Source organism: Prinia subflava, chromosome Z, assembly GCF_021018805.1.
Source record: "Prinia subflava isolate CZ2003 ecotype Zambia chromosome Z, Cam_Psub_1.2, whole genome shotgun sequence".
Lineage (NCBI taxonomy): Eukaryota > Metazoa > Chordata > Aves > Passeriformes > Cisticolidae > Prinia > Prinia subflava.
Genome location: NC_086283.1, coordinates 48,982,399 through 49,054,487, shown reverse-complemented (window position 1 = coordinate 49,054,487; position 72,089 = coordinate 48,982,399). Strand labels below are relative to the sequence as shown.

General features: G+C 37.0%; 1 long non-coding RNA gene across 1 annotated transcript; it reads left to right on the top strand.

Moving 5' to 3' along the window:
* Positions 1–13,846: 13,846 nt before the first annotated feature.
* On the top strand, positions 13,847–17,857 carry LOC134563623 (uncharacterized). Its single transcript, XR_010083399.1, has 3 exons — positions 13,847–13,959; positions 14,756–14,818; positions 17,110–17,857. It is a non-coding gene; the product is annotated as an uncharacterized LOC134563623 (long non-coding RNA).
* Positions 17,858–72,089: the final 54,232 nt, after the last annotated feature.

Sequence of the window (72,089 nt, the reverse complement as noted above, 5' to 3'; positions counted from 1 at the left end):
GTATACAGGCTTCTACACTGCTGAGCTTGAGGAATGAGGGAAGGGAAACAAACTATGCCCTTTATCAACTTCATTTTTTTCCCCAGGTCCAGCCAGCAATAAGCACTGCAAGAACAGCCAAAAAGATAATCTGTCTGAAACTACTCAAACATCTGGCAAAAAAGTTACAGGACAGGGAATCTCAAATGAAGTTTAATTCATTTAGCAGTATTTTAATGAGGACATGGGCATAAACATTTGCTTTTGGGAAAGCTGCTTGGAGTACTTAATATATACTTCATGAGGTAATTTCCTTTTCAAAGGAAAATAAGCACAATAGAAACTTGGTGAAAATAGGCCCTTTTTGCTCAAAAGCATCGACTTGCTTTGGAATTTGAGCTTTTTGTTTCTATGGAGCCCAGATTTCCATTATGATACTTGTTAATTTAATCAATATTAAGTGCAGTTAAATAAAAGCTGCATAACCTGGTAGGTCTGAAAATTTTTGTCTAACTACTTTGAAAATGAATGTTGAACATAGCTGTAGATAGTGTAGCTATTTCCCCAAATAAATACAGTTTTGATACTGATCTTATCGGGCCTAGGAGTTCTCCTAAGGTAGTTTGTACTACCTTACAGACTAAGTTTGGCTTTCTCTCTTCAGCCAACACTATAGCTAAGCACCTTAATACGACATGAAAGTGGCATTTCTATGGCAGGTACTGATTTACAATCAGAAATTACATCTTGCTGACTTGACCTATGACTACTGAGGTAGCTTGTAGGGTCACAAACACTAAGAAAGAGCATAATGTTGCTTTTGTCACGAGGAGCGTGTCATTCGATGCATATGCACAAAACCCATCTCCTACAAGGAGGAACCCCAATACTCTACCAGGTCACATCATGGTGGGATGGTTCCTTTGCATATCATGTTTCACTTTTTCTGTAGTGGTGCAGTTTTGGTTTTTTTACGTTTGCAAGGTTTATGTGAGTTTCTCTGTACAATGGTTTATTCTATGTACCCCCGTTTTACCCTACCAATGGTTTACTCCCGGAATTCCCCTTGCTACAGTTAAATGTCAATCCTTTCTCCCTCCCCCTCTTGATCCTGTCTGTCAAATCCGAGCCCTGCCTCAGAGCTAGAAAGTTCTATGAAGGGTGTCAAATGATAGGCCAGATCCAAAGGGAGTCCCTTCCTCTCCTTTGTGTTTGGTCCTTGTGTATGCCTCTCACCTCCCAGTCCATGCCCAGGCTGATTCCCATTGGTTCTTTCTTCCTCACCACCCCCTGGCAACCTCCCTTCAATAAAAGAGGCCGGCACAGAGCTGAGAGTGGCTCAGCCTGAGCAGTCCCTAGGTGATGAGGAGGTTCTTTTGGGTCTCCAATAAACTCATTGGATTTACTCAGCTGACTCCTCCTTTTATTCCTCCGCCGCTGTCTGCCAGTGATCAACCATGCCCTCGACACTCTGTTGGCACCAAGACCCAGAGGATCAGCTTGGCCTGTGCTGCTTGCCAGCCGTACCCATTGCATGCCGTGGTGCCTGAGCTAGCCCGGCAGGTTTGGGACTGTGTTCCTACAGGCACTGTATGCCACTGATAATGGCGTAAGTGGAAAACATCTTTGTGTCATCAATGCCTGAGATTCCTAAAAAAGGAAGTGAAGTAGGTGGGAGGGCAGCACTGGGAGACTGACCATCCTCCCAGCTGTGAAGGAAGACTGACATCCAAATTTCTTGTAACATAGGAAACACTTCCCTTTGACTCCAAAGCTGCGTATGTGGTATAAGCAGTATTGATATTCCAGTAACTCAGGAAAGGATCTTGTCTACAAGAAAAAGTCTTTCTCTTCTTTTACAGATGCTGCTCACTCCCTTGATCAAAACATGAATGATGCAAATGAAAAGGAAAAAAAGCATAGATCAAAATAATGTAACCCTGTGGTGCTACAGGTGACCTCCTGAAGTTTGATAATTATTTTTTAATGTTGATCAGTGAATGTTTTGGCAGTGGCTCTCACTGTAGTTTATTTCTAAAAACTCTGAATAGGGTGGTGAGGAAAATTTTTCTAGATCATATATGGTGTTTAGCAACCTACCAATGCAATTTGTTCTTTCACTGGGAAACTATTAACAATCCAGGGCCTTACACAATTGAAAATGACCTCATGATATCATAAGGACAGAAATTTTTTTCCCCACAAATGTGAATCATATATAGTTAAAATTCCAGGTTCCTGGTTAGAAAACCAAGTGAACAGCCATAAAATTCAACAATTATATGTATCTGATTTATGCTTTCTAAATGTAAGTGTTCTAGAACTAAATTAAGGAAATTTTTATGATTTATCTAAAAACATTCCACATCACATTGACTTTTCATAGTCACATGTTTCTCTGTTCAATTACTCTCAAAGTTAGGAAATTATGCCTTATTTCAAAGTTGTATTTATCTAACTTCACTGCTGAGCTGTTGATTCTTATTACACCCAAGACAGAAAGGTTAAAAAGCTTCCCAGTGCCAATTATCTTTTCCTTCAAGACACTTCTCAGTCTATATTCTGAGAGATGAGTAAGTTGAGATTTTTCCAAATCTCGTATCAAAAAACATCTTTCTTCAGTCATTCTTCAAATTTACTAACATTTTTCCTGTCTTTTTGGTGGTATGAATAGTAGAACAGGACAATGAAGTGGACCAACTCTAGAGCATGGCCACAAAAAGCACAACTGAACTACTCATCTAGACAGTCATGGTATCTGCTAAGAAAAAGGTAGGGAGTGGTGCAACTAAATTTGTTGGTGAACTGGCAGCAGGATGGTCTCTCTGATTTATTCATAAGGTGTTGGCAACTTTATTTGTGCACCAAGAATCAAACACCTAAACTTTGGATAGAGACTTCGGTTTTTTAAAAAAATTGCAACAGGGTAAACCATTCCTGGGAGAAACAAATTGTTTTTTTCTCATATATACAGAACGTGTGAAAAACTCACACATTGTGTTATCTAAGCTGTATCCAATAGCACTTACTTTATAATTTTTTGCCTTCTAAAAGCATAGTGTCCTTACAAGTTGGATATTAGAGAAGATAAAACTCTTAGGGATGTGTTATAATGAGTGGAGAGAATTTGTCGCATGTGAACTATGTTTCTACATCCTCACAGATGTAACGGGAATGACTCTTTAGTTTGTGCTGAGAATAAATCTGTGCTGACACCTCTTTCCAGTAGTGGCCTTGGCCCAGAGCAGAACTGTTGCTGTTAGGAGCAGGGAGAGTTGTTGTGGTGCCACTAGGAACCTCGTTCCTACTTCTGAGCTAGCTCAGGCACCACAGCATGCAGTAGGTACGGCTGGCAAGCAACACAGGCCGAGCCGATCCCATGGGTCTTTGGATCTAATGAGAACCCAGGCACAGGTGGAAAGATGCTGATAATGGCAGAGGATAGAAGGAAGGAGCCAGCGGAGCAGAACCAAAGGAGTTTATTGGAAGCAGAGAGGGGGCCTCCTCACCACCTAAAGACTGCGCAGGCTGAGCCAACTCTGGCTCTGTGACAGCCTGTTTTATTGGGGGGTGGTACAGTGGGTGGTGAGAAGGGGATAACCAATTGGGATCAGCCTGGGAGTGGGAAGGAAGGTGAGGGGCAGGAAAAGTGACCATTCATGAGGGAGAGGGAAGGACTTTCCCTGGGCCTAGCCTATCACTCAACACCCTCCACAGAACTTTCTAGTCCCTAGGCAGGGCCCCGAAATGACAAGCAGGCTCCAAGGAGGGAGGGGAGTAGGATTGACACATAACAGGGGCGGGGGAATTCCAGGGACAAAGCACTGGGAAAAGACAACCAGGGGTACATGGAACAGACCATTATACAGAAAACTAACCAAACTTCACAAATATGAACAAATAACAAAACCTGCACCACTACATAGAGTGGTTACTTAAATTGTGGCATGACCTTCGGTGGCTCATGTAATGCCAGGAGCCCATTTGATTGAAGAAGGATGGCAGGTTATACTGAAGAAGGATAGCAGGGTACATCACTGGATCGTCCACTGAGATATGTTGGAAACTAATAGGCTGTTAATGTTCAGTGCTGGGTTGGAGAGGTTGCTGCTATAAGGATGGAGAGTGCAAGGAAATCTGTTCACAGCTCCTCAAGCTCTGGTGTTAGTGGACCTATTTCCAGATATTTACAAGTAGGACTAGTATTTCATATGACTGAAGCTTTAAAGTTTTCCCTTGCCATCTAGCCCAGAAATGCTATTGTGAAGAAGTGAAATGTGGAACACTGTGGCTATTAAAGGTTAATCAAGTTGGTATGTAAATAGTACCCTAGCATATCTTTGTATACTTAGCATATTACAGAATATGTTAAGTACACAAAACAAGTGATGTATATAGAAAGAACACCTGCTCATGTGCTTGACTGGTTGCTTAATATTGATAAGTGTGTTGCAACATGGTCACCATGTCAATATAACATCACTTAAATGGATACGTTTATGATGGGGTAGGAGAACCTAATAAAGCAGCAATTGCTTATACCCTGAATATTAGATATGTTTGACCAGATTTTATAGCTGTAAATTCATAAGCATTTAAAAATTACAATTTTAGATGTAAATTATCTTCAACACAATTTTCTGTGTGCTGGAAACAGACATAGTAAAAAACTCAAACCTCTCACCAGTGGCTTATTGTATAGCAGTTTTTTTCCCCCTTGACTCTTAAAAAAATGGACATACATACAAGCCTATTTTATGTTACTTTATATGTAAACTCCTTAACATGTTGGAGGAAAATCAAAAAGATTAAGGAGTATTAGAGGTCAGTATTATTTAACACACTCAAAATTAGTTTGATCCTGTGGAGAAATATTGATGACAAGCATCAAATTAACATAGGTATTCTTTTGATGTTGAAGCCTCCTTATGGGGTTTTAGGATAAAGGCAAATTCACTGGTTTCTTATTTTAGTGTAATCCTGAGCTAGTCATACTTGAATGTGTGTTACAAGAAAATTTAATCATGAATTTAAAGCAAGAGTCTTACGCTGAAATTAGCAGGTATTGAAGTACAGTATGCTGAATGTGTATTTCATTGTTGTGATGCAAGTCACATTTCACTTAGACAAGAAATCAGTTTCTGAGAATTGGGTACATGGGGTGAACCGTAAGGAAATTAGGATTCACTGAAACACATCGAGCAGTCTGACTGTACAGTCTTTATGGGAAATAAGGTTCAAAATTATTCTAGGCCACAGGAAGTGTTTACCCTTAAGGAATTGTAGCTGATAGGATAGGGAGAATTACAGAATCACAGAATCACTGGGTTGGAAGAGACCTCAAAGATCATCGAGTCCAACCCATGCCCTAACACCTCAACTAAACCATGGCACTGAGTTCCATATCCAGACTTTTTTTAAACACATCCAGGTATGGATACTCCAGGACCTCCCAGGGCCATTCCAGTACTTTATCACTGTTTCAGTAAAAAGCTTTTTCCTAATATCCAACCTATATATCATTTTGTAGAGCTTGAGACTGTGTCTTCTCAATCTGTCAGTGGCTGTGTGGTGAAAGAGACCAACCCCCACCTGGCTACAGCCACCCTTCAGGGAGTTGTAGAGAGTGATAAGGTCACCTCTGAGTCTCCTTTTCTCCAGGCTAAACACCCCCAGCTCCCTCAGTTGTTCCTCACAATGTTTGTATTCCCAGCCCCTCACCAGCCTTGTTGCCTCCTCTGGATGCACTCAAGCATTTCAGCATCCAGCCTAAACTGAGGGGCCAGAGCTGGACACAGCACTCGAGGTGTGGCCTCACCAGTGCCCAGTACAGGGGAAGAATGACCTCCCTGCTCCTGCTGGACACACCATTCCTGATCCAGGCCAGGATGCCCTTGGCCTTCTTGGCCACCAGGGCACTCTGCTGGCTCATGTCCAGCTGCTGTCACCAGAACCCCCAGGTCCCTTTCTGCCTGGGCACTGTCCAGCCACACTGTCCCCAGCCTATAACATTTCAGGGGGTTATTGTGGCCAAAATGCAGGACTCAGCACTTGGACTTATAAAACTTCTTCTTATTTGACTCTACCCATCCATCCAACCATTCCAGATCTCTCTTCAGAGCCCTCCCACCTTCCAACAGATCGACACCAGCTCCCACACAATTTAGTGTGTCTGCAAATTTACTAATGAAAGACTCAATACCCTCCTCCATGTCATCAATAAAAATATTGAACAGAGCTGGCCCCAGCACAGACCCCTGAGGAACACCACTGGTGCCTGGCCCCCAGCTGGATGCAGCACTGAGCACCTCCTCTCTCTGGTCCTGCCATGCAGCCAGTTCCTGACCCAGCACAGAGTGCTCCTGTCCAAGCCCAGGCTGCCAGCTTTTCCAGGAGTGTGCTGTGGGAGACAGTGTCAAAGGCCCTGCTGAAGTCCAATAGACAACATCCACAGCCTTTCCTGATCCACCAGGCATCACCTAGTCATAAAAGGAGACCAGGTTGGTCAAACACCCCCTACCCCTCCTAAACCTGTGCTGGCTGGGTCTGATACCCTGGCCATCCTTCATATGCTGCATGATGACACTCAATATAAACTGTTCCATACCTTACCGAGTACTGAGGTCAGGCTAACTGGCCTATAATTACCAGGATCCTCTTTCCCATCCTTTTAAGACGACATGACTTTTTTTCTCAATATTTTGCTATCAATTAGAAGTTTTTGGGACTTACTGTTGTAAGTTTACTCTTTCCTAGTTCCCACAACTGATATAGGCTTCTAATGCTTGTCCACGTTATGGTGAATTTAGTAACAAAATACAACAGGGTTTGTCTCTTGTGTAAAGCAAGCCTTTATAATCTTCTCTTGGTGCATTTAGGACTGCTCCTTGGTAGCCTCTGCCTCTTCCTTTTCCCCTTCCCCTTCCCCTTCCTTTTCCTCCTGTCTCTTTAAACAGTTTCAGTAAGATGATAAGAATGAGGTGTATCACAAGGAAGGAATGATCATAGAAATGTGATTTGAACTTGTATTTAAACTCAGCCTAGATGTTCTGCTGCATGCCTGTGTTAGTTTTAACACAAAAGGTTAAAAGATTAATGAGACATATATTGCAATCACAGCTGTTTCAGCCAGCTCTAGAACAGAAGCTACATGTAGCCAGATATAGCAGACTTTTGAGAGAAGGAATGTAAATATGAAAAGCATTTGGCTGACAGAATATATTTGTAGTGCAGTGGCATCATCCTCTTTCATCCACGTGCTCCTACCCTTCAGAAATGAAGCTTTTATGTTCCTTCAGTGTCTAATCCTGTCTTTCTCTTTGCATTCCTAACTTTTGAGCACTGTATTTGGGAGGTCTCTGTGTCACATTACTGTATAGTAATTAAGATCACTTTCCAATACATTTGATGTCAAAAGATAATATAGATATAAGTATCTTTATCAGTGTGATGTCATTTTGATAAATATATTTAGTAATTTTACCTAAGTATTCTGTTCCACAATGAATGTTCTTAGTCTTTTGAAATTAAATGAATTGCTTGCAATTCTTTTCAGATTTTCTTTATTTCCCTATAAAGAAGTTTAAAAGTCAGAACCCAAATCTCCCTGCATCTGGAGCTGCCAGTATGAATTTATATACTGTGTACAGTGCTGTATCTTTTAAGTGGAAAGTACATAAATTTGTTCTTTTTCAGACTTCAGTCCATGTGGTGACTTGCAAGAATGATGGGGAAAGTGTCTTAAAAAAATCAACACTAAATAAACCATCTTTATTACTCCAAGTTGTAGATGTAGTGCAAAGTGTATTCTTATATTACCATTAGTATTTCTGTCTCTTTATCACTAAGCAGTTTTTCAAGAATTTTCAGTTTTGTAATTTACTATAACCATGAAGAGAGGAAATGAAAATTAGGAAATACTCATCAGGCAAAATGAATAATTCTCCCACTCTACCTCCCTTCAAATTTAAGGACACTGTAATTTATTCTTACCCAACACTTAGCAAAAAGCAGCTCCTATTTAATCTTTGTAATCCTAGCTTTGAAGTTGCTGCTGCTTTGTAATTTTCTTTACGAGTAGCAATCACAGCAGTGGTTCTGATTAAATGATTACCCATAGGCCTGCTCTTGAATGAAATGACAGATGTACTCTGCTAAGATATAAGTAAATGCTGTGAACTTAATAACTTTCTACAGAGTACACCAATTCAAAATATTATTATATATTATTATTGGGAATTACTTGCAACACAAAGCATAATATATTACTTTTTTTGACTAGCTTTCTTTGTACAGGGGAGCAGGGGAAAACTGTAGCCTGACAGAGCTCAACCTTCCACAGCACTTGAGGCAAGTGTGTGTGCATAGATGTAGAGTGGCTGTGTCAGCAAGTGCTACCTCAGTAGGGGATTGAAGAGCCTGAACATCTTTCTGTCTTTCTCTGGTGTGCTTTAAAGTCTTAATTTTTTCCTTGACAGGTTTTCCAGAACTATGTGAATCATGTCAAATCTTCTACTATGAGGCTGACAGTTCACTGAAAGGAAATTCTACAAAATATCAGCATGGGAATATTTAACACCATGTTTGTTCTTAGGTTTTCTCCATTTATTTGCAAGCACTTTTGTGTGCTGAAGTATTATTTTCAGTGGTACGCACAATAATAAGAAAAAACACTTGCAGCTTCAGGAAGATTAGTGGAAACTTGAGTCTTACTGAGTTTGTCCTATGTAATTGGTTTGCAACTTTGAAATTACTCTCTATTTTTCTTGACTTCCCAAAGCAATTTTTTCTTCTTTCATGTTAAAGAACAAGCCTGTATTTGAGTATGATTGTTGTTGTTTACAGGTTACCCTCGGCAGAAAGGAACAAGGTAAATGGTTTCCTACAGCAGTATCCAATACCCGGCAGTACTGACATAACTAAGTTTTCCTGGTATTGTGCTGGATAGGATTTCTTCAGCTTCATTAGAGTGTGCAATGAGCCTACAGCCCAGAGCTTGCATCTGAAATTATGCAGGTATTATTTTTCTAGGAAGAAAAACAAAAACCAATGCCTCAAATATTAATTTTTTATCAGTTGCATGGAAAACATATTTCCTTGTCTGGCAGTGCCACATAAGAGCAGAAATATGCAAAATACATTCTTCCTTGTGGCCTTTGCTACTCTGTCTTTACTGCTTTGCTCCTGTAGTGTAGAAATCGATCAGCCCTTAGTAAGAGTGTAACTTCTGGAAGTGGGGCAAAGCAAAAGAAGGGGAAGGAACTGACAGAAAGGAGTTGGTAAAAGGAAAGGTCAAAGGAGGGAAAGGTAACAAGAAGCTAAGAGGTAATTTCCTTTGCTGAAAAAACCCCAGACCAAACAAAATCAGAAGCAAACTGGAAAGGAAAAAATATTAGAGGAAAACAGAGGACACTAAAATGCACCTGATATTTCATCATGGTCAATATTAATATCAATAATGTCATGTTTACATTATGGTATCACTCAGGTTTCAGTTACCCTGTGCACTTTCTGTAGAGATGCTACAGAAATGCAACATCCAGTTGTTTCTGCAGACTCATCTTCCACTTGCTCTTGTTGACCAGACCTCCCAATTGTCCTTTATTCTTTCCATCCTTTAGTCATGAAACAGAGAAAATTTCTAATTTCACCCTTGATTTGCTTCATCAAAGCCTTACTGTCTTTGAAATTGTATCGGTTTTGGGAACAGAAGTAACAATGATGAAAGGAAGAAAATAAAGGTATGAGGTCAAAGAGAAAAGAAGACAAGGAGACAAAGAAAAAAGGAGATGTAGTCTGAAAGGTCAGGAGGTTATTTCCCATGAGCTTCACCACTGGACTTTCAAGCATAACTGTGAAGTCACTCCTTCTCCTTACTGTATCAGTAGGGTCTAGATTAGTTTAAATACTTAATGTAATTGCATTTTTAAAATCTGGATCATTCTGACAGAGATGGTCTAAAGAGAAATTTTTATATGTGATTATTCAACAGGTCTCAGGAAAGAGCACCCTTCACATGTGGTTTTAAGCAGTGATCTTTATCCAAGTTTAACTGCAATGAAAACAACATTTTTAATGTAAGTTAGCTTTTAACACATTAGTATTTTTCTGGAAATTTGCACATATTTTTGAAAATACTGGCTTTTGAAAGCAAGTACTTTAGGTCAATGTGGTATACATAGCATAGTATAAAAACAGTGGCATCTTTTAGTAACACTGGGACATACTTCTGCTTGCATGGTTGTTAGAGTCTGATTGATAGCTAGGTCTTTTCACAAAATCACAAAATTGCTTCTGGTTGTTTTTTTTGTTTGTTTGGTTTTTTTTTTTGCTTGTTTGTTTTTTGGTTTTGTTTTTGTTGTTTTTGGTTTTGTTTTCTAACAGAAATACCAATCAGTTAAATCCCTCTTGCAATCTCCTTACAACAGAAACAAATTAGGGGGAGCTCCTCCTCAAGAATTTTCTTATGTACAAGTTAACATACTGGATAGATAGATGAGCATACTATTTTACATGAGAGAGAAAGTGCCACAGTGTCTCTTAAAGCCACTGGCTCTCGCCCCGAGCTAGCCCAGACACTGGGACAAGGTGCAGTCCAGGGTCAGTCTGCAGGCAGCGCGAGCAGGACTGACTCCTGTGGGCTCTGTGTCCCTGAAAGGGCTTAAGAGAGATGTCGGTGCAGCAAGGCAGAGGAAAGAAAGAAGGATCCAGCAATGGTGCAGCAGAGAAGGTTTATTAGCCTAACTCTGAGCCCAGTTCTGGACCCAGATTCTGGTCTGACACAGGGTTTTAAGGGGAGCTGAAGGGGAGGAGAAAGGGGTGGGGTTGGCCGCCTCCAGCCAATGGTTCACAGTCTCTGGGGAGAACAGGGGAGGGGAAAGGCCCTTCGGACCAATTAAAGAGAACTGGGAGGGGAAAACTAAAGGCGGGAAAGATGATTGACAATTAACTGTACAGTCTAAAAATACCCCTTGTGAGGGAGAAGGAGAGGAACAAAGGAATATTAATTAGGGGGGGTGGGGTTACACAGAACTGGATTTTTACAGATAACTAAACTTTACATAAAACAGCAAATTTAAAAACATACACCACCACAAGAAAGAAACAAGCAACAGAAGAATCTCTCTCATTATTTCATGCACATGACAGATGAATCGTGTGATTCAGGCCGCATGTATAACTTTGTCTATAGGCTTGTGTGTTAACTTGCAGAACAGTCTGTTTGCCTCAGTAGGTTTGTCTCAGTGGGGAAAAAAAGATCCAAAATGTGATAGAATGTACAATATGTCTGGCTTAGTTAAAAAATAGGCTGTCAAGGGAGTGTGTCCATAGTAGAACTTTTGAAACATCATTTTAATTAGAGACTGTTGCAAATTTGCAACCTCTATAACCTGTTTAAAACATTAGTATTTTGAATAGACTGACAACACGATTGGTTTGCATGTGTGCAATAGACTCAAATACATTTGCTTATACATGACCAGTAACATTTCATCGATGTTTTATGAAATGTCATTGTTCTGCAAATATTTGCACAATGTATATATTCCATATTCTACTGTGTCTCAAATTCTTGGAATTTATTTGAAAAGCTGATGAATTTGCTTTATGAAAATGAAGGTAAGCATGTTGAGCTATGTCAAGTCAATGTGGTGAGAGAAAACAGGTAACATGATGAAGTTTACCTTCCTTTTAAATATACAAACAGTGATTTAAACCACTAGAAAGGTGCCTAACTATCTGTTTCTGAACTAATCTCTCTATCCCACTAAGGAGTTGCCACTCCTTATCCAAAAAGCCAAGTCATAAGACTGACAAATGCTTCTGAGGCAATTATTTAAGCGTACACACATAATCACAGCCTCTTGTAAATGATACCTGACAAACATCATTATTTGAGCATGGAAATTCAAATAATTCAAGAATGACACTGAAATGCCAAAAATAGCAAAGCAGATTCTTCTTGGTCTCCCATGTGGTTTTCAGCATCCTTCTTATATTGTGTTCAGATTCAGCAGACACAGTTTCAGCTCCAGCCTGTTTAAGGCTATTACCTTGGCACCAGTGCTCATTCATTCTAGTGATTTGTGGGGAAGTCAAGGCTGTTGTTCCTACTGTTTGGGGATTTTGTGTGGGGGGGGTTTGTTGTTGTTGTTGGGGGAATGTGTTTGTTTGTGGTTTGTTTTTGCTGTTTGGGATTTGGTGGGGTTTTTTTTTTTTGTTTTTGTTTTTGTTTGGTTTTTTTTTTTTTTGGGTTTTTTTTGTTTTTTTGGTTTGTTTTTTTATGGTTGTGACTGAGAATACTCAGAAAATAAACATAAGTTACTTCTTCATCTTGTTATTTTCCCAGTAAATACTAGACCAAGGAAAAGTTGGATATTAAAAAAAAATTAAATATCTCTTTTGATTATGTTCAAAAATAATATACTCTTGTAGGGATTATGAAAGTTTTTCCTGTAAATACATTGTAAAATACAGAAGTATCGCATTTGAAAGAGGTCTGTGTTTCTGGAATTGCAGATTATGCAAACTGCATATTATTCCTAATGAAAACTACATTTCAGAGATGTAAAAATACATCTGTATTTTTACTTACATTACCTGATCAAGGTATAGAACTACAGAAAAATCTATTGAATGGTCAGTTCCTGTTTGAATAACTTATGCCAAATTTTGATTTTTCAGGCACATTGGCAGGAAAAAAGGATACAGTCCCCAGTGACAGTAAGCAGGGAATCTAGGAAGACTTGTTAGGGGAAAAAAACACTTTGGTTGTTATGTTTGTCTGGACCTGGGGTACTGGGGGTACTGAGTGACCCTACCTACGCATCTAGTAGTTCACCTATAGTGAACTCTAGTAGTAAAATCATAAAAATAAGCAATAACTCATGACATGCCTATCCACATACCACTGCCGAAAATCTTTGTCTTGCATCTTATTGCAGTGAAAAGATGTTTTGCATTAGGTGAGCCTACCCAATATCAAATTGTGATCTGCAAATGACGGAAATTGCCATGTAAGAAAGAGATGCAGTTTTTGACAAAAAAACCCTCTCCCATTTATTCATGGTTTTCTTTGGGAGGCTGATTCCAAACATGAGGCAAGAAACAGCCTACCTTTGGGCTGTTCAGTTTTGTCTGACTGATTTAAAGGCAGTCACAGAATTACTTCGTTATAACTTCCCCTGTAGACAAGCAGGTTCTTTATGCCACTGTTTCAGTCCAAGGAACCAAATAATACCTTTTTTATTGCAGTATTTTTAGACATTGGATACATCTGGAAAAATATTCAAGCAGATAATTAGATTGCATTAGCAATGTGTCTGTTGTGGTTTCCCTGATCCCAAAGAAGGCAGCCCTTTATGAAGCACTTGGCCACAGTCTCTGCAAAATCTGCTGTGTAAATTGGCCCACACTAAAGCATGTGGAAAACATTTTTTGGCTGAAACTTGAAACCATTCATGTGGCTTTGAGACAGGGAAGCTCAGCCTGCCAACATCAATAGAACTTTGTACTACAAACCAAAATGGTCATTTAGACATGTGTACTTTCATGCTCGCAAATGCACTGAGGTCAAATATTTTTAATCTTGGGAATTTTTCCTCTTTATACAGCCTCATATTTCACGCAGGAAATGAGGCTGAGTACAACAAACACAAATCATTGAGACTGACAGGGCATATTGGGTTCAAAACCCAAGCTTTGACTCTAATTGCTCTCCAAAGGCCTTTGGCTCAAGGTAACTGTTGATTTAGTTCAGCTGTTTCAAATCAGCACTATAAGGTCTTGCTAAGACAAACTGGTTAGGCCACATTACATTTGTACCATTGGATCCCTCGGGTGCAAGTATAACACAGTTAGCATTTTAAAAGATTGCATTTGTCTGTACACTGCAGGCGGCAATTATGAGCAGGAAAATCTTTTGTGAAAGATGGTGTGACCTTCCTTTTGGAGAAGGAGTGATAATGGCTTCTTGTGGAGGTAAAAATAATGTTTATTTTCAAGGTTCAGAGGGGGACCCCACCTTATTTCTCATGCAAGTCAATCTTGTCAGAAATTTATTGCCATTATTTTTGTTTTGCTTTGATAGTGCTTGTTCAGCTAAATAACACGTATTTCCTAAAATGTTTTAATTGCTGTTACTCTCCTACTGCAAAAATATTGCATCATCTTCTGAGGGAAGTGAGGTTACTAAAGAAAAGCTACCTTTTCCCTTTATGAATTAAGAAATTGGCACTCATTGAATACCCTGTTTTGGTTTTCTGTATTATTGACTGCTTCTGACATAAACTGGGTCTGACTTTTCAGCAAGAGAAATCCTGGAGGATTACCCAACAGGATATAAATCTGCTTGGTGTATTATATTCTCTTACTGTTCTTAGCAATGTAACTGCTGAAGTTTGATTTATTCCAGTATATCCATTTGCCTGTCTATAGTCAGAATTTGCATAGTAAAGATCTAATCCCTGCGAAGGAAAGCATGATGAACTTATGCCAGGTTTAATTCACAAAGCTCTATTTTACAACTTAACTCTTCCTGGTCCAGAGGTCATTCCTGAGTGTCACACAGTGGCTTAATAGTCACAGCTGGAATGAGCTGGCCAGATCAAAGTACCTTAAATTCAGCTCAGTAGGCTGTAGAAGCACAGGGGCTCTGAGCCACCCAACATCCTACTGAATAGTCAGCCCCCACTGACTGAAATGTGCTGAAACCCACTGACCAGTGGTTGTGGTGCACAAGGCATGTTGTCTACAGCACATTCCCTGTGTTTTCCAGGTGAATTGGGAAGAGGTGACCCTCAGTTGGCTGTACTGCCTTTCTGCTAGCTGGGCAACACAGGTGAGCAGGTGATCTGGGGACAGGTCTGAGTAATTTTGAGGATACTAAGTATTGCAAGCATGTGTGTAGGTGGCAACATGACACAGTGTCTCTGGGTATGACACCCCAGCGCCAGCCAACTCAACTGGGTCCCTGCAAGGGAGGCACATGGGCAGTCCCACCTGCCCAAAATGTATATTCGTCCACTGGATTTTATAGTTCTTGGTGTGGTGGTGTCACGCAGGGGAGGCACAGTGACAGGGGACCCTCACCACCAAGACCAGACCAGTAGGAGAGGAGCAACGAGACATCATTGGGACCCCCAGAAGGGTGATACTTGTCTACCTAACCCTGGCACTCTCTCCCTGTCCTCCCATGTCTGTGCACACTTCTTCTTCTATTTTCTTTTATTCTTTTGCTCTTTGTCTGTTTCTTTCTCTTTGCCTCTTTTACTATTAAATAAAATATATCAAAATTTTGGCACCAAGATCTAACCTTGTCTGGTTTTAATCATGTCTTTTGGCTATATTTCAAACAGTTCTGGGCTTGATCCACTTTATTCACAGAGAATTAGTTTCCTCTGCTTTTCTAGGTTTAAACCAGATCAAAACACCCCAAACCAGAGAGCATAGAGGGTCACTGCAGGTCTTTTTAGAAATTAGAGAGTAAAGATAATAACACCAGCATCATGCACAGTTCTGGTAATGAAGACCAGATTCTGGACTGAGGGAAGACGTTACAGTAAATATATGCAGTGTTGTATGCAAAATCATTTTGACACCCTGCTAAAAAATATTTTCATGCCTCTCTCCTCCACTTCGTGGGAGAATATATTTGCATTCAATTTATGGAATGATATTACACTGATTCTGATTTGAAGAAAAAAAAATTAACTGAGTATGTTACAATGTCTTTAAATACTGAGCATTTTCCAGTCTCACTGGGGAATAGATTACTGGGTAGTATTCTGCAAATGTTGACCTATCTTCTTTTGCTTGGTGCTTGCCCTTGAAAATAATCTATTCGTCCTTATTTAATAGTATAAGATCTCCATTACTTACCATGTTCCTCATATGGTCCAAATTCACTAATATAAAAATAATGAATCTGAGGCACACTTAGCCTTTCTATAGGAAAATCAGCACATATAAGAGTATAGCAGACTAGTAAAAATAAGCACTTTGAATAGTCAATTTTTTTTTTCCTAAACAGAACTAAATAGCAGTAGCTTACTTTCAGATAGACATACTGAATATTGTGCTGAAATAAGTGTAGAATAATGGGGAAAATATATTTGTCACCAGCAATTTCCTGCATTAATGAAAGTAACATGTCTTGTATTTAGTGGTCAATTGACTAAATACGGCGTGACTAGCATGGAATCAAAAGCATAAAGAAATACCTTAACCAGACGATCTTCCAAATGCAGTCACATAGCTGGTGCCCAGCCAAAATGGCCTTTTCAGACATTCAGAGGTGACAGTTCAGGCTTGAGCTTTTCAGCCAAGGCCACTTTGTGGTATATGTTGGATTTGCAGTTTGTTTTCATCACTGCCTTTGAGAGAGGTTGAGACCTTGCAACTAATGCTAAAAGTGATTCACTGTAGTGCCCCTGCTAACAGCAATTTATAAAGCTAGAGGGTTTGCTGTTGAACACTATAACTTTTGATTAAAGTGATTTTCTTTCTTGTTTTTATGCTGGTTAGATAATTTTCTGTCTTTGCTAGTATGTGTCAGCACCGTCTCTCCAGGTGTAAAACACTGTAGACAACATGTGCACTCCTGCACTTCCCTCTTCTGAAACTTTTAAGTTAAAGTTTAAAACTCCTGCACTTCTGTCTTTTGAAAGGTTATTTATTATTTTCCTTTTTTTTTTACCAGTTTCCTCTTTATATATCAGCATTTACTTCTTTCCCGTGTTTGTTAAGCTTCAACTGCTTAGAGACCCTCCTTGAGTCCCTTTACATAGAAAAGCTTGTGTGAAGCACAGCATTTAGATATACCTGCTGATTCTGAAATGATGAGAGACTCCAAAAGGGAGGGAAAACTCAGGGAGCTGGAAGAGAGGAAAGAAAGAAATATTTCTCCAAAGGAAAATTCAAACCATATATCTGACAAGCCCAGACTGTGCTAGACGACAAGCCCAGAAAAATCCTATCTTTTCCCTAGTCAAAACATTTTTTGCATAACAAAATCTAATTGTCACCTTATAACAAGTTTTACTTTTCTGAAAACTTCTTTAATTCTGAGATTCCTGCTCAACCTAATTTTCATGCATTGCAATGGGGAATAATGCGTTTTTCTTTTGTCAGAAAGAAAATGAATGAATGAATGAAATAATGGAAGAACGACTGAGGTACTAGGCTGCTTCTCAGAGACCTCACACATCCACATCTTTGCTACACTTTGAGCCTCTTCTCTGTGAGAATACACATCTATTGTATTAATAGAAAAGGCTAAGACCTACAGCTAACAATAAATCACACTAAACTTTGTGCTTCAAATGGATAACTCTGCAGAATGTAATGTTAAAAACACTGAAATACAGGTTTTATGAATTCATGACTGTGCTTGGTTAGGTATATTCTCAGTAATGTGGGTTGTGGTTAGTGCTCTCTGGAAGAAGAGTTCTGAATTGTAAAGGCTTCTTTTTATCACAGGGGAACTATTTTACTTGAATCTGGCTTATGATGATGGTAAAAATCAGATCTCCAAGGAACATCTCTAAAAGAGAAAATAATCTGATGCTTAAAAGAATTTAAATCTCTACTGACAATCAAAAGAACTCTTGTCTCCTCCCCCTTATTTTTCCATTGTGTATTTTTGGGTTGTCTGAGAACTACAGTTGTGATTGTTATGATCTTTTCAGTCATCATGTTGCTCTGTGTAGGTTTTATCTTACAGTTGATAAGACGATGAACATTTTCTGAGAGATCAAAGTGCTTACCATAATGAGAAAAACATATATAACAACAGTTATATGGCAAGGGTAAGGATTGCCTGAAGCAGAACAAATTTCTACAGATTGCCTGACAATGTAAGAATAATACAGCACTACAATCATGGGAATAATATTGCTTAATAAATCACTGGTATTATATGTCTTACAGTGAAACTTATCATTTTATAAATTACTAAACACATTTGCTTTTCGATTAGCTATTTCGTGTTCAGAAAACTTCTTCCTTGAAACTCATTTGAAAGAAAGAACTCAATTTTATTTTATCACTGAAGATTATTAGAGTGGCAGTGGCAGACCAATACCAGACTTCTACTTTGTTCAGCAATAAAGTGTAGTCTCAAGCTCATACTTCTGCCCAACAGGCACAGGAAAGCTTGGCTGTGCTTTGGAAAGTGCACACTGATGGTTTTGTATCTTACTGTGGTGTTGAACAAGGACCTATGAGACTCCATTTTCATCACTGCAGTGGGTAAGGAATGAATTGCATAAGAAACCTCCTGACCACTTGAATATCCTGAATTCTCCCAGGAATTTGACCCTCATCCTTACCACTGATTCCCTGGATATGTGGATTTTGTGTAGTGCGGTCCTGGGAAGGAAGAATAAGAATAATTATTTCCTTAAACTCAATTAATTTTCTTCTCATTTATTTCCTGGTACCTTCCCATAGCATGCATAAAATCAAATAAAACCTGTTTACCTTGTTTTTTCAAGGGGAAAAGAAAGTAAAGCTAAAGTCGCCAAATACTGTAGCCTTTGCTTAGGTGTTGTTCACTTCAGATTTTGTTGTGTTTTGTCTGGGTGAGGACTACAAAATTAGCTAGTACGAATTTATTGATATAACATGTGTTAACATTTGCAGAATCTGAAATCCAAGTTCATGGTCCAGACAATATTGCACAATAGATGGCAGGTTAAGCTTATGCCATGATCAGAAATCATTTCCCTTTGAAAGGACTAATGTAGAGATTTCATGGCTAGAAAAACGGAACAGCCCTTCTTGATGGCTATATGACTTCAAAACTTTAACAAGCCTTAGAAGGAAAGATTTCGTGTGCCTGAAGCATATTTGCTCACTGCAATCTGTCTCTCTTCCTCACTGTTGATTATTTGAGTGTATTTTTCTGTAATGTTTGTTAGACTCCGAATTAGAAAAGGTTCTATCAATTCAGTAACTTTACAAGAGACCCTGGATACCTGTCTTTACACAGCTGTTATTTGCAGATATTCCTTGTCCCTTGCTGTCAAAATGTTTAGGCAGTACTTCAGCTGCACGCTATCAGCTTGAAAGAAATGTTGTGTAGTTTATGGTGTTTTAGTGTTCTCTGGTACATTATTTTTAACTTCTTTTCTCCCTTAAAACAAAACAAACGAAAAAACCCCAAAGACAACAAAACAACCAACCCAAACACCCACCTTTGTATATTTTTTTCAATTTTTGAAGTAACTTGTAGAAGTCTGAATATAAGACCTCACAACCCATGAACTCTGAGGTGGGATTTTTAAAAATTAGATTTTTCCATTTCCTTCAGCAGCAGCCACAGAGTTAAGCTCATGCCAAGTGGTTACATTCTTATACAAGGCCTGGCAGCAGACTTTTCTGCTGCTGTTTTCACCACATTCTTAGTTTCTTATTTTTCTGTTTGTAATACTATTTATAACTTAGAGATTAATGGTATTTCTGTAGCTCTTTAGGATAAGATGGTTTTGTGGAATACTTTATGGACTAAAATACAGATTATAATTACAGTGTACATTACTATTGCAGATTGAAATTTAACAACAGCATGTCACAGATGACGCATTCTTAGAAATGTCACAAACCTTGTTATAATGAATCAGTTGCGTATAATCATTGTCCCCATTTGTTGTAATGGATTCATTTGATTATCCCAGGATTGCAAAAGCTCTTTACCAAATTGTCTTAGCTGTTGTCTATAACTTTATTGCTTCTCTGCCTTATCACATCAGGATATAAGAGAGGTTCTTGGCTGAAATTCTGCAATTTGAAAGATTGTTCAGCACCTGATAAGGTCCATGTCCTTCCAAAGGTGTAGTCTGAATACATTTGACACAAAGAAAATGCTTGTATTTGTGTCCATGGAGTAGAAAAGTAATTTCCTGAAGTTTTGCAGTTCAGAGGCAGAGCACCTGACACTGGGAAGTAATGCATTTTAAGTAATCTGAGGACATTAAGGTACTGTTTTCTTGCTTCTGGCGTACCACGCTGTTAAAAATATTGCATTCCTATGTTCAGTTATTTCCTAGTCATATCCTATCTGCAAGCCTGGCTAGTGAAAAATTTTGCTTAAATTGTATGGATTTGTAATGTCTGTTGTCCTTCCTTCTGTGAACTGGAGTTCACTAAGCTGAGCTATGATAAAATGAGCCCTGCTATGCGGACTTTTAGTAAGAGGGTTTTGAAATGCCCTCGTGGCCCATTTATGTAATAACAAGGGAGACATGTCCTGACCTATCAATCTCACTTAAAAAGAGCTGTTCAAAACATTGTGTATTGTGCACACAGAAAACAAAGGCAAGAATGTTTATTATTGCAACAATTCTGAGCCTGATAAAAAATTCCTGAAGGGTTCAAATGGGAGCTTAAATCAATCTCTTTGTTTAAAATACCTCACAACACCCTTATACCTGACAGTTCACATAACATCTATTCTTAAATTGCTGAACTTTTTTTTTCTTTTTTCTGTTTCTTTTCTTTTTTTTTTCCCCCTCATTTCTTCCTTGGTAATCTATTTTGTTAATAGCCAGTTGGCCTCTGGCCATGTATTCATAACTCAGCGTATTGCATTCTGTTTCTCTCTGAAATACATATTAAAGCAACCTAGGTTTTTAAGAATTTTTTTGCTTATTTTCTTTTTTTTTTCTTTTCTTTTTTTTTTTTTTTTTTTTTACCACACAAGAGTCTGTTCATCAACACTGAGTCAAGATAAACATGTGTAAAGAAAACTAAAAATATTGCAGTACTTGCAAACACGTTGTAAAAGTACAGATGTAGAGTTCAGGTTCTCCAATTACACTGGGATTATACCAGCCATATTTTGATAGCAGATTGGTTAATCATCTTATGGTTTTCTCTTGGTTTATTTTTGATGTCTTGACAGAAACTGGCTAATGAGCTTCAAATTATTTTGGAGTCAGGTTCACAGTTGCAACAGAGCAAAGAAATTCTAGTTCAGACCAGAAACTAAAGACTATGTCTATATCATAAACACTGTCAATATAGTTGTGATGATCAGGGATGCAGTAAGGTGCAATTTTTAACTAGAACTGCTGTCAACAAAAACCCAGAAGAAACAGCTGCATCAGCAATATCAGTTAAAATTTTTAGCCATTGAAGTAGAGGATCCAAAACTGGAAAATTTTACACCCATTAGGTATGTTGTGTTGCTCATGCTAGTGTCATCCATCTGAGAACTCGCTGGTGTCACTGTAGTTAAGCAGCTGAACAAAGATTATTCCTATTAGTGCTTAAACTTTCAGGGTCTTCTTTAGTTTATGGTTGTGAGTGAGGAATATGGGGTGACTGATAGAGACTGTCAGTTGTACCATTTTATATCTGCATTGCTACTGAATACTCAGATTTACAGAAAAGCAGACCAAAAAACCTTCTGGTTTCAGGGGAAAGCTAAGACATGAAGAAAATCAACAACAGGCAGTGTTTACCTTAAAAGGCCTCTCTTGTTCACCTAGTGGAACTGATGGAGTTCATGCATTATATTGCAGTTGATCGTGTCTCCATCATTTCAAAGAATACACTCAAAGACTATCATGCTCTGGTTTTGCCTCTGCACTATAGGGAAGTATTATTATTGCATTATTGTAACACTGTACCTGAGCTGGTGCTGCTGGCATAATTAAAATAGTCAAAAGTAGTCTGTCAAGCCTTTAATTAAAAAGTCACAATTATTGTTTTAAGATTTATACCAAAAATGTGCCAACTTTATTCTACTCAGCAGGGGCTCAATTCCAAAAACAATATAGATTTCAGGATAACCTCCCAAAAAAATGACTGAACAGAATTGGTTGACTCTATAATATATGTTTATGTTGTAAAATAAGAATACAGCACAACTACAGTACAAAACATGGCAGAACAGACATGAAACAATGGTCCTAACTGTTGTGATCCCTGGGCCAGCCACAGAGGAGCTCACCCTTCCTTGGAGAACTAACAGCCTGTAAGTTGTTTCTAAGCTTCAACCTGTCCCTCAGGGGGTTTCTCTGAGGGACTTCCCAGTGCTCATGGAGAGCAAGAAACTGTACAATCCCATGAACCTTTGCAGGTATGCTAATCCTTTGTTTGTGATTGGTCATTACCCCTTTTTTTTTTGCTCTCTCCTGATTGGATGATTTTGGATCCCTCCCGTGATTGGTTGTTTCCCCAGTCCTTTCCCTCACTGGTCCAAATTGCTGACCCCGCCCACTCCATACCCTATAAAATCCCGTGTTTCTGAGCTCTCCGGGTTTTTCAGTTGCGGGTTCGTGTTTGAGTAAAGCAGCCACTGATACTGGAAGATTGCCTGCTGCTCCTTCTGTCCTGTGTTTCCTGAGAAAAGCTTCGCTGCTCAGCTGCTCCTGTGGCCCTCACAGCTGAGCTGTATCACTGTGGTGTGCCTGTGTGCCGGACACCGTGAGAGTCTTTTTAAAGATGTTTCACCTGGAAGGTCGCGGCACGCAGAAGAGCCTGCAGTATACAACACCTTACCAGTTAATATTTTACCTCTTAGTTAAAATACAGTTTTGGCATGAGATTATTCAGTAAAACTGCCTTTGAGAAACAGCCAGTTTTGGAATGCACTTGAGTAGGTCTATACAGCAGGTGCTGCCTTGCTCCTGTGGGCTCCAGGAAAAACCCATTCTCCAACGTGTGTCTGAGATTTGAGGGCCTGTTCAGAGCTTTTTATTCCTGGATGCTGTAAGGTCCTTAAAGAGCATGGATGTCATTTTAAGCTGTCATTGGTGAGCTCTTCACATTGATGAATGGATGACTTTGTACACTCACTGTGAAGGGAACACTGAATTTCAGGTGACTCAGACCTTGAGTGTGATGAGCTGTTCAGAGCTTCTGGTGTTGGAGGAGATCAGACCCACAAGGGTATGTGGAAGTCACACAGTCACTCAGCCGTAAGACTGGCATCAAATCAGTACTCCCTGGCCTTATACAAGCATGTGCTCTCTTATTTATAAAATACATGAGCTGAAATCAATTTATGTTGTTACATTATCAGCTATTGTTGAGCTTTAAAAATTGTTTGCCATATTTGTGAAATCCCTACATTTTCAGCTTATCATTGTCCACCAGAAGTCTCAAACAACAACATACAAAATCATTTTATATTTGTCAGCAGGAAGCCAGAGACTTGGTTAGGTTTATGTGTTTGAGATGTGGAAAAGGAGGAGAAAGAGAATTCAGGAGGATAATGTCTGGAGTAGCAGATACTTTTTGGCTCTCACACCTGAAAACTTTAATGTCATTTATAAACATGTGGCAAGCTGCCTACAAACTGGAGAAGACAGTGCCTGCAGTTAGTTTGATATAGAATTTCCAGAGTTTTTCTTCACCATGCTGTGTTAGACAACATTGATACCACTGAAGTCAATGTGACTTAGCCGTAAAGGACTGCACAGACAGATACTTAATGCTTATTTTAAAGCTAAAAGCAAACGAAGCTCGTGCAGATAGTCTGCCATATAATGAGCTCTTGAAATGATTTATTAAGTTTCATGGACATTTTTCTCTTAGTTTTCTGACGATTCTGATTTTGTAAAGATTTGCCCTTATTAAAGGGAAAGATTGGCAGTACTGAAAACATTTTCACTTTATGGTTATGATTTGTGATTTTTTTTTTATAAACCCACCAAAATCCTTGCCACTGACATCAATGGAAATGATAATCAAACTTTCCCAAACACATGTTTTATTTTTAACTTAACACAATTTTTGTCAAGGAAGTGTTTAATCTGTTCCAGAGGAATACATTATAATAATCTTGGCAGGACAGAAGATTTTAAGACAGAAGAAACTGAAACAAGAGGAAAAAAATACATTAATTTTGCCAGGTGAGCATAAATTATTTACTTAAACAGATGCTTTTGTATGCAGAGTCTTACAAAATGAAACAAATTGAAAGAAATTTAACTAATTTTATAATTAAGAAGTGGAACCTAGCTTTAGCAGCAAACAGATAAAGTTTTATTTTAAAATACTGCAGTTATTGATGTAGGCATTCTAAGTAAAATTTCAGAAAAGAATCCTGAATATTTGCAGCAGCAAAATAGCAGACACTGAAATTAGTGCAGTTCATATCCAATTAGAAAAGAAAAATATTTAATCTAACATAACTTACAAGATTTTTTTTCTGGAATATTTGCATGTTAATTTAATTCTTCCTCTGAATCTATGGTTAACCCTTTTTTTACTCCCCGCTTTCTCCATATTCACCAGTTTTGTACTTGCAGTGCTCAGAAAAAACTGTCTACAGCTAGAGCATATCGATTTTGTCATTTGCTACCTTACATGCAAGTACTTATGTCATTTTGATTTTCATATTAAAACAATAGTGATCATATCCTAGTATGAAATCCTAGTATGATTGTTTTCAAAGAAGCTAACCCTCAGTACTTGATTATTTAATAAAATAACTTCATAAATTTCTATTTTATAGAATAACGATGTATAATAGTAGTAGCAGTAGTAGTAGTTGTAGTTGTAGTTGTAGTAGTAACACTTTGAAAATACAGCCAGGCAATTTTGCTCTTTTTATCCTTAATTCGGTATGGATGCAAAATGAATTAGTTGACAGCAAAACAATTGAGGTCTAAATGTTATGCTAATTTGAAACCTTAAAAATATACTTTGTCTTATAATTAGATCTGTTTTCCTAACATATATCTATACTTTAGAATCAGGAAAAAAATTTAAGTGGAATAAAATCTCTGTCATACTTTCAGTTGCAGTCCACTCCTTTTTATTGAGGAGGGCAGCTAGTAAATTGTCATAAGGAAGAGCTGTAATAAAAAAAATTTGGAACATAGATGTCATAGATATAAATTTATGAACTGTCTTAACACTAGGCAATAAGAGGCTGACAACAAATCCCTGTATATTGCAATTTCCTCCAGGGAGCCTCTCCTACAACCATCAAAAAGCCCTTTCAGGTTGGGTGGACAGGAATACCGTGCTAATACTTTAATTCTACTGTGCAGTAAATCACTGTTAGACCAGACACAGAGTCTAGCGGGTTGTCACCATGTGGCAGCAGAACCAGCAAAGATGGGAATGGTCAGAGGTTTAGGCACCTGAAAGGTCATGAAGTGTACTGGGGTAGGAACTTTACACCCTATTCATGTGGACTTGGAGTGAAAAACTAAGTCAGTAGTCTTAATGCTGACATCAAGTGAAACCATGTTTGTACTGAAAAGTATCCCAGCACGCCCCCTACAATTAAACCTCCTAGAAATGTCATGGTTTATTGCCCCACCTGTTGGATTCAACTACTGCCTTCGTGATGATGGCATTTGCAATTGAAGGCTGGCAGGCTGCAGAGGGATTAGGAAGCAGACACACACACACAAACAGACACCCCCATCCCCTATGCCCCCCCCTTTTGCATTTAGTACTTTTCCACCAAGAACGGGAAAACAATACAAGTAGTCTGGCAAATCAGGACTTGACCTACATATCTAATGTCACTCCAGAGGCCAGAGGCTGAGTTTTGTCATTGCTGATTGATCCCATATAATTAGCGTAGATCAAATATAACAGGGTCATAAAATATGCTGTTGTGGCATTCTTCACATTTATATAAAAAAAGAAAATAGAGAAAATAATACCCTAGTATTTTCTGTGTTGGAAACATTCTGGTCTTTTAAAGTGCACCATCTCTAATTTAAAATTAGTTGTTAGAACCATGTCCTTCTAAATGTATACAAATCTTGCCATATACTCTCTATAGAATTGCTTTCACATGCCAAAAATGAGAATCGGTGCTTTAAAAAAGAAATAAAACCCCAAACAAACAATAAAACACAAGAAATGTGCCTGATTTCATGCTATGTCCTTTTAAAACAGACTAAAAAAATATGAGTAAAGCAGCCTGAGAAACCCAATTTTAAATAGGCACGTATGTTGAAATTCAGAAAGGAGATGGTTCTTAAGCTGCCTTTTTTTACTTTGGCCTTGCTGGTGCAGATGATTTGGCTAAACTCTTAACATAAGTGTAAGGCAAGAACATATGTCAAGATGATATGAAGTAGCTTCTGTCAAAAAGTTAGCTGGGTGTCACTGGGACACAATAAAACCCTACTCATTTAAATTTCTTCCCATAGAGTACTCATAGAATATCATATTTGGTAGGTTTTTGTGATCTGTTTCCTTTCTCTTCTTCCTGGCAAAGTGTTGTCTCCAGAGAAAATAGCTTGCTCATGAACTTGTTCTCAAAAATCCCTTAAATCTAATGGTAATGTGCTAATGGCACAAGGTATTGGCTTTTCCTTATCTCCAGTGTGAGTGAGGACAGTATAATACAATGAAAATGAAATAGACCTGTTCATCTTTTTAAGGTATATTTTTAACCCCAGTTCTATTCAAAAGTAACCCCTTCTTTCTCTAAGAATACACCTGCAGAGGTATTGCTGCAAAAGTACTCATGAGGAAGAGAAATACTGGAGAAATTATGCAACCTTTTCACTTCTGTATTGTATTTCACAAACTAGTATCTTGGGTAATATTCCAATAGCTCTACTGGGAAAAGTGGTAACTGTACCTGTCTCCTGCATTCTCTCCACATATGTCTGTATTTATGTTGTATCACCAATATGAAGTGTAGGAAGGGAAATTTCCCAAAGGAATTTCTGAGAGAGGTTATGTTGGAGCTGGGGACAAAGGCAAAGAAAATGAAAAACCTGATCCTATTTCAACACAGCCCTAAGTCTGATCAACATTGCAGATAAATTGTAACCTTTTCCGTCATGAAAGAATGTATTGTATGGAGCATAGTATGCCCAGGATTTATTTTCATCTTGTTTTGTTTTGTTGTGTTTTTTTTCAGTCCAATTTGCTGATGAAAGGCACGTTGAGGGTGATGGCTGGAGTAATAGAATGGAAGATCAGGGTTGTCATCCTGGTTTTGAAGACTTTTCTAAGCCTTCTGTAATGTTCTTCATATTGGAATCAGAAATTTTACTTTATAACACTTTCTACTATAAACAATGGCCATGTTTTGCTAACTCTTTCATTGTTTACGTATTTCTAGGTGGGTGGAAGAAAGTGATTGACAGTTGGCTTGACCAATGTGGTTTGAGAGGTAAAATTCCATCCTCCAATCCACAAGCCCCATAGGAAATTTATAAAACTGAGTTATGTAAATAAACTCGTCCCTTTTTCCTGCTTTGCTCACCAGCGTGTCCTCGTGTTGTTCTTTCCATGTCCTCTGTGACACAGAGTCACAATTCTCTTACATTGCTGTCTCTCTTGTAGAAATTCTCAGTTTGTCCATGTGGTACAGAACAGCAGCTGCGTATGTACTAAGAGTGTTAGTCAATGAGAGTGACCTGTACAGTTCCAATTATGAATGATAGCTCTCCTCTTCCTCTATGCTTATTTTAAAGTTCCCTGGACACAGATTGATTAAAGGCAAGGACCCATATGAATTTATGAAAAATTTATGAAATTTTCAAAGAACCTTAACATGTATCATTTAAAAACTAATAATTTCTTGGCTGTCACTGTTTTCTTTTCCTTTCTTTGCATCACAAAATCTTTCTCACTTTGGGAAGATATGCTTAATAATCAAAAATTGATGCTGTGAATTAAAGAATAAATGTGTCACTGGATAAAATAAAACAACAAAAACAACAGAAAATAAATTAGATTTGTATGATTTTAACTGTTCTTTAATCTGCTTCTGGGCAACAAAAGTGATTTGTGTCAGCCTTTATTGCATTAAACTTTAATATTCTTCCACAAGAACAGGATTATATAAAGGAGTATTGGATTGCACTCAGCATGGATTAGCTGAGTGGTGTCTTTGCTGCCAAGGACCAAATGGATTTCCTTCCTTTTGTGATTTATATTTTTATTGCTGTTTTTTCCCCTCCTTCTAATTCCCATTACCCGTCTGTTTGCCAGAGCTGAGATACCCTCAAGAGCAGCAGAAAGGCAGGCAGAGTTATTGGCTTATTGCATATATTTATGTTCCAAGGATTTTTACTAGCCAATGTCAAAGGAAGAAGCTCGCCTTCAGCCATAGAAGTTGATTGCTAATTTAAAATTAAAAAATTAAAAGCTTGTTCACTGTAAAGGGGACTTAGGATTTTTAAAATTTTCTATATATATATTTCTGTGTGTATATATGTATGTATGAATAAGGATTTTAACTACTAATGGTACAAATTTTCAAAGTTTTGTTTAATGGTGATAGATCAGCAGAAATTTTTTTGACTTACAAAATTATTAGCAGTCAAAATAGATGCTGGCAGTGCAAATGGAAGAGGAAGAAATTCACTCATTGTAGAGTCGGGGAATGTCCAAAACTTGAAGGGATAAAAAGACAGAAAATAAAATATAATTCTTACTTATGGACAATATAATAAGTTGCAATTTTTACTTTGCAGTTCATTTTAGAAATGATTAATTAATTTTTCAGTCTTGACATTTTAACCAGTAAGAAGATGCCTGGAGGTAGAGGAGACAGGTATTTAAGAAAAAGATATTTAAACGATTAACTTTCAGAAGATGAGTTGGGTTTATAGGAAGTAGAGGATAGCAGCCCAAATGGCTAGCAATACTCTCTCTTGGGCAGATTCAGCCACACCAAAGGAATTTCAAGAGTAATAAAAAAATTATACAATATACCCCAAAGCATGCAAAAGCTGTTGTTAATAATTGTAAGTGAAAAGTCTGATTCTTCACTGCAGGGTTGAAGAAGGAGCTGAAGTAGACCCTGCTGTCATACACCACCAGGATAATCATTAATAATAAATTCCAAACACTAAAAAATATTTAGTGAGGGACAGACAGTCCAGAAGGTTGAATCTGAGATATGTGACTGCTGAAGCCTGAGATACCCTTTGATCCTGTGCTTAAATACTTTTTGTGACAATGCAGATTTATTGCACAATCCAGAACTCAATACACAGTCAAACCTGGCCCAACTGTTTAGTTTTTCTTTTGTGAGGTAAAGCTTAACTTTTCTTAAATTTACATGTGAAAAAAAGCACATTAAAAATTTCAGTTGATGCCTCACTTGGCAATACTACCTGTTGGGTCTGAGCAAAGGCTACTTCCACATCATTTCATATCTGAACTGATGCCTGTCCTTATTCTTCAGATTAAACACAACGAGTCTTTGTTCATGTCATTTAGTCAGAGACTTAGTTCATTTTCATGGTAAACAAAAAAAGAGGGGAGGTATTATTATATTATCCAAATGAATCTTTGTGGTTGTTGCTGTTATTTTCTGAAACTGTTGAATTAAATTGCTGACCATTGTCCCACTCTTGCTTTATTTTGGTAACTGTTAGATTTCTGAGAAGCAGCTTTCAACTCATTAGTACATAGAACTTTTGAGCCATCATGCATTTTTTTCAAACAGGCATTTCCTGCCTTCAGACTACTGGCAGAGACACTAGTCTGTCAAACACTAAATCCAAAATGATACTTCCTGCTGCTTCTGTCACATCAGAAAGATGTACAGGGGGACTCCCTATGGTGGTTTTAAGACTTAGTATTTGCCTGCCTGTTGTGTTTTAACCCCAGTTGGCAACGAAGTACCATGCTGCTCACTCATTTCCCCTGTGCCCCCTCCAGTGGAATGGGGGGAAGATCAGAGAAAAAAATGCTCTTGGTTTGAGATAAAAGCAACTTCATAACTGAAATAAAGTAAAATGTTGTGGTATTATACCAAAAGCAGCAGCAATAGTAATAATAATAGTAATAACAATAATAACAACAACAGCAAAAGAAGAGAGATGAAGTTACCTAGAGGTACCTAGAGATGAAGTTACCTAGAGCCCAGTACAGCTGCTCAGCAGTCACTGAACAATGACCAACCTGTCTCACAGCAGGAACTGGTACTTCCTGGCCCGTTCTCCCCAGTTTATATACTGCTCATGATGTTCTATGGTATGGAATATCCCTTTGAGGAGTTTGGGTCAGCTGTCCTGGCTGAGCTCCTTCCCAGCTTCTTGTGCACCTGCTGGCTGGCAGAGCATGGGAAACTGGAAAGTCCCTGTCTTACGGTAGGCACTACTGAGCAGTTTCTAAAATGTTAGTGTGTTGTTAACATTATTCTCATGCTAAATCCAAAACATAACATACTAGATAATAATAAGAAAATTAACTCTGTCCCAGCTGAAAACAGGACACTGTTATTTCTCTCTTACTTGAAGAAATTATGATAGAAAAAATATTAAAATATGCAATACTGTCATTGAAGTCTATTGCTTCCTAATGGAAAAAACCCTACAAAACTCTAAAAGATACTCCTTGCTGACAAGCCCACAGTACACCCCACCATGTTCCAAAAATAGAGAAACGCAAGCTTATTTTAGTACATATTTAAAAGTCTAAAGCAGTGAGTCTGCTTCCAGATATCTCTCTGTAAAGTGGAGCACAAAAATATTATCTAGCTACTAGCATGCATGCATCTCATGCAAAAAACTTGTGCACTTAAAACTCAGAAAGGGCCACCCAATAAATGAAGTACTTGCATTTCTCCCTCTTTTCTGGCTAAATTAAAGCAAAATTCATTTATATAGGGATGAAAGGGAGTTCCTGGAATATAATTCTTGTGCTATTGTGAGCGGTCACTTCATGTATTGTCTATTATTTTATCATCATATTACATCTGGAATGTAGCTGGGTTTTACTTATGGCTTCTTTGTCCCTGCTACTCTCCCCGGGTACATCTAGCTTTCCTAGATGTAGCTTTTATATTAGTCATACATGGAGGAACCATTTGCATGTGTGTCATGAAACATACCATTTTGACTTGGATTTCATATGGAAAATTACTGGTGTCAGACACATTGTCCACTGGCACATTTCAGATCTTCGTACAGTGAATCTGAAACCATTCAGTTTTGACAGATACTGCTGAACTATTATTTTCTTTCAGTTTTGTCCGCTTTTCTTTTCTGCTTGACTGCAAAGGCATGAAGATCTACTAGAAAAGTTTTTCTCAAGATTTCCTACTTAATCGTGGAGATCAAAAAAGTCTGGGCAAAAATGTGATGCTAATGAGAATTAGCTTGCTGTTGGCTGTCCTCATAATATTTAAGCAATAATTCGTTGGGGAACTTGTAAAGCAGAACAACAAATGAGTTAATGAACTATTTTTTCATTTGAGGAAGATTTAACTTTGCTTCAATCTCACTGAAATATGGGGCGAAAACTCTAGTTGTTTCACCCCTGTTCATTAGCCTAACTCAAGTCAAACCTGTCTGAGTAAATTGGAGGCACACCTACATGTATAAAAATCTATTACAAACAAACCTTTGTTTTTCATTCTATCTCTGTGCTCTCCAAATCTGACTCCCGAAGATATAGGCTATGATTGTGCTGCGGGTTTAGATAGTGGCTGTCAATCACAGCAAGCCACTGTTGAAAATGTTTATATATGGGTTGGCTTTAGGTCTTCGAACTCACTAAATACTTAATTTCTGGAACACTTTTTCACACCTAATGATAAATTCTGATTAACTTACTTTTTAAAGTATGGAAAGCTATGGAAAGCTATGGAAAGCTCTTTTCAGTGACAGGTTAAGAAGACTTTAGGCTGTTACAACACAGGTCTTCCAAAAAGTGGTAGAATACCTCTGGTTTTTAATTCAACATAACAGGAAGCAACATATGCACAATGGATTCTTGGTACACATTGATATCAAACACTAAGGGCTCCTTCCCATCAGCCCAATATTGGTTACACTCCTGTTGTATATATGCAACAAAGCCAACTTTATGATGGGCAAATGACTACATTGTCATATACATCTACTGTGATACACTGTGGTGGCCGATGCTCTGTTTTTCAGACACTAAGAGCAACGTAATTTAATAATTTTTTTTTCCTAATCCAAAAAAAGTTCATGGAAACTGAGGAGGTGATTCAGCACAGGGTCACAAGAGAAATCCAAAGAATGGGAAAAATGATTTACAGAAATAAATGTAGGAATAGTATATAATAGAATATGAATTAAAATGTAGTAGAATTCTATGTTTAAATTAATCAGAATGACAACTGAAAGCTAATTTCATACTGCTTTGTAATTATTTGTATGGAGTAAAGTATAAAGTAATGTCTCTCTCTTGTTTTACACGGTGGCCATAATGAGTATAATAAAGCAAAGAAAAAATATAACAAAACTATACTGGATATGAGGAGCAAATTTTCAAGAGTTTAATGGTCTTTAATGGCATTTTCCAGGATTCTTTCTGGTCTGAAATTAAGAGAACTTGCTAAAAGAGGTACTGTATCTCAATCATAAATTACTTGATTTTTAGGAGGTATTACTGGCTAAAAATGCACTGTAAATAGTTCTCACATGGCTTGAAAATGATTATATATATATATATATATATATATATAGTCAAATATACATAAAAATGTTTGAGTTAATTCAACTATTTAATATTTTGAAATTTTTAGAATCTTTGTTATCCTGAGTGCTTTTGTTCTGTCCTGTCACATCTAGAAATTTGACTTAGTTCAACTGGACTTGTACCACTGTACATTGGTTTAGAGCTGAAGCAAAAATAAATTAAAAACTTGAAAAGAAGTGCTTCTTCTGTGATGGTATTTCCAATTTTTGTTTCAATTATATCTCCCTGGAGAACCTGAAGCCTGGTGCAAATGTGGTAGCTGTTCTTTCACAGCACTAACTTTAGCACCAAGAGCTGACTAGCCAGGTCAGCAAATGAGAAAGGGAGTAGAAATTAATTCCTGTTCTGAGCTCATTTTTCAGGGATCTTGATTTGTCTCTGTACAGATTTTGCTCATATCAGATGATAGGTCTTCATATTCTTTCTTGATTGGCTGCAAAACAAGCACAGTTAATTGTGGAAAAGATACCTGATCAGGATAGCAGTCTACTGAATTTGTCATTTCTATATGTTTCTGTTTTGGGATATTCAAAATATATGTATATAAATTAAATAAATTATATATATATATAATATATAAAAATAAATATATATAATATAATACAGAATATATATTATCTATAATATCTATAATATATAATATATATTATATATTATATATATTATACATATTATACATATTATATATATAAATATAATAAATAGTAAATCAAGGCTGTTGATAATTCAAATCAGTTCTACAGGTGACCTGGGTACTGTTCTTATTTCATATTAAAACCTGGTCAAGGTTTCACTACCTGTTCTTTATAACAAGCATGAAAATATTAGATGTGCTTGTGGCAACAATTTCCTAGAACAAGTCAAGATTTGACTTTTATTTGCTCTCAGAATTGATCCAGTGTCCAGTATTTCTCTTTGTAAAGCAGTAAAAGAGGTTTTGGTGTATTTTTTGTGATATAATGGTGTAGAGGTGTATCGAATCACAAGCTCCTGTGAATGAAGCATTTAAACTTCACCTTAAAAATGGAATGAAATGGTACTGAAAATATGATTGCATTTCCAATGCTGGGCACAGAGCTTTACTTGGTAAATCTAAGGTAATTTTAAAACTGAACATTCTAATATGTGCCATAAAGTTCTGTATCTGAAAGGATTTGGGGGAAAAAAAGTCAGAATTAGAAAAAAGCCCTTACCCTCTAATGGTCCCTTAATGTTATTGGTTTGTTAGAAGGGGTTCAGAATAAAACAACTCTAAAATATACCAAAAACCTAAAAATGCATATGTCTTATATACCATAACTCTACTGTGAATTGTAGATTTGTTTGGGTTTTTTCCCTTTGAGTCGAAAAAGCATTTGTTTTCTGTTTTGGTTTATCAGTTTTCCCTTGTCAATCTGCTCTAGGAAAAGACAAAATCATTCAATCTGTGGCCCAGTTTGATTTAGTATCCCTCTGTGAAAGAGCCATTTGTTTACACTGAGAATGAAGAATCAGGTATATGAAGAGATACTGGAATGTTGCCATATGTTGTAACATATGGGTAGTTTTCACTATGTTAAATTCGTGTGAGGGGGGGTACCCTTGTGGACAAATGTACTGCATTTTCCTATCTGGAACCCTTAGTAAGAGTGCTTAGCACTTTCATAACATGCAAAAGAATTAACTAACCTTCACCAAACCAGAGATTTTGTAAATATTAATACATAAAATCCAGCTTAAAACCAGGGACAGTAGGGACAAAGTGAGCATAGCGCTGTACTGGTCTTGGTAATTAAGACATTGGGGCCCCTGCTCTTTGTGTTTTGCAGCAAAAGCTGCCACCTGTCAATTTGCTATATACGTAGCAGGCTTTGAAATGTGTACATATCTCTTTGTCCATTTTGCACAAAATTATCTTTGCTCACACTGGTAGTATCAAAGAAATAAAGCTGTCACCCGTTTCTAAAATGTAGAGAAATATAGAGAAATCTGTATTTTATACTTTGAGATATGACACACAGAATTACAATTCAGTGTGAGCTACTGTAAGTTAGACAAAGGACAGTTCTTTACTTTTATTTCTGGAGCTTGCTACCTGATGTTGCATTGGCAAAATCACATTTACATTAGTATTACTGCAGTGATTCTGTATTTGAGGAGTGAAAATAAGAGACATGGCAGGAAAAATAATAAGAAATGGGAGTATAAAAAAGCAATCAACTTCTTGCTTCTCTTATCACTCTCCACTCCGCACATTCTTCTCCAAATTGGTGGTTGAACCACATCCCTTTACCCTGTTCCTTAATCTAGAAAGTTACTTTATTTTAAGTCACCTCCAAGAAACACCTTATTATGGAGATATAACCTTTTCCAAATGCTAGCCTACTCTGGTTTCAGTATGACTTCGTATAGTATTTCTAGCTGACTACCCATGATACTTATACTCACGGGCTATAGAAATAAACCCCAGCCTTCTGGAGCCATTTTTCTTTAAATTCTTAGCCGTTTTGTTTACCTTTTCTTTACCCTAATCATTGAATATATAAAAAAGACAATTTAAAAGAAAAAACCCACCCTGGCATACTGGACTTTCTTTTTGATTTTATTTTGTTGCAAAGCAAGAAAATTGAATTTTAAGAGTTCTAAAAATCCTAACAAAAATTCAGCTACAAGGAGCAGTTTCAGAAATGTTCTTTTACTGTTTTTCCATAAAGTGTAAATAAGATATTATTTCTTTTCACTTCCAGGGAGGTTTAAGTATATTCCCACTTCATGCTGCATGTATTTGTAACATGATTTTGTATAGTGATGACCTAAAGTAACCAACCCAGAAGATCTGTGTCAGACTAATTTTAGACCCTAGTCCCACAAATACCTTTCTATAACTTAATATTGTAAAGGTCTGTAATTTTTGTGAAGTCAGTTTAACCTCTTGAACTTTAAGCACATGTAAAGTCTTTGAAAAGTGAATGATTGTAAATCCTTTTGTGCAGTACCAGAATTGTCCTACTATTTATAACAGAATGAAAGCAGTATATATCAAGGCTAGAAGGAGCCTTTGGGTACAAATGGCAGATAATAATGATTCATTTAGGCCCTCCTGCCCAAAAGTCATACAAAGAGATAAGGGGCATTTTAGCTAGTGTAGTTTATACCATTATTACCACTATAGCGTTAATGTAATTTGTATCAGAAAATAGTGTTTAAAATTAAAATATAATACTTAGGTGTGTTTTTAGGTTTTAAGAAGAATGATGGCACTGAACAACTCTCTTGGGTTTGCTTTGTTTTATTTTATGTAAATGTGGCTGTTTTCTGGGTAAAACTCAGTTTACAATTTATCATGGTATGCCTAAATTGGAGAGCCTGATGTTGACATTAATTCATTGCAGTGCAAGCATTCAATGTTATTGTACATATGTTATAGCATATGGCAGGATTTCATTCCTCATCTCCTTATGGTTTGTCCTCAGAGTCACTAAAAGTCTGTCCCATGAGATGACTTTTTGTTAAATTAGGTCAGCAACTGAACTAGGACATGTGTCAACTCCTCTGCTGAGAAATACGCCAGTGTTAACACTTGAAAATTGTCTTTTCTTCAACTGTTTGAGGCTGGAAACCTAACAAGAAGTCTTACTGTCATCATAGACATCTCTGACTTCTCTTCAGATAAGCATGAGCTTTTGAATTTTTTTGCTATTACTATATTGTTTTCAGACATTTTTAAAGAATGCTATTTAGATGTCTGTGGGCAGAGTTAAATTCATGTGTGAAGCTTCATAGTGGTAGGTATGCTACTCACACTCACACACTCACACTCACGCTTGCACTCACACTCACAGTCATACTCATACTCATACTCATACTCATACTCATACTCATACTCATACTCATACTCATACTCAGTTAATGGCTTGGCTGAGTATGGTATTGTTAGTAGAAGAATGCTTTTGTATAAGTTTGTCTCGACAGACTCTGGATTGCTTTGCTGTATCCCATTTCACTTTACACATACCAACACATTTCTCTGAGGGGAGAAAAGCTAACGTAGCACAGGTTGGTGTATGCAGGGTATGTCTGCAGGACATGATCTTGCTCCAGCACTCTAAAGAGAAAGAAATTTTACTCCTGTTTCTTTACCAGCAGTTCCATTTACACTGCCTTTCTGACACCCATGATTTTATAAACTTTACTGCAGCCACTTTCTCTTGCATCCTTTTCAGGCTGATGAGTATAAGCTTATTTAATTGTTTTTCCCTGCTGGCAAGTTTTTGGTTAACTTTCTTGCTGCCTGTGAATGTTTTCCAGCCATTTGATTCACTTTTTGATATGGAAAGTTTCATACCCCATGACGTTCAAGAAGCTGACATGCCACAGATTGATACATTGGCTTATTTTCTCTGTTTTTTCTTGCCTTTCATTGTTTCTTTACCATTTTTTTTTAATAATTTGTACCACTGTGTTTACTATTTTTTGTGTGTGCTGAGAACTAAAGGTAGGACTAAAGGACTCAACTAAAATTTTCATGGAAGTATTGGTTTTTCTCATAGATCTCATTTCTGAGTAGTAGCAGTCAGCTCAAATCAGTCTTTAGGGCTTGTCAGGTTTAAGTTACGAAATTTAATTTATTCTTCGATGCACAGTTAAGACTTGAATCAGCAATGAACAGGAGTTTCCATACTGTTCTGACCTTTATTTTCCATTCTTTAATATCTCGGTGCAGATTTTCTGATCAGGCTTCTGAAATAAAGATGGAACCTCTTAGAAGACTGGAATACTCTGACTTGTTTAGCCTAAAAGAGCCATGATTGCTCTCCACAAGAACTTTTTGAGGTCAAACACCTAGAAGGGAACTCCCGCCAAGCTAAAGATAAAGGCCAACATTAGTATAAACCCAAATTTGTGTCAGCAGTCCATGAATAGGCTAGAATTTAGACGACTGCTAACTTTATTGCCACGGGTTTACCAGCGGTAATAGAAGAAAAGGAAAACTCCTGTTTTCATTATGGACTTTAGAAATGGAAGAAAGGTGTTACTCTGATATGCTTCTTGAAGAAGCAGGAAACCAGGCCTTCCATAGCAATTTCTAGCCTTGTCTTCTACTCACATAAGTGGAAGGATGACATTTGTCATGGTTTCAACAGCAAAAGGAGAAGGAAAAAACCCCAAAACCCTGCAAATTTGCTCAGACATTTCAAGAGGCTTTGGGCCTGTTATTGGAATATATCTGACCAAACATAACATTTCCAGTAACCCTATGTGCATCAAAAAAATACGCTTTATAACTTAATCTTTTTTTATTCTTCCTGCTCCATTGTTTATCTTAGAAAACAAACGCTATACACTTTACTGATTCCAAATTTGTCAAATGGGTTTTTGAATGAGTAATGTCCCTTGGATGCATGGAATGGTTACTAAAAATATGATTTCTGTTTGCTATTTCTGACATCTTGACTGTCCCTTGAGTTTGAACACTCCCTACCTGAGGGAAAAACACAACTTGATAGAGACAGAAAGAAAGAGAAAAACCAAATTTGTGCATTCTGAGTGCAGTTATTATTGATAGTAATGTAACCAGGTGACTGAATTGCAGAATGCAGTATGTTTCCTGAAACAAGCCCTGAATGCAGATTGTTGCTTATCTTCACTCTTGTCATTCATTTCTTCCATCCCACCTTCTCCTCTTACCAAGTTCTTTAGAGAGAGTTGCATTCCTTCCAAGCACATTTTCTTACCCACATTATATGTTATGCCAGCTCTTTTATTTAGGATTTTTCACACATCCTTCACATCTCCTTTACAGTCTCCAGTCAATAAGCGTTAAGACCTAAATACTCCTTTACACTTCATGGCTATTCCCTTATCACATGCATTTTCTCTTGCCTAAAGGCAGATCTGTACAATTTTTGTTACTGAAATCTGGGGTTTTTTCTTCCCAACCAGATGGAGGATGTGTAAATGTGTCTAAAGAGTCAGAATACCATTAACTAGGTTTTTACAGAGCTTTGGGAGACACAGTGTCTTCCTACTTCCTTTTAAACTAGGCTAAAAAAAAATAAGCAATAACTCCACAATACAAGCAAAGCAACTTCAGCACATTATTTTGTCTCTCATTGCTCAGACTGCAGGGAAAAAAAGAAGCACTTCTCCTGCTGTGCATTAATCTTTTGCTCTTTGCAAAAGAACAAGATCCCCAAGTTCATACACAAGCTGGATTTACATTATTCCATTAAGTATTGATTGTAATGCTTGAAGCCTTTATTGCTGTAATTTATCAGAGCTTTTTGCACTGTGATGGGTAGAAAATAATACTGTTCAGCAACTGCTCATTGTACACTCCACAGCTGATAGGGCAAAAGTGGGCAAGAAGTGTTGTTGCTATCCATTTTTTTTAAGTCAGTAGATTTAGAAGAAAAGCTACATTAACCTAATTTGCTCAATATCTGGTGTTGAGCAAATAAAATAAGGCACATCCAATATCTAACTGGATAAAGCTATCTGAATAAGGGTTATTTTAGACGTGAATGGCATTCTCTTAAAGCAGCTCTGTGAGACAAAAATTATTAAGTGCAAGAAGCTAGAATCTCCTTTTTTTTTGGCAGAGTGGTTTTCAATCTTATTTTTATAGGAGCTCATCTAATTTTCCTGTTTAACTTCAGACTGGACTTATTGCTCCAATAAATCGTCAGATTAAATTTTTAAAAATGAAATTGAGAATGATCAGCAATATTTCAAACAAAAATCATATGACTGAAAGAAGAAGTATATATAAAGGAGCCAAGGTTGTTTTCTGAAATATTTCACAGAAGTTTTCTCTAAATATGCCTTTCATAACTGATGACTTGGAAGATTACAATATTGGAAAACATCTGTGTCAACTCTGTCAAAATATTGCTTCTATACATGTATTTTTACATCTAAAATAAGTCTGAAGGGTGTGACAGAGAAATTGAAACCACCAGTGTAAGTTTGTCTCAGCAAGAATTTGGTTAGAGTAAATTTATGTGACTATAAAAAAATTGCATCAAACTTATTAAAATATTAGTTTAACTTCATGTAATAAATGTAGAAATTTTAAAAATTTCTGTCTACCTCAAATTTTACAGTTGCATACAGGGTAAAATTCAACTCTTAACTGAAGGAGGGTAACCTGTCTATTGAGTCCATCACTGAGATGCTCAGCTCTTTCTTCTGCAGATACTTGACTACTGCAGGACCTGAAAACTGTCAAAGCTATCCAAAACCTATTCAGTTTATTTTCTGATGATCTTTGTGCTTGTCTGCATTTCAAGGGGATTCTTGGGTACAGATTGCTGAAATCTGGTTTGAGGGGTTATTACAGATCCTGTCCTAATCTTCAAAAGATACAAAAGATACAAAATACTATCTGGAATACTTTCACTTGTTCATATCCTGAAACCAGCAAGTGAGGTTTTTGAAGCTGGGTTATATTTTTTTAAATTATTTGGTAAAATGCTATTCTATGTCCATTTATGGACATAGAATCATTGCCACTATCTTATTTTTACCTAGAGCTGGGAATTACAGAGTGAGTTCACCACCAGTGGGTGACAAGGAAGACAGCTACTTCCCTACAGCTAAGAGCTGACAGAGTTGTTATCAAGTTCTGCACTAAAAATTGAATAGTCTGACATTGGAACAGAGCTGGTTAGATTACGTGACTCCATGCCAGGTTAGTGGCTGTTGTGAGTGTTGTTGGTAGGTATCAGGAAATTGCTGTGTCCTTCAAAAGGAGCCTGAAAATGTAATTCAGAATTGTGTCTGATGACAGGAAAAGCTTCAGGGTAGTAATGCTCACTGTTCAAATGTCGAAGTTCTATTGCAGAGTTGGAGCTTGAGCAATAGTAGAACCATCCAAGGAGTCACATAAACACTGTTTTATTCAAAACAGAAGTATTTCCAGAGTTTTATCCTGGAAGGCACACATAGGACAATTCCATATATCCAATTCTTGCAGGCAGGATGAGCCTCAAAAGTGCTCTGTCACAGCCAATGCCTACAGAAAAGAATGTTGTTCTTTTGCATGTTTACCTTTGTTTTGAATTTATTTCAAATAATTCAATCTATATTTCAAATATATGTTTTTAATTGGAGTAATGATAATTTAAATAATTTGTCTGTTAAATCTGGATGGACAGTTCAGCTAAAACACAATCATTTTTATATCTCTAACGGGATTTGTATCAAGCCTGAGCACCGAGATCAAAATTTCTAATTCCATGGAGCTGCATGAAAATAGAAGAGAAATCCTACCTTTTTTTCCTCTTTGGAAAGCAACAGCAGTTCACCTGAATGTATGGAGAGCACTCTTGGCTAGCACAGCTGACAGTACCAGGTTGTGAAAAGCTTCTGCAGAGGGACTGATGAAATATAAACCCAGGCCTTTGATTCACAGCTCTTTATTGGCCAAAATGTATATCTTCTTGGAAAAATGCATTCTCTACCATGACAAAGAGTGACAAAGCTGATACTCAGACTGGCATAAACATTTCTGGGAAAGTGTGACGGAACCCCATGAAGAGTTTCTGCTAACAGCGTGGCCCAGCTTTTATAATGTAGAGCATGGGTAAAGCTTGGAAGAAAGTTTTTTCCATTATAAAGAATTATATGATTTCACACTAACTAAGAATTGCACATTATTTTTCTGTTGTTCACACACTATGAAAAATGCACTGTTAGAATCATATGTGATCTTTTAAGATAATATGAAGAGGAGTGTAAACATCTTTATACTTTCCAAGAAGCATTACATTATAGGTTTATCCACCTAGTTGTTCTGAGAAAACCTTAGAGATGTAGTAAATCTCTCATGCCAAAGCTGATCTCTTCAGGAACCTATGCCTTTGTGTAACTTTCAGATTAGAAAGATGGAACTGAATTTGGTCTGACAAGAGAAGAACACCTAGGGCATATGAACTCCTCACATTTTTTTTTTTTTAAGACTACATGTTAAGAAATAGTGTTGAGGGGTGGAACCTCAAATGTTTTGGACAAAATTCTAGTGAAAACTGCTTCTGGGAAAGAGAAGAAAGGGAACTGGCTGTACTTTCCATGTTAATAGATTTTATCTTATTAGCCAGGTGTATTTCAGGGGAGAGAATAATTGCTTACGGCTGGGAGAATTCTTTTTTGCACACATATAATACAATCACCTCTAATTGTACCTTTAATTCAAATACAGGCCAATAATTATGAAAGAAAAGTCAGAAAATCACTCCTTAGTCATTCTGCATACTTTACAGTTTATTTAACTGCTTGTGTTCCAGAGTGTCTCAGGGATAGAAATGGGGACAATGTCTGACTCAAACCTCATCTTGATGTGTGTAATCTTCAGCTTGTGGGACAGAATTTGCAATGGATTCAGTTGCACACTTTTGGTTGTGGGATGCCTGTGAGGCACTCATGTATGGAAGGATGGGTAATGGCATAGTCTGTAAGAATAGGAAATGGAGCTTGACTGGAAGTGAAAGGCCTTCCACAGCATCCTGGGTGTATATTGAAATTATCTGAAATAATTTATGACATTCTGTGCAGCAGACAGAGTTATCATCTAAAGAGAGAAAAAAAAAATTAAGAAAATCATTGCAAGGATAAAATGGAAAAGAAGCTGTAAGTCTTGGCTTGATCGAGATATTTTCCTAAAATTTGTTTCTCAGGGCTTAATTAATGATGATGGTTTGGATTATTGCATGGATTGTTCTCTGCTACATAAATTCTCACTTTGTATCTTTATCAAGCAGTGACAGAGCCAGATTGTCACACTGTTATTTTTTTTAAATGAGCCCGTTGTTTCTGCTAGTCCTTATGAAATGGTTTCTTCATTAAGAAAAAACAAACAAACAACCCCTCCAAACAAACAGCTGTCTTCCTCTCAGTAATTCTGTTTAATATTTGACATGTTTTGCTGACTGGTGGATCAACATGGCACTTCATATTTCAATAATTCTTATCTTAAATAGCTACCCTGAGATTTCCCTATCAATGCTCTTTAAAAACACTACTGCACAGTAAATACCTGGGGCCCTTCTATGTTTTCCAGTCACCCTAAGGATTTTTTTAATGTGTCTCTGTCAGACAGCTCCACTGGTACACTGACTACAGAACCACCAAATCCTAGATTAGAGCCCAAATCAAAGGAAAGAAAAATGACTACCAGGCCATTAATTCTCTCTACTGTCCCTACCATTTTTCCCAACCAATTTTCCTGTGATGAGAGAAAAGGAACATTTGACTATTTCATGGACAACTGAGTAGCCATATTGCAATCAGTTAGTACAAATACAGAGTACAAGAAACTGGTAAGTAAAAGAAAAATACTAGAGTGTGGGAAATCAATTGTGTTTATATGTGTAAGAAAATAGAGAAAGCGAGACAATTAAAATAATATGGAGTGAGGATTTGATCATAACTCTGTAGATAAATTCACACTAATAATTCATATTGCTCATACTAGCTTGTTTTTCTTTGGAGCCCCTTCCCAAAACCCAAGCATGATATAATGCTGATACGTAAAATCTTGATATACAGTTACTTTTACATATGATAAAAGCAGTGTCTGTAATAGGTATACTTTTTATATGATGATAATAATTGTATTACGAAGGAAGAAAAAGATGTGATAGTATAAGCAGCATGAAAGAGAAGAGGATACATGCACAGAGCTTTTTATAGTATTTTAGAAGTTCAGTTTGGCAAATAGAACTGAAAACTCAGGTTGAGTCTGTGGAGATGAACATAAAGGTCTCTGGGATGTCTGCCCAAGTTAAGAAACTAATCTGTGAAGTTCCTGGTCAGATGGTGAAGAGTACACCTATGCTCAGACACCTAATGACTCTCTGCACATACTCTGGTAGAAATATCTTGCTTATTACTTCCCTGATGTTACTTTAAAGCAAGTTGAAATGGCAGTAAAATTTGTTAAAATTATCCAGACCTTTTCAAAGGCACTTTTCTCGTCATCTGATCCAGCATATTAAAAGTTTCAAAATGTCTTCATGTCACCAATGCTTTCAGGTTGAATTTTCACTGCTTTTCATCTTTCACAGAAAAAAGTTAGGAAAAAGGGAAAAAAGAAGCCAAGTTGGGAGGTTCCTAGAACTGTACTTGCATTCAATCTGTATTATGAATTAGATATGAATACAAGTTAGGATACAAGTTGTATACAAGTTGGAAATATTCCAGCTGGAACAAACTTTCATTCTGTACCAGACTTTCATGTTGGCATCATTATCTGGATCAAATTCAGTAACAAAACCAACTTCAGTTGGTTGCTGGTATAGTTCTGATTTTAATGTCTTGATACTCACCTTTTTACATGTAAATATAGAAAGACTGGAACATGTGTAATACATTCAATATGGGCTTGGTTCTTTAATTTATACCCAAGAGAATGGTGAAGACTGGATAATGAGGAAATAGAGGTTGTGAGACCATGTGTGTGGGGTTTTTTGTTCTGTTTTGTTTTGAGTGGGTTTTGTTTTGGGTGGGTTGTGGTTTTTTTTGGTTTTTTTGTTTTGTTTTTTTTTTAATTTTTAAAAATTGTAATCCCCTGAAAACATGTTTTTTCCCCAAAATCTAGAAAATTCAAAGAACCATGTAGTGTCTTCTTGAATAGTTCATATGTTGCAAAGTTTATATTTTCAGACCAGTATTTTGGAGATGACTGAGAGTAGGAAAGAAGAAGAAGAAGAAGAAGCAGAAGAAGAAGAAGAAGAAGAAGCAGAAGAAGAAGAAGAAGAAGAAGCAGAAGAAGCACAAGAAGAAGCAGAAGAAGCACAAGAAGAAGCACAAGAAGAAGCAGAAGCAGATGAAGAAGCAGAAGAAGCAGAAGAAGAAGCAGAAGAAGAAGCAGAAGCAGAAGCAGAAGAAGAAGAAGAAGAAGAAGAAGAAGAAGAAGAAGAAGAAGAAGAAGAAGAAGAAGAAGAAGAAGAAGAAAGTAACAAAGACAAAAAGTTAAATATTTTTCCCTTCTTTCAAAATCTTTCCTTTTATTCCTTTTGTTCCCGTATTTTCTTAATTTACTCCCCTTTTTTCTGGCAGGTCTACTAAATTTTAGAGAGACAATACTTGTTCTAATTTCGGTGAGTCATGTTGAGGTAATTATTTCAGGCTCCAAACATTTTGATGTGGATTTGTACAGTTAATTGCAGGGTTGAGTAACCAACCTACCACTACTACTGGGAAACAGCTGGAAGCATACATTTAATATTTGATCTCAGATTTATAGCCATATTTGGCCATATATATTCACTATTAAAATGGTTTTGCAATTAATGCATATTTCTATTTTAATATATATGAGAAAAAAACACTCAAATAATTGCCATTCTACCATTTATTCATCTATAAATTCACTTTATGCTTCCTGTTATACAGCTATGGGAATTCTTTGCATGTGAGGAAAGGAGGACAGGACCTCCTGAAGTCTGAAAGATAATTTAAATGGGTGCCATTCTCTTGGGTGTTTGGTTTACATGAAAGTTTTCAAAGGAGGTTGGCACATCTCCAGTCTTCCCTCTTACTCCCCCCACCTTTGTTCTGCTTCCAAAAGGAACACAACCAGTAACAATTAGCAATTACAGTTAGAACACTGTGACTTTGAAAGACCAGAAATATGTGTGGTATACAAGGAACCAAAGCATTGAAATCTGTTCCTATTCATTGCCCTTTAATATTAGCAATTTTAAACTAATTTTTAGAAAAAAGTATTTTTAGGCTCCATCTCAGGCAAAACTTGGTAATGTCAACATAAAAGGAAGGTGAATAGGAGGGGGATATTATGAGATGAATAGGGAAATAAAATATGAATATCCAGCATGTGAAAGAGTCACATATGGGACCAGGGTTATTTTGGGTATCTGTTGGTTAAGGTCAGTAATGTGAGAGTTGCATGATACAGGAAAGTCAGCAGACTCCTATCTTCTGAGGTGTTTGCAAGAGTGTGTAACTGTCCATGTCCATGTTGTTTTGAAAGACATCAGCTGAGAGGGATTTTTGGTGGAGTTTTATTTGGTTGATTTGTTGTAGCTTTGTGAGTTTTGGTTTTCTATTTTCTTTTTTACCTCCTATTGACCATAGCATCATGGAATATACTGATTTGGCAGGAACCCATCAGGATCGTTGAGTCCAGCTCCTGCTCCCTGACATTGTAGCACAGTATGGCAAAAAAAATTCAAGACAGGGAAATGTTCAGAACAGAATTGACTGCTCAGAAGCAGAAAGGGGCAAGCTAAAAAGAGATTCAGAAGGTATATTTAAAATAAGATAAATCAATGAAGTAAAAAAAGCAAAGAGAAATTGGATGTTAGGTCTATGCCAGATTTGTTCTATTATTGATCAACATTCTGGTTCTCTAAGAAGTAACCAAATCTTGCCATCTGTTCATCATCAGTCATGGAAACCGTTACAAGCAGAACAATGTAGGTTTTGCTCTTAACCTGAAATGAAAAAGACCCTTAAAATTTTTCATTTTCAATGAAAATGGAATTGGAAAGCTGGTAATTCTACAGGAGCCTAGGCTGGATAGTTGAACAGACAAGAAAAGAGGAATGAATTAAGGAGAAGCTGTGCATATCTCTATTAATACTTACACAGATACTCCACAGCTCTGTTGAAGGGTGGTTGAGCAAACATACAACTCTCACCTTCCCACTCTTCATACTTATTTGGCTTTTTGCTTCCTTCTTTCTCTTTTTTCCGAAAGGGAAAAAAATATAATTTTTTACTCAGGCCTCAGACAATATAGGCCTGGTAGGAAGAAATAAATATTTCAAACAATTAAGGAATTAATATATTGTCAACATAGGCAGGATCAAGACAAGGATGAATTCTGGCAGTGCTCCAGAGAGAGAAAAAATGGTCATATGCTGAGAGAGAGTTACCACTGGGATATGGGGGAATATAGTTCTGGTTCAGGAAAAATTTCAGTGCTTAAACATGTTGATTTGTTTTTCATCATAGAGCTGTCCCTTTAATCTGATTGATCTGTACTGAGATAAAAACTGACACTTTCATTCTTTCTAAATAGTTTGATTTAAAATCAAAAGGTCTATGCTCGATTGTTTCTTCCTTATCCAACTCTTAAATTCACCTTTCCCCCCAGTTCTGTGACTATAGTTCTGTTGTTAAATTTTGGTATTGAGAGAGAGAGATTAAATATAATGCTAATATCTTTTTCTTTGGCTTTTGTCATTTATTTCTTAAACATGGACTTTAAGGTTATTTTAGAATTATTTTTTCCGTGTAGTGAAAAACTAAAAGAAATAGTATATAACATGTCTTAATGTTTTAATAATAGGAAAGCAATTTGAATTAGAACTGTTTGTAGTTGTAGCTGCATTCTGGTCCCATGTGAACACACCAAGGAAATCATGTGTAGATTGAAATTTTGACATGGTGATCTGGATTCAAATGCTGTGTTACCTCCTTTTGATGATGAAGAGATTTAGTATGTTCGTTTCTGTGCCCCTGATAGATGGGTCTGCAGAGGCTGGTATGTTTCACAGCAGCATGATGTCTTGATTTCCTTCTGCAGGACAGCAGAGGAATGGCAATGAATTTTCCAAGCTTTCTGAACATGGTCTGTACATATGGTCTATATGAGTTTTTATAGAGTAAATTGCCAGAATAAAGGCATTAAGTGGCTACAATTCTGAAAAATGTACTAATAAACCACTTAATGTTGAAAAATGTTTAAATCCTTTAATTTTCATGGCTCAGTTCTACACTACTGCCTCTTATTGCAATATAAAATTATACATGTTTTGCTTAATAAAAATTACTTATTATGTTGTGAGGGAATATATTCAATTTAACTAAACCACAGGGAAACAAGTATCTTTTAGCTGAAGAAGGAAGAAAATTCTGTTTTGTACATTATTATGCAGCCAAGAGAAAACTACATTTGGGAAAGTCTTTGAAAATGCTCACAAAATTATGTGAAATTGTGAGGGTAGTAAATAATTTGTTTCAATTTTTAGATTTCTTCTGCCATCAGAGGAGACTAGGTTCATGGATCACTTGTCATACAACATTATGTCTTGTAAGATAAGGATGCTCAATATCACATGGTTAGAAGAGTTCCTGCAAGACTTTTGGCAAATAGTTTAAAAAGACCAGTGGAAATTTTCCTCATTTCTCCTAGCCCATTGCAAAATGTTGGCCTTCATCTAGCTATATGCTTTCAGTTTGCATATGAATACATTAAAAGTAACTGTAACTGCTTTCTGAAAAAGGAGGAAGATAAATTATTTAAAGTTTGTAAAAGGACCATGAGATTATTATTAAAGAATATGTTGCAAAAGTAGCATATTATTCTCTCCTTCTTCAGGATCAAGATAGACATTAGTGGTCCATAAGTAACACCAAAGATCTCTGGATCCCATTAGAACAGAATCTAATTTTTTCTATAATCTATAGCTATAAATTTATTTATAACATTTGTCATTGTACAAGTGCTCAAAACCAGTTGAAACAGCCTTCTTGCATCAAGTCAGAAGACTGCTTCAGAGCAGAAAACCTGAAATGGCCACCCTACTGATTCTTAACACCTTTAATTTTATCCTATCTTGCTTAAAAAATCTTCTTGCCTGGCCTTTCTCAAGCAATGTGATGTTCTTGTTCTTTGCATTATTGCCAAACACATCATAACACTTAAATTAATGTTATGCATACTTCTTGTGATTTAAACTATCTAGTTTCTGTGCAGAGTGGAACTAGAATTTCAAATCTTATCTCATGCAAACAATATGGAAATTGATAAGAGAATACAATATTTTTTGTTTAAGTGTAAGCCTATGTTTATATTTAAGCTTTGCAGAAAATGTGTTAATCATCTGTACAGTTTTAATCTGCAGTGATTCTGTTATAGGACACGTGAATGGAGTTTTATTATGGATTTTAAATGTTCTAATTTATTCATAAACCAGAAGAAGGAGCAACATGTGAAAATATTGTTTCATGTTAGGTATTTCCTATACAATAGCAGAAAGTGGGGATGTGGATTCAGTCTACAAATAAAATGTCACATAATTCTAGCAAAAGGAGGGACAATTGTTGAGAAGGTGACCTTGCATATAAAGACTTGGAGCTACACAGGTCAGCCTCAAGCCCCTGTTGAAGGGCTGTTCATAACCTCAATTTCTTAAGAACACAACATGAAGCTGTATTATAGAAAAAGAATTTCATCTAAATATATATTTTTTTACCTATGGTAAAGTTACTTTACATACACATATAATTTCACAGAGGGCTGTGATATAGTTGTCCTCATCTTGCTTTCAAGATTTTATTAGTCTGCGTGATTATTTTTAAGCACAAAACTTCACTTTTGTGAAGGCAGACAATCTTCTGTGCTAGATGGCTAGTCTGTATAATTTCTTACTACCTGCAGAAGATATTTTGGAAATGAATCAAGAATAAAATACTGGGTATTTAGTGACTGTTTAGTCAAATAAAGCCAACTTGACACTTTCCAGGCAGTATGTTGTTTCATCCTTCAGAGTAGAGAATAAATATAAGAAGTATTTTCCCTAAGTAGAAGATAGAGATATTGATCTACCTTATGAATAGGTCCATAAGTAGAAGACAGAGATAAACAGAGATATGCATATTTAAATACACATAAAATATCAAATGCAAATATATATAATTTGAATATATAAATAGAACTGTAAGTACTATTTGAATATATAAATAGAGCTGTAAGTACTGAAAGTATAGCTAGAAGAAAATGAAAACACATTTTTTCTAATGTGTAAGAACTTTGTTATAGAAAGAGATGTGTCACAAAGGGACTACTCTCACATATAGTCTCAGGGCTAGTCACAGAAGAAAACCTTTCTAATAAAGAGGGGGAGTCACATACAATGTCAGTAAGACTTTGTCTGAAAGAGCTTGTCTTTCCTGTCTGAAAATACTTGATCAGAAATGACTGTAAGATTAATATAAGAATTTTTCTGATAGAAAACTATAGATGTTTACCGCACTCCACTTTTTCCAGTTTTTCTGCTACTATATGGAACTGATTTTTTTCCTATTCTGAAATCAAGTATCACTGACTTACACCTGACCCTGTACCATGCTGATTATGTTTTGCATGCTGTATTCTCAGCATGAGTAAATCAGTGTACATTTTCATTGATGTAAATTATTACCATTATTCTTATTGACTCTTGCTGAGGCCATTGATCTAAGTAAATTGATGTATAGTAACCTCTAAAGGCTGGCACAAGTGTTTTGCAGAAGTAGGCAGTACACTGGAAAGATGCAATTTCCCATAAGGCTTAGATTACTGGTAGCAGAATACAGACCACATCCCTTTTTCTGGTCCTGTAGGGGTCTATGGTTTTACCTTTCTAGAAACTGTAAACTTTAGACTGAAGCAGAACCTTTTGTGTCTGAGAAAAAATGTGATTTAAGAGGAAAGGATTTAACTAGCCAGCATGTTTCATATTTTAGAGTCCTCTCTACTGGCAGAGAAAAGTCATTCAGTCTGCTACATTATTTCTGTCCCTCATTTTTTCTTGATTTCTCTTATAAATTTCCTGCTATAAACTGCACCCCAGTAGCACCCTTAATACTGTATCATCTATATGAAAAAGATCTTGTGTTTGGGAAATGTGTTCTTCTTAATGGTTTCAAAATGAGCAGCAAAATTTCCAGGTTTGACAATTTGCAAACTGCATTTTCTCTAGCTTTTTTTGCATGTTTTGGAAAAGGCATCAGAAGCATCCTCCTTTTGTCTGACCATCAAGAGCAAATTGAAGTAATTAAGTAATGAAACACAGTCCAGGAGTTCCTCTGCAGAGATAAGAAATTAGAGAGGGAGAGTCACTTTCAGTGTTATCCAGGGAAAAGTTTCCTAGATTTATAGAATAGTTTGGGTTGGAAGCAACCTTTTGAGGTCATCTAGTCTGATCCCTCTGACATGGAAGGAGCCTCCTTCAACTAGAACAGTTTGCTCAGAGCTCTGAATGTTCCTAGTGATGGGATATCTACTACCTTTCTGGGCAACCTTTGCCAGTTTTTCACCACCTTCTTAATGAAAAGTTTCTTCTTTTCACCTGAATCCACCTTCTTTAAGTTTAAAGTCACCATGCCTTTTCCTATTGCAATAGGCTGTGCTAAAAGGTTTATAGGCCCTAATTCAGTACTGGAAGGGCTGAGAGAGGTCTTCCCGGAGCTTCTCTTCAGGCTGAACAACAACAGTGCTTTTCCTCATGCAGGAGGCGTTCCATTCCTTTAATCTAATATGCTGCATCCCTTTAAAGAATAATAAGTCTTCTCATTTTTAATTGTCTCTAGGCTAATTTTGTACACCTGCAGCCTCTTTGATAGTTTTCTGTGCTGTGGTCTAGTCCCACATGTAGTCTGGAACAAGATGTACCTTACCCAGAATTTAAAAAAAAAACAAAACATAAAACCCAAACCTGATCAGCATCTAATTCACATAATTTGTCATAAACAAATTCACATAATTTGTCCCTATCTTCTGCAAGTACTTTTGTCAATTTCTGTCTGTCATAAGCCTCTGAATTTACCACTGGAAATAACACTCCTAGGCTGGTATTTGGTTGACTGAAACAACTGCATAATAGAAGTAATTGGGCAGCAGCAAACTTTTTACTTGTTTCTTCTCAATAAATTGAAAGTCAACTTTGAAAGTTGAGGCTCATGATCAGTGAGGAAATTCTTGCCTAGTATGCATCACAGTAAAAAATGATAATGTGGTAATTTTTTTTTCTCAAAGGACATGATCCTGTTTGGTGCTGAACAGCTGTAGGTTGCTAGGGAGACAGTATTTTGAATATGTCTGCAATAACTATGTTTTAAAAAATGGTTACAATTTGCAATTACAATATCAAAAATATACAAGATGTAGTAAGATTCATATTTGTGCCACAGAGCTTCAATACAATTTTTAGAAGCACTTATAAAAAAGCTAAAAGCTTCTGGGATTTCTGTGTGACTTAAGTCATTTAAGTTCTTGGAAATTTCATTTTCCATCTATGTTTCAGATGTGGCAATAAAGGACGATGTGGTACATACAGGGAAAAGGTGGAGCTGTGAAGATGAAGCATGAAGTAATTAAAAGTTCATTAAAAGAGCTGGTAGGTATCCCAGACAGATGAAACAAGCCTTTCTCATTGTAAAAGAAAACTGCAAATAAGTATCACGTATTAGCCAATAGCAATATAAATGCAAATTGTAAATATGTCTTTTGTCATAACCCTCCAGCTTTTAATCCATTTTTCTAGCCTTTATTCACATTTTAACTGCCACAGGGTTCATCAGATAGAATACCAGTAACTCAGGTCATAAATGAATTAATCAGTACACAAAGAGCTTGCCTAGTGGAAGCACTGGACCATCAGTACATGTTCAGGTACTTGCCAAACAAGTGCATGCATGTGTTTACCTAATGATGGACTCTCAGAAGGAGAAACTACAAAATTTGGCCTACTCTCAGGATACTATTCCCTACAACCTTCTCAGGATCTGACATGCTTTATGGATGTTAAGTAATCAATTTTTATGCTCTCTATGAAGTAATGACCATTAAAATTTAAATGAGGACAGAACCAAAGCGTACAGTCAAATTGTAGCACATAGACAATTCCTGAGGCTGCTTCCTACCCTTACAAGCACACAAAGAGATGTCCCCCAGGAGAGGTCAGTAAGGACACAAGTTCCAGCAAGTACTCAGCTTGTTTAGTAGACACAGTTTTCTTCTGACAGTTAAGAGTCTGCCTTAACTAAAATACTGGTTGTGTGTATGAAATTGATCCTTGCTTATGTCCTGAGTAGCAGCAGTCTTGTCTGCTTAGCAGGGAAAATCTTTTATTTTAGCTCAAAGATTAAATTAATTCACAGATGTTAATGAAGTGCTCAGATTCCAACAGTGCTGATGAGGACAGAGGCAGGTTGCAAAGCAGAGAAGGCTGTCAGGGCTGATGCAGCACATCTGCAGGGCCCTCACACCATATCTTTTTGGTTATTAGTGGTGGTGTCTAAAGGGCTTGTGCAGTGATACTGTCTTGGTTTGGAAAGACAGGTATCTGTCAGGGAAAACTGGAGTTTCCCTTGGAATGGAGAATGTAAAACCCTCTCCCTCCAAATTATTACAACTTTGCAATATGGGAATAGGAGTACAGTTCTTTACTAGGAATATTAAAAATACAAATGCAGTAATACAAAAAAAAAACTAAGCAAGCAAACAAACAAAAGTCCTAGAGAACCCTGACGGAGTCAGGAATACGACCTGACACTCTGTTGGTCAGGGTGTTAGAAGCACTCCAAATCAGTCCTCCTGGAGTGACAGATGTGGTTCTGTTGGAGTAGAGATGATCCTGAAGTGGCGGTTCAGATGATTCAGGTCTTCCTCTGAGAATCCAGTGGAAAAGAGGATGCTCTGCTATTCTGAATCTCAGGTTTTATTCAGACTGGAATGCTTGGCTCCTTGCACTGTGTAGAGCATCTCACTATGGAATGATTTCATTTTATCAGTCATGTGGTGAACCTTAATGGCCCATTAACAGCAGATATCTCCCTGGAGGGCGGATGGGTCATGGAAGAGATAAGGAACATTGCTCCCCTGGTTTTAACAGCTGGCCCATTAACAGAAGGCATCCACCCCCCTCCCCCCTGGAGTTACAAGAGATAAAGGAAAAAAACCCATCTCCCCAGCTGGTTTCAACAGATGAAATAGAATACACATTTTATTTGGTTACATAACCCAAGACAGACACTGTGCCTGCTCCTTCACCATTAGGTCTCAGGGTTCGTGGATTACGTAGAGCTGTGCTCCTTGAACACGGTCCTTGAAGCTATTCTGCCCTGGCTGAGGAAACAAGTCTGTCCTGTCCTTGTAGTTCAGTGGCCCTTCCCAGGGAGACAGGAGTTGGGTTTTTCTATCTGCTGATTTGAATACAATACAAATATTGTGAGTTAAAGAGGTTAGATTTTTTTTAATCGCCTTGTTAGGATGCATTTTAATTTGAGGAGAATGCACTTTAAAATAATAATTTTTTAAAAAGCATGTGTTCACCATTGTTGGTTTGTTTGGGTTTTTTTTTCTGTCAAAACCCCTGGAAATAGTTCCAGTGTGGGATTTAAACACTTTCTGTATTTCTACAAAACAAAACCAAAAGCCACAAGCCTACCACCACCCTCCCTGCCCCCACAACTCTATAACACACAGATCCTGAAGCTCTTGATTTACTATAACATCAAGTCTTGCATGAAGTAGTTTGGCTCTGATGAAAATGAAATTCCCTGTCTCGCTTCCAAATGACCAGTTCTCTCCTACCAGCATGATAAAGGGGGAGGGGGGGTAGGGTTTGCAAAGAAGGGAAAATAATGAATGCAGCTCTGTGTGGTTTTGCTGTGTACAATTCTGTCTTTGCTGCTTTACTTGTGTCATCAGTTCACACTCTTGAGGTCGTGTCCCAAAATGTAGCCAGAAGTAGCATGGATTTTATTTTTAACTGACACATGGTGCCATTCTTGACAAGATGTTGTCTCTGGTTATGATAATTTTAACCTAACAGTTGATTCAAAGGCCTGTGTTGAATAGCAAAACACTTTTGTAGTAAAAGAGTGATAACAAAATCACAAATACTGTATATGAGAAAAAATGCTCTCATCAGATGAGGAGGATAATATTTATAAATTACTTGAATAATGAGTTGATATGTGATACAAAATCCAGAAAAGGAAAGCATTCACCTACTAATTATTACCATCAATTCAGAGGATTTATTCAAACTTCAAGTTCCCTGATTCCTAATATTTATGGCAAATGTCCAGCAAGTGTAAGTAGGGTGAGCTCTTGAGCCAAATACTGGACAAAAACTAGACACAGACTGTACATTTTATGTCTTTGAAATCGTATTTACACATGACTATGATTTTTCATCTGCAGACATTTATTTAATGATCACCATGAGTGTGCAGTTTTAACATTTATGATAAATTTCCTGTGAGTTCTTGTTAAAAAAGCATTAACAAAAGCAAAGATCTAAAGAAATACTATTTGGCCTTGACAGCAGACAATAAACTCAGTATTTGCACATTTTCAATTTCCCATCTTTGTAAAAGTGATGTCTATACTGGGAAAATTAATAATGTTAGAAAGGAGGTACCATTGCATGCCATTTTCTCATCTACTGAATATGGAGAGTCTGTTCACACAGAAGGCCTGTGAAGTATGAATGAAGTATGAGATGGGACCTATTAGGACTAAAAATATCCCTTTTCTGTAGTACCTCTACTGAACTTGGAATTTCCTGCAATCAGAAAATGGCTAATAGTTTTTCTACATGGGTAGTGACTAGAACTACAGGACTAGGTATTTAGAAAATGTAAAGCTATCCTTATCAGATCAGAGCTACATGAAGGAGAATTTAATATTTGTAATGTTTGTATAGAGATTTATCTCAGAGCTACTTCTTTCATTTATATTATTTTCCAGTCTAATCTAATATTTGCTTGGAATCTTCCTTGTGTTCAATACTTCTTAGAACTGTAATAAATAATCCAATTCAATTTAGAAAATAATAATGTTTTCCTCCAAATTCTAATAATCCTCTGATAAAATCTGTCCCAGTTATACTAACATGTAGTAATTTCCTTTCCTTTTCAATTTCTGTTCCCAGTAATTTTTTGTTTTAAACCTTTTTTTTTAATTTAATTTTTTTTATAAGACGTTCTTTTGTTCCGAGGGATTGTAACGGGTTGGCAGGCCCTTCTTGAATTCATGGTTCCATTATATTGTTTTCAATTTCTTTCTTTAATCTACTAGCTATTACTCCTGAAAAATTATGCATAATTGCTAATGGATATTAAGTGCTGCCCAGCACAAACTCTTCATTCATTCTTTTAAAGATACATGTAATAGATGTCCTAGTTGTTTCTTCTTGTTCAGTCATCTTGTGCAGTGCATACAAAAGAGAACTGTGTGGATTTCTTATCCTTTTCAGGTAGTAGAGGCAGAAGTTGCACAATTTTTATTTACACATGGATCATAGTATATCCCTGATGAAATTGACCTATTTCATCCTCCAGAGTTTCTTTGCCAGACAAAAGTTAGTATGCGGTATTTCTGAAAACTCCAGAGTCATTCTTACTGTTGTAGTGGTTACTTTCTCTCTTAGATACTTTTAAACCTCTGGGGATCAAATTTAAAGAAGTTGGTCCATCCAAGCTCTGGTCATTTCTAAGGTTTCACTTTCTTTTCATACGAGTTAAACTCCTTCAACATAATTTACCAGATTCATATGAGTAGGTATTGATATAAATAAATAGCTTTGTATTTTTATAAGGTATTGTTTAATGGCCTCAGGGTTATGGAGAGAAATGAAGGAAAAGAAGATGAGGTAGTGGATATGAAGGGTTCATAAAATGCATGTTCTAGCCATGTTTTCAGCTGGGGCAGTGGTCAACCTTGCAAGCCACTCAGACATGTCCTGAGAACTGTCTTCTTGGACCTGTGCACTGGGGAGAGAGATCAGTCCATGGGATGATGTCACCATGGTTGATAATAGTTAGAGCTTTCTCAGATGTAGATCTTATATTCCATCTTCAGAGAAGGTATTAAATTTCTTAACCCTGTGGGAAATGCCACTTAAATATTTTTCCATGCAAGGCAAGCTGTATTCTAGCGGTGATGGCTCATACGAGCAGCTCTTTTATAGACATCTGTTATGGTTATTTCAGCTATAAACAAACTTCCCTCTCTATGTGTTTGGCTTTCCAAAACTCCTTGTAACACTATGCAGAATGCATGTTTGCTTCTCAGTTGGCTCTGGACCTTGGCTGACTTTTAACTTTACATACCAAGAATGCAAAACCATGTGCTTCCAATTTTTCAGATCTTCCAGAGGTTCTCCATTTTGCTTCATTCACCCTCTTCTTCATTCTCAGATATGGATACATGTACCTAATTAGCTTTTGTCATTACGTCTCAGTTTAGGGATTTGTTTCAGGAATGTGTGGTGCTTGGAAATTTTAGCCCAGTTTCTCCAGTTTAAATCTTCTGCTTCTGGTAAATAAATAATCACTTCTGTAGCATAGTGCCTTCTCAGCACAGTGTAAGCATCAGGTAAACATTAACACAGTTTTAATTAGAGTAGCTTAAGCGAACTTTTTTACTACAGTAATTTGTTTAAGAGTACTAAGGATGCTTGTAATTTTAAAGAAGAAAAAACAAAAAAAACCCAGCAAAAATTTCATCATAAATTGTAAAACAACATAATATTACGGGTTTGTGTGGACCTACACATTATGTGTGCAGATGGGATCTAATCTCTAGGGATATATTTTTTGAATAGTTAAGATATTTGGAGGCCAAATAATTATCTAGGAAAAAAATAATGTTTTTTCTATGGGATAGATCTTATAAAGTGTAAGCTCAGCAAAACTGCTTCCCAGGATAGTCATGAACAGCTTAACTTCTTGGCATAATCTTATTCTACAAAGTCAAACAATATTTTTCGTTTCTAAACTAAAGTAAATTTTACTTAATCCAAGTAAATTTTACTTAATATTTCTTTTTGCTGATGAGAGTTAATAAAGAGGTCAGTGATCTGTTCATCTGAAAAGTTCTCACTCATTTTTGCTGGAGTTTTATGTCCTTCTTCTGGAGACTCGGTACTGAACTGTAAAATGATTATTATGCTAAGGACACTAACATTGATGAATCATTGGATAATTATTATGATTCATTATTATTAAATATGGTTTACAATAAAAATCATATAGCAATATGAGAAAGAACACGTATTATAATGTCATAGGAGTTTATCCATTCAAATCAGGTACCTATTCATTAAGCCAGAGAATGCTTGGTTCTTATCCTCAGATATGAAGTGTGCTTATATCTCTCATCATAGAACAAATAAAACATTCAGGATCTGGTTATGTCACCTCCATTTTGTGTGATATAGAAATAGAAACAGGATGTGATGATCTGAAACCTGCCCAGACTTAAAACTTATTCCCAAATATCTCTTCTTCCTCTGCAATAATAACTAACCGTAACATAATTTTGCTTTTTGTTTATGGTGCATTAGTGACACATTCATGTGTGCATCAAGCTGAGATGGCAAAATAGAATAGTCTAATTTTTCAAAAGACCTAAAAGCCTCAGGCCTGTATTTTGAATGCAGCTCCATACTCAGGGTGCTTGTTGCTGCTTTTGATAATGTCTCCAAGAGCATGATTGCAGCACCCAAAAAAAGCAAAAATCTCTGAGCTGGCAAAACTAAAAGTGATGGAGTGAGTGATCTATATTGTTGAGGAACTCACACTTGCTTAGGTCTGGAATCATAAGTATGTATTTATATTGGCCTATGTCTAGACAATAACTTATAAAACAAAACCAAACCCACAAACAAACAAACAACACCAGAAAACACAAGACCTGCCTGAAAAAAGCCATGCCAGAAGTCTCTAGCCTACATACTTAACCCTCATTTAACTGTCTGTAAGTTATTCATTAGACATATGTGAACATTTCCAAAACTGAGTTTGTGCTTTCAGTAAAACTTTTGCAGAATAAATCTAAAAAATATAAATGTACCTTTAACACAGTTTTGGAAAAGTTTTCTATAACCTAATAATTTCATTAGGCTTGTATTTGATAGCTCTCACGAAAAGATGAAAACAGTACATCACATCTCTCAAGAATTTATCTTCCTTTTCTCTGAAGCGTTCAACTTATGATCCTTACTCCTCTGAGGAAAAATACACAGGCCCACATTTTAAAATACTCCTCAGTCTGTTTGCTCTGTAATAATTAAGCTACTCAGAAAATTGAGACTATTTTGGCCTTCCCACTTGAATATTTTCGTTAGAAAAACTTTGCTACCATATCACAACAACATCAGTGTTGTTACTGTCCTTTTCTTTCCTTCCACTCTCATTTCCAAATGATAAGTCATAACTCTAACAAAAAAATATACCCTGTTTCAAATGGAAATTGTTAATATTTCTGTTGTAGATCTGCATACACAGCAAACCCCTGTATGGTCATGTTCACCTTCACTGACATATTTAGAGAAGATTGCAGGTTTGTGTAGAGTGACCACTACAACATGATCAGAGAGGAGACATGGCTGGACATGAAGACAAGTTATGGGAGGATATCACCTTAAAGGTAGCTTTTCACTTTCTCAGAACATTTCATGTCCAAAGAAAGCATCAGTGTACTATTGCTCTAAAAATCCTGAAGAATTTTGCTGTAGCTCTTGCAGAGCTGACCAGGTGGTAGAAATCTCAGTGAGGGATATGGAGTCCTGCACATGGCTTAGATCTGTCATGTCACCCTGCAATGTACATGAAGATATGAAGGCTGAGCAGGAAATCATGTCTGCAGATCCATATGGCCACAATCTGCCAAATATAACGATTGGTGAATCTAACTAAAGCTTGTTAAAAAGGTGACTGTTTCAACAGCCTGTTGTTGCCTAGTCCTTCTGTGCAGTGTGAAGTGTAACAAAAGCATACAAGTACACCATGGCATTAAAACTATCATCTCCGTGGAAGGAATGAGAATAAGTCTTATGTAAGGTTTTCTCCTTATATAGATCTCTCTCTGGTATACCTTTGACGTATTCATGAATATCATATGGACTAAAATCAGTCATTTGACACAGAACATAACTGTAATTCATAAAGATTGATGTGATACCTAAAAGAAAGTGCTAATCTTTTCCTAAGGTGTCTAGGTAACCTGATATCTATTTCATTAGCAACATTCCCTGCACTGAATTTATTTAGATGAATGAATCTATTCTCAGTTATTTCATGCTATATCTTTTATGCATAAGGCTTGACTGGATGCTCTAGTGTAAGAATGCAGTGCTGCTTTAATTTGGGAATTCAGAGGGCTCAACTTAAACATTGGAAATATATATTCCAGACAGTGAGAATGAAATCTTAACTATCTTAACTAATCTTAACTAATCTTAACTATCCATGATGAAAAATAAGATATCACTGGACACAAAAATGTTTAAACAAGTATTGACTATTTAAAATATTACTGAATTTTGTTTTAGCAACTCAGTTGGAGATTTTCCTTTAAAAATCAGTTAGAACTGCAATTACAAACATGAAGAGCAAATCCTCAAGCCTTAACCCGCTGAAAATGGTTGTTAGAAATATGAGTATCTTTTTCAAAGAACTGATGAAACTGAGTTATTTTAACATTTAGAAATTATGGAGAAGGAAAGAAGGAACTTTCTATATCATTAGTTTATCATTTAAATATGCAGTGTTTGACTTCTTTCCCATCATCCTTCTCGGCTCTGTTTTGGAAACACTATTACTGGTGGGCTTCTGCCCAGAGCCTTTCATGTAACCCTGTACCAAGTGCAAAAAAGTTTTGGATACCTTCGCTGCACATCAAATTTTCCTTTTCATTAATTTTGAAAATGCTTCTGTTTTCTGAATCCACTGCAGCACTCTTTTGTACTGTGTACAGATAGCCAGGTTTTGCCTGGTGTTCTTCTTTGGGCTAGCACATGTCATGCTGTAGTGGAGATCTGAGTCTCATAGAAACACCAAGAGCATCAATGAACTCTGCCATTATGTAGCTATCTTAAATGGTGGGACATTGGACCCATGACTGCCAGTTTTAGGTTCACAAAGCTGCCGCCAGCGATGCAACTCGACTGGACCAGCCAGGGTGGCTGTTGAAAAATAGGGATGGGAACGACTGAGTAGCCCAAAAATAATTTTAATAAAAAGCCGAAACCAGCAGAAGAGCATAAGCCAAACACAGCATGGGGCAACCTCAAAAGAAATAGCAATGGGGCAAACATAACAATATATGCCTTGCAATCTGAGGGCGAGGAACCAATGAACAATTACGTTACCATCTATGTTAAACACTGTTAGCCAATCATAGATGAGAACTCAAAGCATTACCTTATATGGTGCAACTGCATTAACATAACTGTTCCCATAATCCCGTTCTTCTCACCATAGCCTAACTAGATGTTTCCCTTCCTAGCATCCTGTTTCCCATGGCCTCAGATTGATGCTGACTTCATTGTTGGCCAAGGCCAACTCATGGTCAGTCCCAACCAGTCTAACCCCTGCACAAAGCTATTAACTGGAGAAGGAAGCTGAAGGAATCCAGTGTAAGTGCTGTTAATTTGATACAAACATAATCAACAATTGATGAGAAAGCACTTTCTATAAAATTATTTTGAAAATTTACATAACAAACACAGCAATTACATGAAACATCTTTGGTTTGTAAATGGACATGAAAACTGATCTTCACTGGCATATGTAGAACACTAGTTTTACCTCTTGAGTTGAACTCAACTTGAGAATGTTTGGTTTTCAAATATTTTATTTTATAGTCCTCTGAAGTGGGAAAGTGGTATCAATTTTTTTCATCTTCACTCATAAGGAGTGAAATGTTAAAAACAAAAAGAGTTCTGCTTTCATATAATTACAGACCATTCATGCAATGAGAAAAATGGAGAAAGCAATGTTCCAATAACAAGTTGGGTACATACATGCTGGGGTAAAACAGCTCAATGTCCTGCCTCTTGAATATCGCTGAATCTGAGTTGGCAGGTTCCACAATACTTAGAGGAGAAAAAGAACTAGCATCTTTCAGCCATTAGTAGCCCCCCAAAGTAGCCCAAATTGTTTCTTGGATCTGCCTTGCTACTGTGACAGCTCTCTGGATAAAAGCTTGATATTACTGTGTGTTTCCATGGGTGGATTATAAAGATGTTGTTCCTTTGATAAATTTTTAGAAAAACATACAGAATATCACTAAGATATGATTGCTATTGTCATCAGAAAAGCATTTTTTAGTTATTCTTTACTGAAAGCAAACAATTTAGTACTCAACTTCTCAAGAGGAAAGCCTAATGTGAGTAATTACTAATTAATCAGTTCAAATATTAAGAAATGACTGAAACAGATGTGATCCATGATGCACTCACTTATTTGTGCCTTTTTCACTGGTTTGTATTTTGCAGGTCTTTACAACCATTTCCCAGTTTCATGGAGCAATCACTGTTTATAGTCTTCACTATTCCAGATTTGTCTTTGCAAACTCAACTGTAAATCCCTATTAATTAGGAAAAATAATAAACAAATACTCAACTAATTGGCTGTTAATGACCAGTAACAGATTACAGTAGCATGCTTTCAAAATCAAATTGGAAGAGATGAAGGGAAAACCCTTAACCATTCATGAAGTAGGTAGTAAATCTAACTGACAGAAGATAAACTTCTCCAGCACTGAGGCAATGAAAGTGGTGTTGATCTATATAGCTACAGATGTGGCTCCAGGGTGCAATCTGTCCAGCTGCTCAATATCAGTGCTGCCACATGGGCACTGCAACAGGGAAGATAAATAATAAACGTCTTACTCAAAGAGATAAATACAATTGGCAGCTGCTAATTTTCACACAAAAAGCCTACAAGTTACTACTGTTAGTACTATAGAAAGAGAGTACTTCTGTTAGGTATCTGATGAACACAAATAGAAGAAGAAAGAAGACCTCCTTGTTAACTGTCTTAAGTAAGTGAGGAAGGATTTTGGAATTTCATCTTCTAGCTTGCAGTTGGTTATGCCAAAGAATACCCTAAAAACATGTCTGTGCAGGGAATTCAGACGGAAGTTCAAAGTTTAACTCCACTGAAAACAAATTTAAAGAAAGCTATTTATCTTAACAGTATGATTTCTGCTTTATGAGCCTGACAGAACCTTATGTGCTAGCCCACCAAATTCAGGATACCAAAGGAGATAAGCCATTTGTATTTCTTCCATCATTAACTTAGAGGAAGTCAATACAATGATCTTGGCTAAAACCTGAAGCATGTTAAAAATTCACATGCAAGTAATTCATTTTGGTAGATATGTGATTATTAATGAACAGATGAGTAATTATGGAAGCTATTGCAGGCAGCCTCTGGGGTGTCTTAAAAACTTATATGGCTGAAATAATTTCAAGATGCATTTCTGGAGACTATAGCTCCATATAGGTTCCCTGCAGAAGCATAGAAATCTTAAATCCAGTCATTAAAACTTGGATTCATTGATGTAAATTTTCTAATCTCAGAAACCAGTTACTAAAATATTTTGCTGTTTTTCCCTTTGTACCTCTTATTGAAGAAAAATAAAGCTTTCATATTTTGAAGGAATTTATTGTGTTTGAAAAGCTTTGGTTCTTGTGATTCAGAATAGATCACCGAAAATCTGGTTTTGCTGGTTAATAGGAAATCACATTTGATGTATTACTGAGGTTCATCTAAATAATATTTCCCCCTTAATTTTGTCTTAGAGCAAGAGATTGAAAAGCTCCCAGTGTAAACTTACCTAGAATGAGCATGGGCTTTAAAAATTGAATAATAAAATTAAATCTTCTGACAGGCAGGTGGAAGGATACTGCCTGCAGTACTGTGTTTTCTGATGCCATCCAGTGAGATAATGAATCCATGTCTATGGAAATTGATTCATTAATATTTCATTGAGTCAGCTTCAGTACAATTCATGAACTGCCCCTAGAAATTCAATAAGTGAATTCAATGAGATGCAGAGCTTAACAAATCTGGAGCAAAAAGTAAAAATACTGTGAGTTGGTAATTACCAGTGGAATTTGCTATGTGAAGAGAACCTTGGCAATAGCATTTTATGTGTCTATTTTATCTTCAGAAAAGCCTAAACAAAACAGCTGCAAACATGTGTACACATGTGTACACAGAGAATGATACTAAAGAAATGTTAAACCAGATAGGTTTCTGATAAAAACAAACAAACAAACAAACAAACAAACAAACAAAGAAACACTTTCCTAATGTTTCTACTTGTTTGAAATTGAAGCCTGAGCTGAATTTGTGTTTTTCAGTGGTAGCTGTCTTAAAAATGGGCTTTTGCTACATAATACTTCAGCCTTGGCAGCTGTAACTGCAGAACCCAATGCACACATTGTGACGCAAGCTTCACTTTTCTATCTCTGTTGTGAAGTCTGTGGGAAAGAAGTTTTACACAGCAGCATACAATGAAGCTTGTTATTTTGCTACATTTTGTTCAATCAAAAGATGTGGGACAGATGTGGACATTTAAGAACATTTAAGCCATCTTGGAAGACAAGACAACCGTTGAACATGGTCTGTAGCTGAGGTTTTGGGTCAGAAACACATGCATGCCAATTGCTCAATTCACCATGCAGAACTGGCATCACAGGGACTGATTAGGAGAAGAGATTCAAATTACCTTGTTGACTAAGTAATTGATCTTTGAGTGTTCCTAAAAAGGGACTGATAAATAATTTTATTTTCATTTTGTACCAGTGTCTCCAAGACCATGTCTGACTAACCTATATTGATGTCTTTTAATTAAACCATGCTTGATATGCTTATGCTGCAGTGGTGCATACTGAGCTGCATGCTAGACATTCCAGATAAAGTAATTATGCTATTTGTCACTGTCATGATTAATGTGTGACAGCTGTTATGACAGCTGTGCCACTGTTTTGTCACAACACTATGTTCATCCATAACAAAATTAGGTGTCTCATTTGAAAGTATGCAGTTGCTACTATTTTTCTACAAAGTAAACAATAAAGAAACTGAGAAGGAATATTACATGAACTCTGTGATAAATAAGAGAAATGACATCTCTATTTTTTCCTTAAATGGTGCTTGCCTGCATTGGAAATGCAGATAGCTCACCTTTTGCAAACAAGCTGTCATACAGAGCCAATCCACAACTAATCTAACGAACAAGGTCTTTCTATCTGGAAGTATTGCTTCATAATTTGAATTTGCCTTGTCAGGCAAGGCTTTAGATGTTATCTAAATTATCATTGGCTGTAACACTTGGGGAGGGGGGGTGGGAAAGGGAGAAGTTGGAAGAAAAAGCAAAGGTTGTAAATAACAGGGCTGGGGAGGCACATCACGCTCTCCTTTAGCAGCCAGTCAAGCAAAGTGAAACAAATAACCTCCTCTGACACATGCACACCTCCAATTGCTTTACACTAATTGCAGTCTAACTCCAAACTGTATCTTAAACAATCTAATTAATACTGTTATTAATGTTACCTAATATTGTTTCTTATGAATCATTGAAACCAGGCTGTAACAATTAAACAAAGTGATGTGAAGAGACAGATGGTTAAAAGAAAGCATTGTTTCATTATCCTGTAAGTTTTGCTGACATGCCTATTGTGCATGCTGTTTAAGTACAGAAAAATATACTTTGGCTTCTGTTCTCTCACAAAGAACCTGTGAAACATGAGTCTTAGAGTAGGAAAGCATGTGTATTGCCAAAAATGAAGATTTATATTAGAAAGAGCGTGTCTATTTAAAAGCAAGAAAGGTTATTTCTTTTTCTTATAAATTCAATTGGAAATTATAAATATGTTTTAATTGTATCCCCTTTTCTCCACAACTTAATTTGGATGAGACATACATAGTGTATTTCACTGCACTAAACTGCTCTCAGATGAAGAACAAGAGTACTCATGCTGTTAATTGTATTTTATCCCACTACGAGACATTATATGGGTTGCTACTAGACATTTTATGTCAAACATCACAAGCACTTTGTAGTGCTTTTTGCAGCTCAGTGCTTACATCTGAGCCAAACAGACTCTTTGGAATTATCTGCAAAAATGCATTTTTGTTCCTAATTGGTGAGAGAAGATGTATCAGGGAATTTCTAATTCAGTTCAAAAAATTACTTATTACAGAGATGGATTTTCTTTCCAATGGCAATTTCAAGATTATGCAAAGAAACAGTTTTTTTGTCTGTTGGAAGTAAAGAATGTCATAGGTGAATATTGTGGCATGGGTGTATATATTTATATGTTGAATGAATGGCTTTATATAATTGCATAAATCTAAGTTAGATGAAAAAAATCATTAAGTTAAAATCTCTGAATTTTAAACACTTTTCCACTTCTTGGAAATGGATGTGAGATCATTGTAATGTATTTATGCCACTGGTAATAAACACAGTAGAGCATGAGGGATACATACATAAAAATTTTGCTTACAAAATTAATCCACAATCCTAAGTTCATATACTTTGTGTTCTAGTATTTTAGAAGGCTACATATAAACTCATATAACAAAAGAGAGTCATTGCAGTATTTGCATAGAAAGTGATAAATAACAAGTATGTGCAATTTTCATAAGAAGATATTGCTATATTTTATAGTTATACTTCTTATTAGCCCTGCTCTAAGGATAAATTTATCTCTTCATCCTCTCATCATTAATTGTAACTGCAGTCAGGAAGAAACTGTTCTGATGAGTATCAGTCTGGACAAACCAGTATTTTAGATTAACATAATTTAAAACTGAAGCTCATCCCCTTCCCATTTTGCCTACAAGTGTTGAACACTTGCTGTGGCAAAGAAATACAGAAGAATAGTCCTTGGGAGAAAACACTTTTCACAATAGAAAAATCCAACTTTAAATAACAAAAATGCCTTCAAATTAAGCCAGGCCAGGCATGAACTTTAATGAGGGTATCAACTACATTTTATTTTTGTTTACACAATGAACAGATTATTTTTAGAATTTTTTCTGCCTCTAACTCACTAAAGGGAATGCTATTCCCTTTAGTTTTCCTTTAACTCTTTCTCCTTTATTTCCTCTAAATCTAGCTTGGAAATTAATTTTTACCTAAGCATTGTCAACTCTCTAGCAAGATCTACTGGAAAGATGATCTTCAATCCTCTTAAACAAATTTGTTCAAAACTATTGCTTGTTCAAACTATAATACTTATGTGTAGGAAGTGATATAGAGATGTGCACTAGCACATATATAAGAACTAAGAATGTGCATCTTTATTGCAGGTTGTTGCAGACCTTTCTATGCATATGAAAAGACTTTGAAACCTTCACTGTTAATTGCTGCTTGCAGTCAACCTACAGTGTGATCCTACCACAAAGGCAGAAGGATAGATGCAGGCATATGTGATTCAAGGAGGTAACGTATTTACATGAGATGAGTCAACACGAGTAGAAGAACAGAACCCATTTCTGACATTTGTCAGTAACATTTTTCATTTATATTCAAAGAATGTTGTCACAAATGTGTGCTACAGCAAGTTTGCAGATCTGGCTTTCTGCTGACATTTGTGACTGATCCATTTCAAATGTTTGAACGTACTCTGAATCATACTGTTGTTATTATTATGTGTGCGGACTGAACATAATATCTCACTTAGCCTTAGGGTGAAGTGGAACAGAAGGTGCAGCATCGGCAGACAGAACTCTCTGAGCACCCAGCCTGACAGTGTCAGGATTGCTGTCTGGGTCTAACAAAGAGGAAACAGATTTTACTGCAGTAGGATCAACGTATTGATTTCTGCGAGCATTGGCAGGACTCCTCCTGAGTGTGGTGTGATTAGTTTCTAACTTACACAGTTGTCTGCACTTTGTGTATACTGTATACCCCAAAAAGGAAATGAAAAGGTACCACTTTCCTGAGAGAAGCTCAACTCTCTCTATCTTCACTCAATTTTTTGTTGTCTTAGGGCAGCACAGAACAAGGGCAACTAAACCTCTTAAAGTGAGTTGATTTTCTAAAGGATGGAATGTAGCCAAAGCAATCACTCTTTTGGGAGAGGAAAACAGAAAACAAGTCTGCATGTGCTATACTTGGGAACACGGAAGCAATTTTCAAAGATTATTATAATAGTTTGCTTTTAGCTGAGGTAGTATATCAAGGCAGAAATGATCTAAATTATTGTCTTGTGTGCTTGAAATTTTCATCTAATCCCTGGAAAGGATTAGAAAAAATCTAAAAATTTGCAAGCATGTGATGAGAATTAAGAGTTTCTGCAGTGTAACCATAACTAAATGAAATATACTATCAATTCCAAAAGTAAAATATTTTACTAGTTCAGAACATCTACCAGAAAAACTATGAGGTTTGATAATCAAATGACAACAGACTGAAAAGAACAGTCACACCAAAAATACTTTCATCTGATTTCAAAGATATTTTTAAAAACAATGTTTCTTTTAACCCCATTTGGGATTATCTTTTTAGGAGCAAGAGAGTAGAATTTGAATTCATTAACAGGAGGATGCAATGAACAGCTATATTTAACTAGTGACATGTTAAGTCTAGGAAGGAATTGTGCAGAACAGTGAAATTTAGATGGGAAACAGCTTCTGTAAATCTCTATTTAGCAATTTACAGTGCAAAGGAAACAAAAAAAATCAGAAAAAATTAGCCAGATATAATTGTGATAATAATAGACTGATAATTTGATAGATTAAGAATTTAGGTAATTTAATAGAAGTGAATGGACACCAAACAAGAAGAATTAATTTCCCAGTTTTTCCTTGCTTCAGTTTGCAGACAGCCTTAGACAGCAGGAAGACTGCTAGGAAGAAGTACCTGTGTGTTATTCAGACAAACTCAGAAAAACATACACAAACCAAATGAGAAAGACTGTATTTCTGAGGTGAAAAAGCATCTGTGAATTCATTGGCTCAGGGATTAAAATGGATTTTAACAAGCAAACACCATCTCTGTTATTGGATAAAGATTACTAGCCTTTCTCAAATAATATAGGTTACTCTGATTTCTGCAAGTAGTTTGTAACTGGTAAATCCATTTTACCATCTGGCTAAATGTAAATAAAATAATAGGATCTGGTTATTTGTTGTGTAGAGCAGGAAACTATATAGGGCATAAACCCCACAATTCAACAGAGCAAAAATTCTTGCATATTTTCAGTAACAAAATATTTTATTTCAACAATTAAGTATATAACCTAAGTATCACTTTTGTGAGTTCAGAGAGGATAGGCTTACATCTCAAAATGCATGCCCTTCATGTTGCAGAATATTATAGATTATAGTATAGGTATTATATATAAAACAAAATTTTAGGTTAGCTGACAGGCAAAATGAGGCCGTGAGCGGCTGGCACTTACTCTGTACAAATGCAGAAGAGACCAAAGAGCTGTTGAAGTAGGCACCACATACTGTTTTCCTGAGGTTGTAGGAAACAGCAGCAGTGGAGAGAGACCCTTAGCAAGCAAGTCACAGCACACTGATCATGCAGAGGAGGAAAAGCATCCTCATGGCTGGCACTGTTAATGAGGAAATTATTGTTTTCTGACCTTGACTTTATTGAAACCGTGCTGTTTGGAAGTCCTGAAGATTTAAAATATTGTCTGTTAAGATCAGAGAAAGGGGTAGGTGGGCTGGGGTAGGACTGTGTTGCTTGCTGTCTTGCTTTGCTTTTAGTAGATATGGTTTTCCCTTAAACTTCAGCAGACTTGGGTTAGTTTTTTAGACAATGATGAAGTCGGAGGACTCCAATACAGAGTGACCTTTCACATGATCATATTGACTGCTTGTTCGTGATCTGGTGATTAAACGTGGAGACTTCCTGCTCATGTTGTCCTTGCCTGCTCTCACTGGAGACACGAATGCTAATTGCTCTCAGCTAGTTTGTTGATGAAGAGGCACGCCCTGTTATCTTAATATTTTAACACTAAGAAGCAAAGTCACAGATAATTCCATGGTATAGGCCTAATATGTTCCCAGGGTTGATGAACATGTACTATAAGAAAATATAAACATTTTCAGAGAATCATAGAATATGCTCAGTTGGGAAAGACCGACAAAGATCATCAAATTCAACTCCTGGTGCTGCTTAGGACCATCTCAAACAGTCATACTGTGTGCCTGAGAGCATTGTCCAAATGCTTCTTGAACGTCCCTTGCCACAGCTTCAGGCCTTTCCCTCAGGTCCTGTCTCTGGTCACCACAGCAGAGATCAGTGCCTGCCCCTCCTCTTCCCCTCACAATGAAGTTGTAGACTCTGATGAGATCCCTCCTCAGTCTCTTCTTCTTCAGGTTGAACAGACCAAGTGGCCTCAGCCACTCCTCACACAGCTTCCCCTCAAGGCCCTTCACCAGCTCTGTTGCCCTCTGTCCTGGGGTGACAGGACATTTTCATGCTTTGTATCCCAAATCGTGTGTTTCTGTTCCCATGTTCTCAGTTTGTTTTGTCTATAGCTGAGCCCCTCCCCCGGCTGCTTGCTTTTGGCTTGCTTGCTGCTAGCTTTAGGCTGCTTTGCTGGCTTTGCTCTCTTGCTTTCTGCCTTTTTTGCTTGCTTTTTGCCATTTTTCTGCTTTTGTCTTTCCCCTTCTTTCCTTCCTCCCTTCCCTGAAGACATCGGACCTGCTTCGGGCCCTGATTCGGGAACGTTAAGGGCCCCCCCCCCCCCCCCCCCCCCCCGGAGTCTGCACCTGAGAGAAGCTTTGGCACCCTCCCCACAGAGACTGCTCACCCTCTCTTGGACTGGTGAAAACACTTGTTGTCATCTCGGACTGTTTTTCTTGTGTTGGGGAGTGGTTTTTTTCGTTGTTTCTCAATAAACAAGTTTTTTCCACTTTTCCTCTGAGGAAGTTCCTCCCGAACCCGGTGGTGCGGGAGGGAGTTGTGGAGATTTTCCCCTAATTTTGTCCTAAACCAGGACACCCTCCATTGGACACTCTCTAATAGTTGAATATCTTGCTTACATTGTAGCATGCAAACCAGCCCCCAGCACTGGAGGTGAGGCTGCCCCAGCTCAGAGCAGAGCAGGACAATCCCCTCCCTTGCCTGGCTGTGATGCTGTGCCTGATGCCCCCCAGGACAGGGTTATCCCTCCTGGCTGCCAGGGCACTGCTGACTCAAGTTCAGTTTGCCAGGACCCCCAGGTCCCTTTCCATGGCCCTGCTTTCCATGTCTCATTCCCATGTCTGTCCATACACCCAGGGTTGCCCCATCCCAGATGCAGAATCCAGCAATCCAGCACTTTCCCCTGTTGAAGTTCATAGGGCTGGGGATTGTCCAGAGCCCTGATTTGTCAAGGTCTCTCTGCAGGGCCTCCCTCCCCTTGGAGGAGTCAACAGCTCCTCCCAGTTTAGTATCATCTGCAAACCTGCTCAGTGTCCCCTCCAGTCCTGCGTCCAGGTCATTTATGAGGATGTTGAAGAGCAGAGGGCCGAGGATGGGGCCCTGTGGAGCCCCTCCAGGGACAGATTCCCATTCTGATGTCACCCCATTCTCTGTAACCCTTTGTGCCCAACCTGTGACCCAGGTGCTCACCCATTCCATGATGTGTTTGTCCAGCTGTGGGCTGCACATTAGGTCCAGAAGGATCCTGTGAGAGACAGTGTCGAAGCTTTTACTAAAATCCAATGAAGTCAACTGCCTTCCCTTGTTCAGCTGCATGGGTTACCTTGTCATAAAACAAAATCAGGTTTGATAAGTAGGATTTTCCTCTTGAAGATGTGCTGACTGTGACCAATGACTGTGTTGTCTTTCAGGTGTTCTTCAGTACCTCCCAGAATAATTTTCACCATTTTCAAGTTTTATGCATTGTGCACTGTAGATAAAGTGTTTAATATTATTCATGATTTTTGTTTCTCCTTGCATAATTTTATATATATATATATATATATATATATATATATATATGTATATTTCCTGAAGCCATGTTAACTTTGAATAGTATGTTCATATTTTCTCACTTTCATTGGGAAGGTTAGGCACTGATGTTATGATTATGTGTATGGTAGTCTTTAATATTGTACATAATTCTGAAAAATGACATATTTGACCCAGAAAAATGCTTGGTTATTGCACCAGCTTTCTAAGACCACATCTAGACCTACTTCCATGGCATGATATTATGTTATGTATAATAGCATAATACTGTCAATGATTGTTAAAGAAAATGAAGAGAGTGAACCAGAAAAGCTAAGGAATCTATTAATTTTAATAATTTATTACTTATTTTTCACAAACTTCTCAGCAAACCACCAAACTTATCTTAAGGCAGAAAGTGATAAAAGGAATAGACTACTCTGGACCGTAAACTCCTGATGTGTTTTATATGTGCTAAGGACTACAGAAAGTGAAAGATCAAACATACAGGCTCTGACAAGTTCAAAACAACTACATTTATGTCAATATTTAAGCTCATGTGAGTTTTCTTGTGAGTCGCAAAACAGTGACCAAAGCTTAAGTACCGCTGCTTATAATTTTGTCCAAATTCAAAAATCAACTCTTTACTGCTTTTAATAAATAATTAATTTTCTATGAGATTCATGACTGTGATGAGCTGTGATGTCCCAATGACTGGCAATGAAGAGCAAGTGTAACACTCTTCTGTTGCTTTTTTCATCCACTTCACAGTACACAAGTACTTTCAGGCCCATTAATCTGGCAGTTTATTTCCTAATCACCACAATGTAATATATCCCTTTGTAAACATTCCCTGGTTTTGTAATGGTGAGCCAAATGTTTTTGTTATGTTTTACAATCCCTTTTCCGTCTCCACCAAAACCTTGAAGGATATTATTTCCTGTGGACTGCTCTTTGTGCAACAGGGGGTGTAGCACTGTCACACACTTTTTGTGCCTACTTCTAGTGCTCAGGCTGTGTGGCATCCTCCCAGTCTTCTACTGTGCTTTGTGAAAGGCTGCCAGTCAGAAATGTGTCATTCAAATTTAAGTCAATTTCAGGACTATTATGCAACAGTTGATTCTAAGTTTTGCTTTAATACCTGGGGTTTGTGTTATTGATATTAAATAAAAATTCTTTGCAATGAATTTTAAATGAAGGAAAAGTTCTCACCAGAGATTTGTTAAAAGCAGGCTAACAGTTGTTCTCTTCCCTCCCTCCCCGCTCCTTTTTAGTAGAA